Source organism: Cygnus atratus, chromosome 25 (genome assembly GCF_013377495.2).
Source record: "Cygnus atratus isolate AKBS03 ecotype Queensland, Australia chromosome 25, CAtr_DNAZoo_HiC_assembly, whole genome shotgun sequence".
In the NCBI taxonomy this organism is placed as follows: domain Eukaryota; kingdom Metazoa; phylum Chordata; class Aves; order Anseriformes; family Anatidae; genus Cygnus; species Cygnus atratus.
Window position 1 is genome coordinate 1,630,770 of NC_066386.1, and position 55,391 is coordinate 1,686,160.

Consider the following 55,391-nt stretch of genomic DNA (forward strand, 5'->3'; position numbering starts at 1 on the left):
CAGTCAGTTTGGAACAGGCACACCAATTTGCTTCACAGGGCAAAAGAGCAGCTTCTCGACATGCCATTAGCACCCATAATCCTTGCAGTGACAGATAAAGGTCGGACAATTTCTGTTGTGAAGGACATAGGGGCTCCTCAGCTGTTTGAAGAGACCACTAGAGCTCTGAAATCACTTCTTGCCCTGGAAGACCTTTTGCTCACAATCAGAGTTTATCTGAAGGAGCAATGTTATGAATACTTTCCAAGTGCTGTTTACTGTCTGGTGAAATTGGATGCAGAACCACAAGCAGATGCTCTGAACTGGCAAAAGAACCAAAACACGCCGTGGTTTTCACAGAAGCCTCGATGCTGGTGCTGGATATGTGTCTGCAGGCACACAGGAGGGAGAGGACAACCTCAGAGACATTTACTGGTAATTAAGTGTTCTGCAACAAATGAGTCAACTTTCGTCTTGGTCAGAAGAGTGCTGCTCTCATCGGCTTCATCGGGAACTCCCATCAGTGCATTCCTCAGGCTCTGCCCATCAGCATTCAGCATCTCTGATCTGTGAACTTCGTCACTTCGCTCAGAGATTAATGGTTTCCATAGCCCAGATTCTGTTCTGTTTTTTCTCTTACATGACACCCTGGGATGGACCCGTATACCTTGAACGTGTAGATAAATACAGAAAATCCTCTTAAATGTGAGCTGTGTTAATTCTACAGTCTAAGTTGTTAGACCAGTAGTCCTTCCTACCACTGAAAAAAATAAAAGGTTTCAAGAGTAATTCCCAAGAGAAATGAAGCTTTTCCAGTATAACAGTCCTTTCCTGTTCTCTTTCTCTCTCCCTGCTGTAATATGCTGTCATTATCAACGGTGTTAGCTAATTGTATGTAAATTCCTCACTGCCAAAGCCCTTTTCGTTCCCTGTAGATCTTTTCAGGGCAGTGCACAACCTGTGTTGCTTTTTCTAAAGAATCGAGGCCGAAGTGAAGGAGGTGCCGGGAGCAGGCAGCCGTATCGAGGCACCTGCCAGCGTCTGCCCAGGTTTCTGGAGCACCTGCCAGCTTGCGATGATGGCAGCGAAGCATGCTGTGCTTCTGGCACGCCTGTGTCATGTTCCATGCCTTTTTCCCAGGACAGCCCTTGCTCCATCCCTAGGTGGAGGTTGGCACCTCGTGACTCAGTGGTAACAATAAAAAAATGTTCTGTCAGCTTCGGGAGGGCTCCAGCAGAGCCCCAGTGCTGCTGCAGTGACCGGCAGCTCCGTAGTGCGTCCCCTCCTGCCAGGCTGACGATTGTGCATAGCTTTGGTTTTACAGATTTGACTGGAGACTGCCATCTATTCACAAAGTCCTTACACTCTTACCAATTACTCCAGAAACAGGGAAAACCATGTGTATGGCAGCTCTGGTGTTCCCTGGAGTTCTGTGGCTGTGGAAGGCTGTATTTCCAAGGCTTCTTTGTACTGCTGGAAGACCAGAGGAAAACAGAATTACCTTTCAGAGCTTATTTTATATGCACTAAGTGGAGTTCAAGTCTCCATAACCCTGCTCAAAAAAGGTGTCTTCATAAGAGGCTTTGACTGTGTTAAGTACAGCTGAGGCGTGAGTGAATTCTGGCAGCCTTTGGAGATGAAACTCGTGCTTGCATTCAATTTGCATCACTTTCTCTTTAGTTAAAACCTTAAATGAGCTTTTTGCTTTGGAGAAGGGCTTTTCTTCATACAAATTCCTGATGCTGGCCTTAAAATAAATCAGTTTGGAAACGCAGTTTCTCAGCATGAACAGGGAGTATCTCTCTTTGTGGATACTTACTGTAGACTGCAATTACGGTACTGTGGTGGCTGAGCCAGGCCACGTAATTACTGAGAGAAAACCTAACCTAAATAACATTTTTCTAAGCTGTTTATGATGAGAAAGCCTTTCATTTATTACCCTAACAGAACAATACCGTCAGCCTTAAGTGAAATGGCAGGTACTAGAGACCAGATTTGATCGGGGAGAAGGGAACAAGGGGCCCTTGGAATGAAAGCTGTCTGATCTTGTGACATTGATGCACACGGTTATGGGTTAAAAAGGGACTTCACTGTCATCTTCAGAAAGCAAAACATGTATAAAACATCAATTCTAATTTAGTATTGCCCTCTCATCTCCAATTGTATTGCATATTCTTTATCTTCTTAGAGAAGCAGAAACATGCAGCATAGAAAATACTTTCAGTGCACAAAACATGTCTGATTCCTTGGAAGGCCTTGTAGGAGCCAATCGATAATACAGACAGAAATTGGGTTCTTGCCATCATATTGGTATTTAAATTGAAATTTCTACCATAAAACAGAAATGTTTTTGGTGCATGACACTGAGTGAAACAGGCACATTGCCTTGTTGGCTGGATTTCCTAACAGGAGTTAGCAATACGTAATTCTCCGCATAGTCAAAGGTGGAGAAATGGTGATGTCAGGAAACCTGTGTGTGCTGAAGCAACCTGTCCTGAGTCACACTTCCCACAGGAACTATACCAATAATGAGCTGAGCAAAGCCAAAGGTGAATGGATTCAGATGAGTCAGAGCTGTGGCATTGAGCAGAGTTCAGTACATTAATGGTTAATTAATCTTCACGGATTACCCGTCATTTTCTTTCTCCTTTCCTTTAGCTCAGTGACACCTTCCGGGCATGACATCCATTTTCTTAAAGCAAAACAGTTTGTTCTCAAAGTATGTTACAAACTCTGAAAGGACAACCTGTATTTTATTGGACAGCTTGGTAAATATTAATCAAAGTGTATTAAATTAAATTTCTGAGACACGTTTTTATTTGCATCAAAGAAGTAATGTTTATTGGAGGCAGTTTTATCAGCAGAATTTAAGCCTTTAAGCAAGAACCAGTTGACAAAGACAAGTTGAGTAAGACAAGCATTGCAGAATGGAAGAAGGGGTGACGAGGCAGGGGACCAGGCACTCCTTCCGAATCCTTCTGGTTGCATCGGCTGAGCTGCAGAAGCGCTTGGGTTCCGTCTCTCATTGTCCATGGGTCACTTCAGTGCATCTTAGATGGAGGATGCCAGCATCACTGCCATCGCTCTAGCACACTCTTGCCTGTCCTGTGGAAGACCAGAGCAAATGATTGTCTTAAGAGGAAATCTGATTTTCCCTGCTGATCTGACTTTTTTCACCTAACATGCAGCGTTAGCAAGCGAAGAATGGGAGGAGCTCACAAGGCTCCAAGCCCAGCAAGACGCTAGGCAATTTCTCAGAACTGTAATTTTTTAATTCCAATGTCCCAAAGAGCAGATTCTGTCATATAAAGTTTATAATCTGTGTTTTACATTTAGGTAGAGGGAAGGGCAAGACTTGCTTGCTGTCTTTTAACCATAGGCTTGTCTGAGACAGAAAGGTGATGTTCTCTTGTTTCTGGGCTCCTCAACCTGGGAACTTTGCCCATCCCAGAATAAAACAACTTTTTTCTGACAAAATGTATTGTCATCAGGACAGGTGTAACAAACTATTCTTACCTGTAACGTCGCCAGTCTGGGAGTGAGAGTACGAAGTAGAAGAAAAGGAATGGGAGGATTTACCACCTTGGAAAGCTCCTTGGGAGGCACTGTGAGAAGAGAATAATTCACCAAAATTTAACAGCTAAGCACTGGATATTTAGTCAAAAAAGATACTAATGTAGCTGCATGCACAAGAAGCCTCTATTAGAAATTATGTGCTCAAGGATTTCTTTAATACCCATGCTCTAATATTTAATACGTACACAATGTCTTGCTGTCCCTCCTGCAGCAGTGCGCGGTACTGAGCGATCTCCTGTTCCAGGCGGGTCTTGATGCCCAGCAGCATCTTGTACTCCTGGTTCTGACTCTCCATCTCGCAGCGGATGCTGGCCAGCTCCTCCTCTACGGAGTTAATCTGCCCTTGGATTTGTTGCAGCAGGCAGCCGTAGCGAGATTCGGTTTCTGCCAAGGAGTTCTCCAGCGAGTTTTTCTAGAAGAGGAGAGGCGGGAGGGTAGCACCGGAGCTCTACGTCCCCTGCCGGACGAGGGAGCTTCCCGTCGCGAGGAGGAGAGAGCCCGAGCAGCCCTGCCCCAGTACCGTGCTGAGCTGCGCCTGCAGTTCGATCTCCAGGTTCTGCATTTCGCGTCTCAGTTCCGTGAGCTGGTGGCTGCTTGTCTGGATGTCCTGGCTGCTAGAAGTGACCTGCCGGTTGACTTCTTCGATCTGCAGGAGCAAAGCACGAAGCACAATGGGAGTGAGAAAATCCCCTTGTGGAGCAGGGTGGCCGGCTGAGGGTCAGGTAGGCAGCGAGCCTCTCCCTTTGCTTGGCCCCTCATGGAGGACAGCCTGGTCTTTGCTCCACAGCCCCTGGCTTTCCACCCATCCTTGTCCCTCAGACCTGGCCTGCTGCCCTCCCCACTGCAGCCTTTTCCTTTGTGTCCCCCCCCTTGCTGTGCGAGGAAGATGATGGCAGCCTTCACTTTGGCATTGCTCCTTACCTTGACTTCATACCACTGCTCAACCTCTCTGCGGTTCTTCTCAATGATCTGCTCGTATTCGTTTCTCAGGTCGTTTAGTATCTTTGTCAAGTCTTCACCAGGAGCAGCATTGACCTCCACGCTCACGTCGCCACCAGTCTGAGACTGCAGCTGTCTCAGTTCCTGCAGGGAGTTGGAGAGAAACAAGCAGCACCGGTCATTTTTTCTTCTGCTGGGGACAGCAGGTGAAGCAGTATTAAGGTAGGAAAGAATGATAGTCACATCACATAGGGCTGATTTTTGATATTTAACTTCAGGAACCCCAAAAAATCAAAGGAATATTTCTTGAATGTGCTATTGAATTCTGGATCTTACCTCCTCATGGTTTCTCTTGAGAGCAATCAGCTCATCCTTCAGGGACTCAAGCTCAGATTCCAATGAAGACCTGACCAGAGTCAGATCATCCAGGAGATTTCTCAAGCCATTGATATCAGCCTCCACAGTTTGACGGATGACCAGTTCATTCTCATACCTTTACCACAGACAACAGAGACAGAAATGACAGTCAACAGCACACATATTTACATGTCAGTATCCCAAAAAACATGGAGGCTCGAAATACAACTGTGCAATGTGTTGTCTACTGAATTCGTGAACAGGACAGAAAAGATGCACAGGGTTCCTGGAGAGATACTCACTTCATTCGGAAGTCGTCAGCAGTCATCTTGCTGTTATCAATGTCCAGAAGCAGCTTGTTGTTGTCTACAGTGGCAGAAATGATCTGCAAAAGAGGAAGTTGGAGAGGAGTCTGAGTTCAGGACATCCAGGAGAAGAAGAAAGGAGACCCAAAGCTTTGAGAGGGCTTTGTTGTGGATTTCAGACTCATTTCCCACAAAGATGCAAGGATCATATGAGAGGGTTAGCTACAAATTTACTTGTCAAGGTAACTCAGGCTGCAACAGAGTGACCTCCAAAATCCCTATTCTTTTCTTCTGTTTCTCAGATAATTCTCCACATCTCCTAGGGAATGTGTTCATCCCTTCTCCTGCAAAGTGCTCCTTCTCAGTCTGTTTACTATAATTTCTTGGTACTGATGTAAGATAGCTGTAAGGGAAGGCCTTGGTCCTTCCAGGTGGTTTATGTAGGAGTGTGAAAGACCAGAGAGAATTCAGATCTTGCAGTCCTTGCAAGATCTTTGTGCTTTGGCTTCGCACTGCATCCAGCTGAATGGGTTGGGAGTGCTGTGGAAACCCCCCTGGAGCCACCAGCACAGTGCGGGTTTTGAACTACATGCACCAGCAGGTTTGGGCTGTGGAGCACAGCTCGGTGCCTCGGGCTGTGCCCCCCATGCAGAAGGGCATGCCCCCCCACAGCCATGCCCTTGTGGGTCGGTGAGGGCTTCTATTGCCTGGGAGCTGGGCGATGGGGCAGCTCTGCAGGCTTTTGTCTGGTGGGCAGCATCAGGCTGCCCCCGAGCTCCCTGCCAGCCCCCAGGAGCCCAGGGCAGGAGCAAGTCCTCACGCCAGGGCGTTAGTGCGGGCCGGAGCCACGTGCGTTGGTCTGTCCTACCTGGTTCTGGAGCTGCTCGATGGTCTGGTAGTAGGAGCTGTAGTCCTTTGAGGCGGTGGGAGCTTGCTTCCTGTACCACTCGCGGATGTGGTGCTCGAGCTGAGCATTTTCTTCCTCCAGCCTCCGCACCTTGTCCAGGTAGGAAGCCAGGCGGTCGTTGAGGTTCTGCATGGTGACCTTCTCGTTGCCGCTCAGCAGGGCATCTCCCCCCATCCCAAAGCTTCCTGCAAACCCGCCACCGAAGCCTCCTCCCATCCCGGCACCGAAGCCTCCTCCCAGGCCCCCAGCGAAGCCCCCAGCGAGGCTGCCAGCGCTCATGCCCCCCCCGTAGCTGATGCTGCACGCTCCCCCCGCAGAGCTCCCCCCGCCTATCACGGAGGAGGCGTATCGCCTGCAGGAGACGGAGGAGCTCCGGCCAGCGCCGCCACCGCAGATGCCTCCCGCTCCTCCGCTCCTGTAGGAGGTACTCGATGTTCTCTTGATGCTGCAGCTCATGGTGGAATCTATCAGATGTTCAGCCCCGAATGCAAAGCCCCTGCACAGCTGGATAGAGAAAATCAGAGTGCAGCCTTCTGCCCTCGCTGGTGCCTATTTATACGGTGCTGGGTGGGTGTCACCTCTCCGGCAGCCCAGCTTCCCATGAAGTTTGCCAGCCGGAGTGCTCACACCAAAAGTGATGTGCTAATGAAATTTAGTCTTGGGTAAGTAATACACATTACCGTTCTGCTCAAGTATGTCTGTGTTGATTCACACAAGGCATGTACGATAATTTCATGTGGGTGGCTCTTTGTTAGATATTTTGTAGGATAATACAGTATCTCATAGCTTTTATTAATCTGGCAATATATCTCTAGTAATAGGAGTTAATGAAGGCTCCGCCTTGGTTGCCTGTCTCCTTCAGTCTTCAGTGTGGTGAAATTCGGTATTTCAGCCTTTGACTTCCTTCTTCCATCATAGGCAATGATTCCTAGCTCCAGCAGCCTCCAAGGGGCTCTTCATTCATTACTTTATTTGGAATTTACATTCTCTGTTTGAAAACCTGCTTTCATTTCCTGAAAGAAATTGCTCATTTTATAAACTGTGTTGCCATCCTTCATAAAAGGGAGCTTTACACTGGACTTTCTACTGTCTTGGCACTGCTTATGTCAAAGAAGTTCTTTCTGGTATTTATCTTTCCTTTATTTTTTCTGACAGTGCAGGATGGTGACAACAGTCATTTTTCGTGTTGTAGAAAATTGGGTTCTAGCCACAGAATTAGTATTTTGCAAGGGAAAACATGTTAAATCTTTTCTCATCAAACAGCTACCAATTTTATTTTAGCTGTTTTAAATGGACTTGTAGGGAACTGAGAGGAGAAATCTCTGATATTTCAGATTTTTGTAGTCATATTAAAAATAACCATTTCTCAAAATACACTGTAGAATGATGTAATACAGTTAAAAAATCATTTACATTAAAAGACACGGTGCCAGAAACTACCTCTGAAAAAATACAATAATTATCTGGACTTGTTACAGTGAATTGTGTTTGCCAGTGGTGAAAGAATATTTTGCAACACGAAACAAAGCGTAAGAAACACTTCCGTATGTTTTCCAGTGTCTATGCAATATCAGATGTTCAGTGAGTTGCTTTTTCCATCTTCACCGATCAAGCTTTTATAAAACAGAGAAAAGCCTTGCAGGGAAGCATGTTCTGGTTTCCAGTTGTCCACTAAATATTGGCACCGCAACCCCTACACAAGGCTTTGGCTAGCACAAAGGAAGCCCAAGGAGCTGGTGGGAACTGCTGTGAGTTACAACATCAGAATCGGCTTATCCACACTGAGGGAGGATGAATTCAGCCTAGACATATTTTTGGGAGAGATTCAATAGCACAGAAGGAGAAATAAACCCACTAAAATTAGCAAAAGGAGAATGAGAAGGGATTAGGTTGCCTTGCACGTGAAGGTAAGCATAAGAGGAGTGTTTGAATTGGAGGACAGTGTCCCTGTATGCGCCATGCGGCTGTAAAGGAGCTGGGGCTGGAGCACTGAGCAGGGGCACCTTTTAATTGTGCTGTGCTCTTGGCACCTGGCGACTGCTCTTCCCCCTCTCAGATGCGCAGGGAAGCGGCACTCCTCTTTGCCAGCCTGGAGCAGCTCAGGCACAGAAGGAAACCAGGCACAGGCACGGCTCCTGCTGCCGCGCCTCCGAGCGCCGACAGGCAGCTACTTGAAAACAGACGGCATCAGCCGGGGCGAAGCTGTATTCTTGCAGAGTCTTTGGTTTTGTGGGCTGGGTTTTTTAGGTTTATTGTTTTGCAATAGCTATTTTGTATATCCATGCGCCTCTTTTTCTTCTATGGTCAAAAGAATTCTATTGGCTTGCCAATAAAATGCTGTCAAGGTGGAAGGGGAGGGATGTGAACTGTTACCACTGGAATATCCTCTGCTACCTATAGAGGTGCTCAGTGCTTAGAAGCTTAGTATGTGGTGAGGTGTAAACTCCAGGTGCTGAATCCCAGCACTTGAATTCATCTGCCTAAAGGCATGTTCTTGCCTGTGACTTGGAAAGAAGCTAGAGATGTTAGCTCTGACTTCTGAAGGAAAGGGACTTCAAGGTGGGTAAAATAGTCCTTAAGAGAGAAATAAAATTTTGAACTTAAAGTGAGGCTAAATTATGAAAAGATATCTACAAATTTATGATGTAACAAATTTCAATCAACTGGCTTTAATTAGAAACACCTTCCTGTCAGTTCTGATTTTGCGAACTGCTGTGTTTAGACAGAATGCTGTCATATCCTTGGACATCATGTGCTTCTTTCCAAGGCTGAAACACTCTGGGATGCTATCTATTGTCCATGCAGAATTTTTTTTCTATGCCTTTTCCACCATTCTCTGAATCTTTTTCAGCTCTTCGTGTTATTTTTGAGAAAGTGTCACCAAAACTTCCCACAGCAGTCACAATACAGCTCATGGTATCCACATGCCCTAGACTGACACAGTGAAATAAATTATTTCTTCATTTTGATCTTCTCTATGTTGAGCAGAGAATCATCCCCGTGGCCATAACCTTCAGTGGGATGTGGTGCCAAGTCTCACAGCTTTCCATGGCAAACCCCGGCTGTATGCCGTTCATCCAGCATTCCTACTCTCTAGGTCCACAGGGTTTTCCTCATATGTGTAAGATACAGTGAGATTCGTTATGCTTCTCATACTCTCTTTCAGTTTTCTCAGTCACAGCAGTGACTTTTGCCTGAAAATGCTTCGTTCCCTCTAAGCAGCCTGCTGACTGGGTGCTGTCTCCACCCTGTGTATTTCAGCGCCTTCGGACTTCATCATATGGTGCGTAGTGCGCAGTGCCTCTTAGGTAGTTATGAGACGGGAGAATAAATTGGTTGTAAAGGTTACACTTTAAGTGTGGTTTAAATACACTTCGAAGCGTAGATTGACATCTGTGGAGGTAGTTGTACCATACAGGGTGCAAGAGGTAACGATGCAATGCCCTCTAGGGGAGCGTGCCATAACCGCAGGAGATTACTTTGAAATAATCTCCATGCCATTCCCTGTGAGCATCGCCTCTCTGTCTAGGTGATGCATGCAGGTAGCACTGGCAATATTTGTGTAGCACAGAATCTGTTTAAGAGGTCTGATAAGTCGTGCAAGCACAACACAAGCAACTACAGAGTTCAGTTTGGTGAAGATGAGGTATTTCTGTTCCCCTGAATGGTTTCCAAGTGTTGAGAAAGTTTGCGTGGCAGCATGACATGTATTTCTGGAATGTATTTCAATTTTACATCTATTCTCTGCGTCCACACCCTTGTGCGTTGGCCTATTAGGCCTTTAATCAATGGCGCTAGCTTCTCTTGCACAAAAACCACATTTTCTTTGAGCTCCACTAGAGGCCAGTCACCGAGTGCACAGCCCTCCGTCAGCGGTTAGGCCTGCAAGGCCACGTACAGGTGAGATTTGTGCAGCCTTGGGGAAATTTTGGCCCCTTGCTTGCCCCAGATACTTGCCAGCCTTTGGAGCTCTTACCTCTGTGTGCCTTTTTTTCAAATCTTGTACTCACCATTGACATCCCCTCTTGGCCTGGGTAATGCAGAGCCTTCTGCGGTCAGCTGTGTGAGCTGAACCTGCCTCAGAGGGGATCCACGGGCAGACGTGCACGTGGGGCAGCACGGGTGTTTTGTGTTCCTTTCTTTGTGGGGCAGCACAGGGGTTTTGTGTTCCTTTCCTTCTTTTCCACTGCTCGCATTACTTGAGGACTGCACGGCCTGAAGTTGACTTCTCTTCTGCGTTGTCCAGGTGGTAGCTATACAATGGACTGAGCCTTTCAAATGAGTCTGAGGAACCTGGGTGCTACCTGCTCATTAAAATTACTAAAGCTGTGGTTTAAGATCTGCCTAATCTAGCAGCCATCTCTCTTCTAAATTATCATGCAGAAATTCCTGAGATTCCTGAAACGTGTGCGCCTGAGACTGCTTTGGAAAGCTTAATACTGGTTTTCATTTCCTTTGATCTCTGAAGTTGTTCGGCTCCAGGAGGAAAGGTCGTTTTGTCAGCCAAGTCCCTGGAAAGGGTTTTATCCCAGGGGGTGGGCTACAGTGAAAAAGCTAGCTTTGTTTTTATGAACAAAATTGTCCCAGTCACTGGAGAAAGTTATACTGTAAGTTCTTTGAAGTACTGAATATAAGGAAGCATAGCGCACGTTTAGCTGGACAGAAGCAAATGCAGCTTCCAGAGAGAGCTAATGACGAGAGGGTGCTTTCTGGTGCTTGGTTTGTTGGGCTGCTCTGAGCTGTTTTGCAATCTGGAGTCAGGAAAGTTTTCAGGGAACGGCTGGATGAAGTTGAAAGAGTTTATGTTAATTTTCTTGACAGTACAGATCTTCTTATATCTAAAAATAAACATTCCAGTTACTTTCATGCCTATTTCATTTGACGCAGGTAGGACCCAAATGTTGTGGTTAATATATAGCATTTTATGGAGTGGAACTTGGTAAAGATCCTTTAAATTATGTTCCCCTTCTTCCTCTTTTTCCCATCTGTTCAAAAACAGATCACTAGTTTGTGCATTTCTAGTTTAAACTGATGAGTGTCAGATAAGTTTTTGTGAACTACAAATTGAAATATTGCTTTCATTCCACAGTCACAGTTCTGTGATCGTTCATGTCTCTTTGTGTTTCAGCTCCACAGGAGTATCAGGCACATTATTAAAAAACAAAGGTGTAGCAGGATGATGTAGAAGATTATGATCTGCCCTAAGTGCTCAGAAATTGAGCTTTAACTCTAAATTTCATTATCAGCTGTTGTAATGTATCATCAGACTTTCTGCCTGGAGGCAATTGTTGGTTTGGCTTTGTACTTTCTTTTTAAGTGTTTATACTTGCAGAATGGGAAAAAAAAATCGTAGACACAAGATTCTGGTTGCATCAGACAGAAATGAAATTTTATTAGCGACATTTTCCTGATACAGAACAACGCAAGTAACAAACTGGTTGAATCTGTAAAGCAAGAAGTTCAAGTGCAAATGATTGAACCCACAAAGCATTCTAGGTAGAAGAAGCACATAGCATGCGTGGCAGGTGGTCCATCTGAGTAGTTCAGACGGGTCTTTTTGGATAGATGGCATCAGCAGCACTGAGGAACCATGAGGAGCATCTCTCTTTCCTCAGGAGCGCGGGGAATGCAGAGGATTTGGGCCAATTTCTGTTTGAAACATCTTGCGCTGTAGGATCCTCAGGGTGTGTCCTTAGTCAAAAGATTTTCTTGCATAACCTGTGTAGAGATAAAGAAAGCATTAATTTCTTCAGTACTGGCACCCAATCTCTGAGGCACAGAGATATGTACCAGGCAGAAAAGAAGCTTGGTTATGTGATAGATGACCATGAGCTGTTCCAGAAGCATAAAGGGGAACTTTGCCACAGTATGAAAGCAACATTTTTAGGAGCTTCTGTAACGAATTAGAGAGATGAGGAAAACCAGCTGGAGTTTTAACTACGTGCTATGGTGATACCATCCATGAGATTGAATAGAAATCGAATGTGTGTATCTTAAGTAGGGTTGGTCCTTCACATACATATAAAAGAATTTTTAATAAAATAAAACCAGCACTTTCCAGAAGTGCTTGTTTATCCTCAGCACTGTTTGCCCTCAGGAGAAGATGCTGATATGGTGTATAAATTGGTAAGGATGGGACTGCGAGAGTACCGCGTCCGTGTAACAGTTCTCACCTTGGCTTTCACCACTGCCCCTGCAGGCCTGAGACTGGGAAGATGAAGAGTAGGAGTGGGAGCTGCTGACACCACCTGAGATCCTTCCTCCTCCGCTTCCTCCTCCAATAACACCGCCGCAGCTTCCTCCGCTTCCTCCTCCTATTCCTCCACTGATTCCTCCACTTCCCATTCCTCCGCTTCCTATTCCTCCTCCCATTCCTCCTCCCATTCCACTGCTACAAGAAGAGCTAACACCTCCATAGCCACCGCTTATGCTACCACCTCTTCCTCCTCCAGAATAGCTACCACCTCCTATTCTGCCACCTCCCATTCCTCCTCCCATTCCTCCTCCCATTCCACCTCCCATTCCTCCTGCTGGGACTCTGTGAAGAGAGAGAAAGAAAAAAAAGTTAATCAACTGCATTTTTGATCTCAGAAGGAAACCTACCTACAGGCACTGCACCCAGGCCTGTCTGTACTTTGCCTTTTTGGAACCTCACACGGATCAGAAAGACAACTGATGAGGTGCCAAAAATCAACCTCCCTTTCAATTTCAGCTTGAACACAGGAGTTTCGGCTTTTTCCACATACTACTCATAAACTTCTTGCAAGATTTAGCGCTGCTGCTTTATCAGTTGCACTAGCGCATGGATCACTGTCCTCCAAACTGGAAAGACAGCACATGAAGCTTCAGCTGTTCTTTCAGGCACCATGTTTGAACAGAAGCGAGCTCACTGTGTAAGGGAAACCAGAGGAGCCTGAGCTTCCATGGAATCACACCATTAGACTTTTATGGAAGTCATCATTTTTCTGGTTTCATTTTTTTCAAAGTGACTTCCCCTTGTTGAATTCCTGGCTTTTTCTGGAATCGGTAAAAGTAAGGCCATGTGCATGGGTTTCCTTTTCCTTATCCAGCCCAAAATTGGTAGTTCAGAATTTCTGCACTGATATTTCATCACATAATTTCAATTCTGAATAGACTTGCCAAGAAATTTATAATACCTCAAACCTGGGAGGTGATTGGTCAAGATAGCTGAATTAGCCCCATTTCAGTACAAAACCTGCTTTGCAAGTCTAAACTGTTCATTTACTGTCTTTGTGACTAATTAGGCAGCCCTGGGTTTCACATAAGGCTGTTCTTTTGTCAGTGTACATACACAAGGTCTTGCTGTCCTTCCTCGAGCAGTGCGCGGTACTGAGCGATCTCCTGTTCCAGGCGGGTCTTGATGCCCAGCAGCATCTTGTACTCTTCGTTCTGGCTCTCCATCTCGCAGCGGATGCTGGCCAGCTCCTCCTCCAAGGGGCCGATCATGCTCTGGATCTGCTGCAGCTGCATGTTGTAGCGACGTTCCGTGTCTTCCAGGTTGGATTGCAAAGAGTCTATCTGCAAACGGAAGAAAAAATGCAGTGGTTACAAGAATGTGGCAAGTCTAACTTGTTTTGGTGGAAAAATAGAAGATCTACACAAAACAGAGAAAAGCATGTCTTTGATGATGAAGTAATCCAGCAGCCCATTCTCTACAGATGGAGTAAATTCTAGGCATAACCAATCTCTGTTTATTCTGGTGGCACATACAGCCTGTGTCACGGAAGCAAACACCTTTACTTACCATGCTGATTTGCGACTGCAGCTCGATTTCCAGGCTCTGATATTCACGTCTAAGCTCAGAGATCTGTTGGTTGCTTGATTGTATCTCCTGGCCGCTTGAGTGAACTTGTTGGTTAACTTCTTCCATCTAAAAAATACACATATAAAATTGAGGTATTTCTAATTATAAGAAAACATTGTGGGGGTATCATAACAGCATTTAGAAAGCAATGAATATGTGTAAAAGAAGATGTAAGGTAAACTGTCTGTGTATATTTCCCACGTGCCAGTCCACTAACCCACACCAACCCTCTGTGTAATTCACCTTGCTGCCAGAACACACACATTTTCACATGTAATACTCCAGAACTGACTTGTTACAGTAATTTGCTTAAAATCATTTAAAATGAATGTCCCTTAGTTAATGCATGAGGACATCCAGTCCTTCTAATTCTGTGTGAAAGATGTAGTAACTAAAAAACCTCGTACTTTACCTTGGTTTCATACCAGCTTTCCACCTCTTTCCGGTTGTTCTCAATAAGCCGTTCATATTCACAACGCATTTCATTCAATTTTTCCATCAGATTAATACCAGGAGTGGCATTGACCTCCACGTTGACATCACCACCAGATTGTGTTTGCAGTCCTTTCATTTCCTGCAAAACACAAAAAAGCCCCACTGGATTAAAAAAAAAAAAAAAAAGTTGAAAGAAAGGAGAAATGTTATAGTTTCAAATAAAGAAAGGGACACAAGTCCTCACAGATCCATATCACTCCTTCATCTGCCCTTGTTGCGAAAGAAAGCAGTTTTGCCATTCCCAAGCTAAACTTCACAATGAGCAGTAGCCAGGCACCACATACTCCTTGATCCTGAATTTTTCTCTTCAGGATGATAAGGAATTCTGTGCAACATGCTCTTTGTGAAAATCCTGCTGTGTATTGTCCTTCTCAATGGGAAATAGCATTGCAGACAATATGAATATTTCCTTTGACTCCTCCATGTATCCTATCCAATTATCCTTCCATGATTTCAGCAAGAAAATTGTGCCTGGTACTGAAAGCCATTCATTTTCCCGACCCCATTTTGCCACACGTTGACCTAGGTGTCTGCTTACATCAGTTTCAGGCAGCTGTGGCTGCTGCATACCCCTGCAAATCAAAGCCAGATTGGGTCAAGTTGGATGATCAAAGCCAGCTGGATCTGGTTACTGCTAGCAGAAGAAATACACAGGAAATTCTCTGAGGGTTGGGTTTTCATTAGTTATTAATTTAAAGTGCAGAGAATTTACCTCTTCGTGGTTCTTCTTCAGATAGATCAGTTCTTCTTTAAGGGATTCAAACTGTGTCTCCAAGTCAGACCTGGCTAGAGTCAGTTGATCCAGAAGTGGACGTAATCCATTAATGTCGCTTGCCACACTCTGGTGGAGAGTGTATTCAGTTTCATACCTAAATCACAGACAAGAAAGATTGTAAAGCTGCTGCCAGAGCTCTCTGTTGTCTTGCTTATGAACAGTTCCCACCAGTACATCTTTGGTTGCTAGTCCCATCGTTTAGTTCTTAAAGGACCTAATTCTCTTTCCATCTACAATAGGTTTGTTTGATTTCAGTAGAATTACCCTGTGGGATTTATATGATGAGGATTATGCTTATAAATCTACAAGCAAAGGCGGAGAAACACAGAATGTAGTCCTTTAAACAGCACTCCTCAGCAACTTCTCTAAAGCAAAATAGCAATGAAAAGCCCTTAAAGTCATTCTCACAATGCTCTTCCCAACAATTATCTATTCTGTTGTTGGAGGCAAGACATTGTAGTATCTACAACAGGAGAGTGGCAACGCAAATTCATGGTGGTAAAGGCAGGGAAGATGGCGTGAGACAGGAAGAGAAAGACTCACTTCAGTCTGAAGTCATCCACAGTCATCCTGGTGTTGTCAATGTCAAGAAGGATCTTGTTGAGGTCCACATTTGCACCAACAATCTGGAAGGGAGAGGGCAGATGTTAATCAGGCAGCCGTCTTTGCAGTCTGACACACAGATAGGAAAAAAATACCTGTGCTTTAACACATTTCAGAATATCTTTGTAACCCTGACTAATGCCGCAGGTGCTATACAGAGAAGGTTATTGTCCCCAACCAAGAGAGAGTGCCTTTATATAACATCAGCACTGGTTGGTGCCTTTGCTGTCAATTTTGGTTTACAAATATCCATCAAAAGTGCAATACCTTGCTGGAAAGAATAATAAAGTAAGCTCACCGTACTCCCAAAACAGTGGGAAAACATTACGCTTGCATCTGGCAGCAACAATATTCATGTAGGAGAGTAAAAAATGGCTGAGAGCTAGGGTTAGACTAAATGCAGTGGCCCACATGTTAGCTCATCCTGTATATTCACAAGAAGATTCAGTTTATCTGGCCACCGGTAACACAACGTAAGCAAGCACTGATTCTATCTCCCATTCGAGAAAGTGAAGAGCAAATGAACAAGGGCACTGCATTGAAGGAAGGGGACAGGCCCCCTAATGGGAGCACTAATAATGGCCTCCTGTTGCACCAAAGGATGCTACATGTGCCAAATAAAAGTGTGCCAGAGCACCCGTGTCAACCAGAGCAAAGCAAAACTGGTAATCAGGCTTGGTCATCACACCAGGATGCTCCTGGTTAAAGCAAACCAAGGAATACATTGCCCCAAATAGGAAAATGGTGCCGTAGCAGGCAAGTGCCAGACCTTTCTAATGAGAAGCTGCCCAAAGTTAGTCAAATTGCGTCATACCTGGTTTTGCAGTTCTTCAATTGTTCTGTAATATTGGCTGTAGTCCCTGGTACCAGTGGGACCTTGCTTTTGATACCACTCCCTGATCAGACGTTCAAGGTGAGCATTTTCTTCCTCCAAGCCTCGAACTTTATCCATGTAAGAAGCCAGGCGGTCATTAAGGTTCTGCATGGTCAGCTTCTCGTTCGTGGAGAGCAGCCCGGAATCTTCACCGAAGCCCATTCCACCGAAACTACCTCCACCATAGCTGCCACCACCAAAGCTGCCACCACCAAAGCCACCGCTGCCACCACCAAAGCCACCGCTGCCCCCAAAGCCACTAAATCCACCTCCGCTATATCCACAACCACCGAAACTGCCTCCGCTCATGCTACCTCCATAACCACCTCCCATTCCCCCAAAACCACCTCCACATGATCCAAATCCTCCTCCCATACTTCCACCCATTCCTCCTCCGTAGCTGCCGCTGCTCATTCTCCCACCATAGCTACTGCGGCCAATCCTTCCGCAACTGCCGCTGCTAAATCCCCCTCCATAGCTGCTCCTGGAGCCTCCTCCACCAAAGCTTCTCCCAGAAAAGCCTCCGCTTCCTCCAGAAGAGGTGTATCTTCTAGTGGAGACTGAGGAGTATCCACCAGACTTGCGTATCCCGCAGCTGCTGCCCCCTCCACCACCTCCGCTGCTGCATCCTCCACCACCACCACCACCACCACCACCACTAATCTTAATGATGCTAGATGAAGATTTAGTGCCACAGCTCATCGTGACAGCAGGTAGGAGGTAAGCCACAAGCCCAAATCTAGGTGCACAGCCTGATAAGATTCAGGACTGTAGATTTTCATCCCCAGCTCTCTCTATTTATACTTTTGACAGTGGGTGTCACCATCAGGGTGTTTCCTTCTCCCAGGGCATTTACCAGCCTTGTTGTTTGTGCCAAGAATAATTTGCTGAACAATATTTTTGTGCTCATATCTCAGGCAATCTGGCCTATTGCTGGGTTTATGGTATTTATTTAAGACCAAACATTTCACTTTCTTTGGGTGGCATTCTTTTCCTGTAGCTTTTCTGGAACAGGTAGCCTGATGCAACCTGGATCTGCTTTTCAATGCGAAAATCACCTTACCCGGGTCCTGCTGAAGCTAATGTTGGAACTGATGGTGCTACACAAAGAGAATTGTTCTCGGTTCTTCCCTAAGAGAAAGAAGATGAAACCCAAATCTCTCATGTTAAGACTGTGCATTTATTTATTTCCTTATTCATCTGCATTCCTTGCTCAGATCTGTGTAGCTGCTGTTGTCAAAGACTTCTGCTCTTTCATAGTCTATGCATTTAAGATCTTTTATGCTGCTTATATTCTTTTTTTTCCCCTCTATACGTGATAATGCAAGAGTTTTATTAACAGGACTGTGTGACTTGTCTCTTTAGATTGTCCAACTTGTGTATCCCTGCCCTCACTGTGAGAGCATATTTAGTGATGAGAAATCTCTTTCAAGCAGTGCATTGGCATTCGTATTGAAAAATCAAAATTCTTTCTTTGTGAAGAAGGCGACAGGCCAGTGCACAAGATAGCTAAGTCCTCAAATTCAAAGAAAAAAATTTATTTTTTTTGCCCACCAAAAAGCTGTTGATCTAAAATAATAGGAAGATTAAGGATACTTGAATTATGCTATAAAGGCAATTGTAGCACAATTAGAAGCTTTATTAAGCCAGGCAATGACCTATAAACCACTGTGTGGAAAGACCTGTAAGGTTTAATATAAACAGCTCATTCTCCCTATTGTTTCTGTGTCATATATTACAGAGCATAGAGTAATCGTGCGTGCTGCTTATGGCATGGAGATCCTCGAGGCTCTAAAATAGTACTGAGAGAAAAGTCAAAAGGTTTTTTATACAAATCAGTTGAAATCATGCTGTTGAGACCACAAAAGAAATGAAACCATTCTTTAGTCATGCACTGATCCCCAGAAGTTTACCCAAGATGGACCTCTAAGAGGTCCTCTAAGAGGTTTTCATCCTCAGCTGTTAGATTTGGTGCCAAAGCAGAGTATCTGAAGACAAAATTGCACGTTTCTGAAAAAGCTGTAAGAAGATCCTGAGTTTTGGCAAGTAGTGCTTGGTTCCAGATGTCTGTCACCACCTCCAAAACTACATTTGCGTTGTAACGTTTCATCTTTGTCCAGGTTGAAAGCTAAATGAGTTGGTTCGAACACAAATCTCCTTTCCTCAGCATCCGCTTTGCTCTATTCTTACAATGCTTCCTCTGGGAGAAATTTACACCCTACTTTATAATAGAGCAGAGATTTCATTCGTGCAAACAGCCAGACCTTACTGCGACTGTACACAACAGCAAAGCCAGCAGTACCTTGGTCTTGTTGGAGATGGACCCCAAACGTTTGCACACAAAATGGGTAAATTTTTGCACTTTGGCTGGAAGAATGTGTACATTTTTCCAGCGACTGTTTCGCCGGATGTTACTGAAACTTCTATATTGCCTTTCTTCCTCTCTGGTTACTGATCTTCTCCTGGCTGTAAGGCATTTATGCAGTTTAGTTCTCCCCTACAGCTGGGGTGTGGGGAGCAAAGAAGGGAAAGTCTGAGGAACTGTTGTCTGCTGTGTGCTGCCCTTTTCTCAGCAGCTTCAGAACAACCTCTTGTAGCTGGCAGCTCAGTCCTTGCTTTCCAAAGGTGGCCTCGATTTACAAATTCATTATGTGTTGCTGCTTTTTACACTCTGCTGTCAGTATCCATGTGCATATTTCTTCTACAAGCTCCATTTCTGCCCTTGCTGGTCTTTTTTTAACCATGAAATAAGCATTATTTAACATTTTCTGACTGAATCCATCGTCCTGTCCTTTGTGCTGTGGTTTTGCCAACATTGCTGTATTGCTGCTTATGCAATCTCTTTCAAAAGCTTTCTGATCTTATCTTGCTGTTTTATACACTCAATGGCTCAAAGATGATGAAAGTTTTCAAGTAGCTGGCGGTGTGATAATATCTCCTGTTTCACAGCTGGAGGATGGTGGTGTCACCTCAGCAGCGTAAACACAGTTTCTGGGCTTCTGCTTGTTCTCTTACTGGTATCGAAAGATGTAGTTTACTAAGGCAAAGTGATTTTTGTTTTTAATTTTGTTTTGCCCCTTTGTCTGGGTAGTGTGATTTTGGGCAGTGGGGGACCTTTTTCACAAATTCCACTACAGTAAGTAAAACTGATTGTCACATTCAATTTTCCATCACTGATTCTAGAGATAGTCCTTGCAGATGCTTCTCACAGACAAGCTAGAGCAATCTATAGGTTTGTAAGGAGTAAAAAAGTCTCTAAAATTATTGCAACAAGAGGAAGAATATTTGCCAAAAGAGTCTCTTAATCCGTTTATGTACTTTCTGAGAACGTACATTGTTTTCTCTTTAATTTATACACTTTTTCTATACGTACTCATTCACTGCAGGGACTTGTCTGTACTGGAAGGTTATCCTGATAAGGTGTCTTAAGGTATGCTTGGAAAATACTTAAACAACAACAAAAACCAAAACAAAAACAATGAAAGAAAAGAGAGAGTGAGGGTGGAGAACTTTAGACAGCCTCAAAATTTCATTTTAGCTCTGTATTATCACTACTACTTATCTATGACGGAGGAACACGAATAGAAGAACTGCCTTTAGACCTTTGGTAGCTTTTAAGTCACATGCTGGTAGGATGTTCCTTTTTTGTGTTGCAGTTATTTCATTGTTGTTACCAGTTTGATCTTAGTGCCCTTTACAGAAATCCTACTGGCTGTTAGGATCTGCTGTATTCTTTCGAGCTGAAAAATTTCCCCTGGGATGGCTTGTTTCTATCACAGTCACTGAGTTCTCAAAAATGCAGCCTGTCTCTTCAGACCCTAATATTAAGTACCTGAAAAATACAGATGAACTGTGACTGTTTCATCTTCTTGTAAGGTTGCATACGTTGTATTCTCTCCTGGTGTCTTTTAACTTATTGATTATTAAATATTTAACTGAGTAAATATCTACAGATCAGAGCAGACCTGTTTTGTGGACAGAACAATTATTTTCTTTCAGAGCTCATGAGCTTTTAAACATTTTTGTTCTCTGATGCGTTCCATTACTGAGTTTTATGGATGATGTAAGGTTTAGAGTTTACTTAAGTACCTAATGGACCTGGCAATTTTAGGACCTCTTCTCACCTCTTTCCTATATATGATGCACAGCTTAATCCTTCAGGGTTTTGTGTTGCTGCAGCACCCGGAGTGCTATATAACATTCTTATTTCCAAGTCAGACCAGAACAAGGACATTTATTGCCACAGCTCCCAGCATTACTCAGCCTGCAGAGTACCTGGCTGTTTTGACACTGCGTACTGCTCCTCGTTGAGCTCAGCTCAGGCCACGTTTCAAGTACAGCTGACATTCTTTGACGCTCTCTCTCAGTTATTGTTTTCCTTTTGATCAGGCCTCCGTGATGCATATCAAAGAAGTGACTGCCCAGCATCAGAATGAAGACAAAGTCTGCTACTAAACACCATAAGTCAATGACTGCCCAGGCAATGTGTGTTCCCTCATCATGAAAGCGAACAAAAACCAACTGGACGTAAATGTTGAGATGGGTGGGCTCCAGAAAGACTTGCTCGTTTCTTCCTCCCCCCAGCAGTGCAGTGAAATGGCACATCTTGCTGTAGTAATTCTGGGCAGAATGTAGCTTTGTGCACTTGCACATGGGCTGACAGTCAATGCTGAACAAAAGAGAGATCAGCAAAATACATGCATAGGCAATTTTGACAATTTCAATTTGCTTCTGTGCGTTCAAATGGACAAATGAATTGCTCTGGGAGCTCTGAAGCCAAACAGACAGGAGTGTGTGCCCACATTTATTTTTGCCTAAAGATGTTCTGAAGGTCTTGTTTCAACACGTACTGCAATTTTTCTTTCAGAGCACTAATAGGGAACACCAGATAAGTATCTAAATTGCAACATTTTTTGCTCATAAAATTAAAGCTTATTATGCTGATTAATGCCTAACAAAATGCATGCAAATAAAAATTGCAAGGCTATCCTCCCTAATCCTGATATTGCTGGAGTCCTGCTTTAAGCATGCCCTCAACTTCAACACCCGATGCTACGACACTTGTAGTTTTTACCCCTGGTTTGCAGTAGTTTTGGTTTCCTAGCTCTGTTCTGCCACATAAGTTTTTTTCATTGTTATTATTATTGTGAGCCTGTTCTCTCAGTAAGCATATGTGCTTCTGTGATTCCGTGATATGTCAGTGCACCCATAACCTAAATGCAGATTCTGTATAAGTAAAATGGAGAAAGGAAAGAATTCTTAACCACACACTTTCTTCCACTTTCTTGTAATGCCAGGAGCATTGTAACAACACCGTTTTAAGACAGGTATAAATTTTAGTTAAGGAAGAAAATGGTATGGTCAAGGCTGAGTAGTAAAAGTAGTAACAGTGATATTATACTGTCTATCCTAATTACTCAGAATGTTTTCCTTATTTCTGTGTGTGATGATAATATACCAATGTAAGCACTCAAGCTAGCAGCAGAATTGCACAGCATGTTCCAAGACATCCCATCCATATGTTGCATGTTCATGCTGCAGTGTGGCTTTCCCAGGTACGGTGCTGAGCCCCACGCATCCAACTCTTCAGGCTGCATTCTGCGCTGGTCCCACAAGGGCTGTATCACTGGGGTTTCTTCTGCAGGGCTGGGTGCATGGTAATTACATAAGTGGTAGTAAGAACGTGAAAAGGAAGCTGTGGTTTTGGAAAGAGGTGTAGGATCAAGGAGAGGGAGCTATCTGTAGTCTTCAGAGCTGCTCCTACAGCGCAGAGCAGCACATTGCTCCACGCAAACGTCAGTAACCTCTCCGGTGCTGCTGTATGGCCACAGGTCAGGTGGGGGCTGTAAATCGCCCTATAAAAGCCAGGAAGCACGAGCTCAGCAGAGATGCCTTGGCTCTTGGAGGAGGTATGAGAAGCAGGGCTGCTCTCTTGAGACTATTATTTAATTTGGGCTGTTAGTTTATTATCCTGTCTAGTCGGGTGTAAGAAAGAAGTTGTCACAGCCTCCAACAGGTGGAAAAGGAGCAGAGCAAACAGGGAAGGTAGGTTTAGGGTTAGCTAGCAATATAGAGGCACACGGGATTTGATGCTGCAGAGGTTTTACAATGAAGTGGGTGATTTTGCAGTCGGATGGAGTTGGGGGAATCCTTGCAAACAGGATCGGCGTTGCCTCTTTGCATGTTAGATCAGAGATATCAATAAATGTTTATATATAAAGTAGTCCTTGATGAAGGTTGGCCAGTTGCTCAGACACCCATAGCGGCAGTGGTCAGAAGAATTTTATTTTTATCAAGACTAGTCACATTGGCTGAGAGCCTGGTGTCAGGCAATGCAGTGAATCACTGGCACGTATCTGCCTACAACTCGGGTGTTCAGGATTCCCATTCCCACGGTCTCCCACTCGATCGGCGTTTCTCAACCTCCTCCAGCAGGTGATGCCTCCCTCGGAGTGAAACAGCACAGCTCATGACTCCAGCATCTTCTGCAAAACCAAGAGAGAAAAACTGATGCCAGTGATAATCCTATCTGGTTTCTTTTGTTTGTGTTCAAGGAGATGAATCAAGAAATGCAAAGGATAAAGAATAAATGATTTAAAGAATTAAAGAATGGACAGGGCTGATGTGAGGAGCCCTCTGAATTATTTTCAAGTGAAATTCCCCCCAGAGTTCATTTCAGCAGTTCAGCCCATGGAAGTTCTGGCACAGACCCCACACTTATTTATCCTCGACAGAACTGAAAAGCCCTGTGTGGGGTGCAGCATGGGAGCGGGCAGAGGGAACCCTCTGGCCCATTAGCACCCATCCAGGGCATAAAAGAGGGACCCGTGGCTGTAATTAAAGCAAGGAGAAGAGGCTCGATCTCTAAGAGCACCTTTAACCTGTGAGCCATCCCTCTGCTGTGAGATCTGTAACCAGCCCCTAAAACTGGCTTGGGAATCTTTTCCCTTGGTTTTCTTTTTATTTCTCTCATCCTGCCAAGACGCACTGGGTTTTGTAAAAGTACATCCTCAATGTGAATAGTTTGCCAGGCTTCACCTAAAATCTCTGTTCATTGTTATACAATAAAGATGCCCTGAAGTGGAAATGCAGAGAAGAGGCCAAGTACTGCACAGCTCCCATGGCTGTGCTCGTTAAAACCAGGCTGTGAATCCTTCTTTTGTAAGACTGTATGCCTGCAATTTGGTTCCTACCCCAGCTTTATGAATTTATTTTACAGTGCAGATAGCTACTGCCACAAAATAGAGTTAGGCTATTGCTGAACTTTGGACTCTTCTTATCTGATGTGAACCCATGCAGGCAGCACTCAAAATGTGTTCATTTGTAGTCTTCGGTGTTTTGCCCGGTTACTCTTAAACGGTGAATATGCCGCTGCAAACTTTTGGGTCTTTTGCATAATCTAATTGAGTTGTTACTGTGCACTCGTGTAGGGCTGACGTTTGTAACCGGTTCATATGGAGATGTGTGCTAAAAGAAATTGTGTCAGACACAGCTTTCTGGTTGCATCAGAGAGAAGTAAAGGTTTATTAGAGGATGTTTCTTTCCGTAAGAATACCAATCACGGTAGAGATTAACTCAGGTAACAGTGATTAGGCACAGAAATTCAGATGGAAGAAGCAGGTGGACCATCCAGAGAGTTCGGATGAGCCCACGGAGTGAACAGTGCTGAGTTATAGAGCTAGGGCTCGCCCTTGCTCTTCACAGAGGCGTGATCAGATGTCCAGGTACGTTCTGCTTGGTCAGAAGGTTCTGCAGTGGAAGATGCCAGCTTTGCCCATCAGTGCTTCCTAAAACTCCCTGTGGAAAGGCGAAGGGAAGCAAGATTTTTTTTTTAAGAAGTGTTATCTCATTCGGCATTTTTAATCTTTTTGTTACTTTGTAATTATAGGCTGGGCAGTTCTCAATGGACTAGATTTTTCGCAGTGTCAGGCTTCATATCTGTCCATGCATGCACATCTGCAGCTTTGTCATGTTGAACACATGAGCCTGCTTCTGCTCTCCCCTCTGTAAGTGTAAATCAGGAGTCACTCTTTAAATTTAGAGCGGCTGTAGCAGTCTAAATCTAATACAGATGGACTTAGAATCTGTATTTGTTTGTCCGGGTATTTACACCAATTCTTTAAAAATTAAAGTAGGATGGCACGTCATATATTTTAATCTTGCCTACCAAACATTAGCACACACAGGACTGTTGCAAGTCAAGCAGAATGTTTGATCAAAGCTTTCTAAAAATTATGACTTTGGGCTCATTTTCAGTATTTTCAGGCATTTGTTTGGGATGCTGTCAGGACCTGAATCCTTACCTGATCTTATAGTTTTTATGGCCTCGGACACTTCCTCCATTGTTGCTCCTCTCTCCAGTGTTTTGTTCCCTTCCAGGCAGAGCTTCAGGTTTTCAGCACCTCCTGGAACCACAGCCATGAAATCAGACATGGAAAAGACCTTTTGTCACTCCCCATCTTCTGCTGCTTTAGGACTTCGGCAGCTAATGCTCCTTTTATTTTAAATGTCATGAGTGTTGCAGCTATTTTACTCTGCTTTAATCATGTTGCTCTCTTAATACCCATTACATTTCTAACATTTGGCTTCATTCTGATACTACTGACTTCTCTGGTTCCCTGTATGCTTTCAGTTGGGCTTTAGTTTTCCTTTTCCTCCTTTGTTTCCTCCTACACATCCTCTGATGAAGCTCTTCATAACATCCTTTACACTTGAGTCACTTGTGAAAATGCCACCATGTTCACTGTGTTACTGTTTAAGAACAAATGTCGGAGTATACTTAAAACATGATGGTGAAAGAAACAGCAAAAATGTCTCCAGGTTTCCAAATGTGGAAGGATGTTGTCAAACCCTTCACTGCTGTTTCGAGGGAGAAGTTAATGGAAGGATGTACACTTTTATTCCAGTTCTTACCTTGGCTTTCACAAGATTTGCCAGAGTGGGAGTGGGAAGACGACGAGTGGGAGAGGCAGGATTTTCCCCCTCCTCCTCCTCCTCCACCTCCACCTCCTCCACCTGAAATTCTTCCACAGCCTCCCCCTCCAGCTCCTCCTCCACTCCCTCCTCCGCCGCCTCCAGAAGCTTTTCCGCAGGATCCTCCAGTTCTTCCTCCACTGCTTCCTCCGCCTGAGGACCAACTGCTTCCTCCTCCACTGCTTCCTCTCCCAGAAGACCAGCTAATTCCTCCGTGGCCCCCTCCTCCTGAGGATCCGCCACCAGCTCCTCCCTGTGACGAGCTGTAAGAAAGGAACAACACACACACACAATTTATAGCAGCAGGACTGAGGTCCAACATCCTCGTGACTTTATCGAGGCCACTTTTGGACTTTTCTCTATGGCTGAGAAAGCACTGCCATGTGAAACGTGTTCTAGACAACTGCTTTTAAACATCCCTAAGCAAGAACAAACTAACTGATCTGCACAGAAGAAGAAAAAGAAAGAGAATGAATGGCTTTAGCTGTCTTTCAAGCGTCAAAAATTTGTACTTTGAGTATTTAGAAAGTACAGTTATTCTCTTGCTTGTCTTTCATTTTCATATATAACTTAATAGTTCCTGATTGTACTTAGGGGTACAGAAGGCAAATAATAGTTTTAAATACTTTTCTGCATGTTTTTGTCCAGTTCACTATAAGTATAGAATAATACAGCTTTGTGCACTGCCAGCTAAGCTGTAGATTCAGTGTAAATTCTTGTGGTTGTAGTAAATATCCTGATGATGAATCAGTTGCACTGGTTCCTAATATAAATATTATTACTATCATCTCCACCTGTTGGCAGAGATGGCATGTTAATTAATCTGAATGTGCGTACCCGATGCCATGCTGTCCCTCCTGCAGCAGTGCGCGGTACTGAGCGATCTCCTGTTCCAGGCGGGTCTTGATGCCCAGCAGCATCTTGTACTCTTCGTTCTGGCTCTCCATCTCGCAGCGGATGCTGGCCAGCTCCTCCTCCAAGGGGCCGATCATGCTCTGGATCTGCTGCAGCTGCATGTTGTAGCGACGTTCCGTGTCTTCCAGGTTGGATTGCAAAGACCGTACCTGAGAATGAAAGAAAAAGTATGGTGTTTATGGAACTGTAGCAAGATGAGCCCTTCCTTATGCCCCAAATGAGAAAAATCTTTGATGGTGTCAAATGCGCCAAGCATCTTATTCTTTCCGCATGGAGTGCTAGCTATAGCTCCAGAGAGCTGTATCTCCTGTGATTCCAGCAACTCGCATTTCAGAAGGTCAGAAGCAATTATTGCATACCATGCTGAGCTGAGACTGCAGCTCGATTTCCAGGCTCTGATAGTCACGTCTCAGTGCAGAGATCTGCTGGTTGCTTGATTCCAGTTCCTGACCACTTGAGTGGACTTGTTGACTCACTTCCTCCATCTGAAAAATGAATATACATTCTTGGAGTTTTTTAGGTTTACTTACAATATGTCACCCATCAGAGGGATTCTACCATTTTTATCCTAAAAGCAATTGAATAAATGGGATTTGGGATTTTTCATCTACATGAAGTTCTTACCAAAAGTTGGTGTTATTTTGCTTTTCTAATGTGAACATTCAAACCGTAATCTTTCTGGGATGCAGAAAACATACCTAACCCCCTTTTGTAAGAGAGAAACATGGGCTCAATGATCTTTGTGGGTCCCTTCCAACTCGGGATATTCTATGATTCCATGAGAAATAATAAGTTTTCATTCTATTGTACTGATTTCTACTTATATAAACTAAGGAAAATCTATGTGAATATTCTAGATGCTTTTGACAATGTTTATAATGAAATAAATCAAGATAGCCTATTTCCTTACTGCAGTGACTGTTCAGGTGAGCATGCCTGAGGAAAATTGCTTTTTGAAACATTCAGTTTCATGCAGTGCTCTGTCATTTACCTTGCTCTCATACCACCTTTCAACCTCTTCACGGTTTTTCTGAATAATATGTTCATATTCTTGTCTCATATCGTTCAGTTTCTTCAGCAGATCCTCTCCTGGAGCAGCATTGACCTCCACATTCACATCACCACCAGATTGGGTTTGCAGTGATTTAATTTCCTGCAGAGAAAACCCAGGCCCAAGGCAAACAAACAAAAAAAACAAAAGGTGAAATTACATTGTGAAAGAGTTTTGGAGTCATTTAACTTCCTCTGAAGTCATAAACTATCCTAGAGCCAATCAACAATGTTTTGTTTTGTTTTTTTCTTGTTGCAATTATTCGGCCTTGACTTCCCAGACACTGCTTGTGGAGAGGGCCTGTGCTAAGAGATACCCTGGAAGAGCCCGGGCCTGGCACTGAGGCTGTCTCAGGCTGCCTCTTGCTGAGCTGCTGAACATTAGGAAAGCAGGGAAGGCTCTTTGGTGCAGCAAATGTCACCTGGGAAGCCTTTATTTCTAGTATTGGAAGTGTTCTTGTTTTCCCCTCCAGTTTGAGGAAGGATCTGGCTCTCACCTCCTCATGGTTCTTCTTGAGGCTAATCATCTCCTCCTTCAGGGACTCAAATTGCATCTCCAGGTCAGACCTGCTCAGAGTCAGATTATCCAACAAGGGTCGCAGGGTGTTGATGTCAGCCTCCACGTTCTGCCGGAGCCCATACTCTGTCTCATACCTGCACCAAGGAGAAGGCAGAAACGTCAGCCCTAGTCTTGGGCTCTCAGTCCTTCTCCTGCCAACTTTATTTACAAAAAGATCACATATTCTGGTGTGACAGTGCCTGCTTTTGTGCCTGTACTTTGTAGCACGCAGCATCTCTCAACCAGCAGAATTATGAAAGCTATTACTTAAGGTTTAATGTTAATATTAAACTTTAATGTGAAAATGTATTCCATAGTCTGTTTCATCCTTTCTCTTTCTGTAGATTTTGTGTAGGCTTCTTGTGTCTGTTTCATTTGACTTTCAGTGAGAGATAATCACAATTTTTCTTCCCTTAAAAATAAAGCTTTTTTAAAGCTTTTCCCTAAACACGTTTTAAAAAAATCATTCTTTGCTTCCACAGCCATAGGGAGTATTCCCATTCAAGACTGTTACAGGAGTAATGAAGAGTTTTGATGTCTTACAGAATATTTCACATGTGCTGTCATGGAGCCAGAAGGAACCCTAGGCTCTGTGGATTGATATTTCTGTGTTGAATGAATTTCTGAGAGAAGGTTGGGGCAAGCAGGAGGGAGGAAGTCAAAGCCTGGAAAAGAGAAATACGTATTTACTTTATCCTGAAGTCTTCTGCAGTCATCCTTGTGTTATCCAGGTCCAAAAGTATCCTGTTGGTTTCCACAGCTGCAGTCACAAGCTAGAAGAGAAGAAGATACGCTGAGGACAATTTTCCCTGTGAATCTCTCAGGCTTGCACAAGAGACACACATAGGAACGTGATGTCCCAGGTGTCTGAGCATTTCCTACATAGAAGGGCCTAGAAAAGTCATCTACGGTGCAAAACAAAGAGGTACCATTATGAAAATAGTATCAGAACTGCAAAAAAAAGCATGTTTGGGGAATGCAGGAGGGGTGTGAGGAGTCCGACCAAGCGGCTTGGAGCCATCGCTGCAGCTGTGGCTCACCCGTCATGCCCACGGGCCAGGGGCTGTACTCAATTGTCAACAACTGCACACCCTGTAGGGTAGTTGTTGACGTTTTTCCTATGCTCTGAAACCCACTACAGGCATCTGAGAGCCTGCACTCACTGCCAACGAACTGGGGTGTGCTATAGGGGTGTGCATTGTTTCTCCACTTTGGGCTGGAGACAGTTGGATGCATGCACAGAAGGCAGAGTTTCAAGCACACGAGGTACTTGCAGGGAGGCACTTAGTGAATATAAAATATCCACGTTGGCTACCTCAGAGATTTTTCTCAGTCACAAAAGTCCCTCTGGTGCTTCTTAAGCTTCTGTGACGAAGAACATCCTACCTGATTTTGAAGGTCTTCGATTTCTCCATAATAGTGACTGTAGTCCTTTCTACCAGTAGGGCCTTGCTTCTGGTACCACTCCCTGATTAAATGCTCAAGCTGAGCATTTTCCTTTTCCAAATTTCTGACCGTATCCAGATAGGAAGCCAGGCGGTCATTCAGGTTCTGCATGGTCAGCTTTTCGTCGTTGGACAGAATTCCCATGCTCCCTCCACCAAAGCCACCGCCGCCAAAGCTGCCACCGCTGCCAAATCTGCCTCCACTGAAACCAGCACCGCCTCCACCAAAGCTTCCTCCATAACCACCACCAAACCCGCTCCTGGCTGATCCAAAGCCTCCTCCCATGCTACCACAGCGCATTCCTCCTCCGTAACCACCACCGCTCATACCTCCGTAGCTGCCACCACTCATTCCCCCTCCAAAATATCCGCCCCCCCCTCCTCCTCTGCAGCTGCCGCCGCTCATTCTCCCTCCGTAACTGCAGTGCCTGATCCTTCCATAGCTCCCACTGCTCGCTGCCCCCCCGTAGCTGCTTCTGGAGCTTCCTCCACCACAACTGCCACCAGAAAACCTGCCGCCACCGCTTGTCCTAGCAGTGTATCTTCGTGTGGAGGCAGAGGAATACTTGCTGCCCCCTCCACCACCACTGCCGCTCGCACTGCCACCGCTGCTCCCTCGGTGGCAGCTTTTAGAGGTCTGCTTGGAGCCACAGCTCATAGTGGCAGCAGGGAAGGTTTCAGCTGGTTTTACAGTTGTTCTGGAATCATAGCTCCAAGTCCTACCCTGCCTGGTCTGAATTTATACCTGAGACAGTGGGTGTCACCATCGAAGGGAGTACCTTGCCATGTGCATTCGCAAGCCGTGGCTTTTATGCCAAGAGTAATTTGCCAAAGGGAGATGTTTGACAGTGTCAGGAAGCTTAGCCCATACTCAGAGTGTTCCTGACCGTTTGTTTGTTAACACAAAACATGTAATTTCTATTGGGTGGCTCTGAATTAGGCAGATATTTTCAGTGATCTAGTCCACTGACTTACAGTAATCGGAGTTAAACTCATCCCACTCACCTCATCCCATTTGCATCTCCTTCAGCACAACAATAAACTGTCACAATATGAGACAGTGATGAATGTTGCTGTCTCAATTCTAACATGGTCATTCCTCATGCTCTTTCCTCTTTCAGATACGTGTCAAGGAATCCCAGCTAATTCTCTGTATGTAGGCAATATCTTAATACGTTCTTGTTTATGGGTATCTTATGCCGCGTGCTCCTTATTTTTAGTCTTTTGTTGCTTTACGCCTTTTGAAAACATATCACAGGATGTATTTTGTAGGTACACTTGAACCATTGAGACTTCTTAATTTCTCCTAAAAACATAGTGAATTTTGGCAAATATGATACATCAGCAATTTGTTCCAAACATACAGCTGCAGTTATGTTTTAGAAATAGCTAATTACAAAAAAGTTTATGTCAACAACTTGAAAATATCTCTGTGTAAAGCTGTAAGGAAGAAAAATGTGATGGGTTGTTGCAGGAAATACGTGCTCGGACCAGCTGAGGTTACAGCACGGTTGAGGGACCCGGGGAAGCATCCTGGCTCTGGGCTGGTTTCTCTCGGCACATCGGTGAAGGTGGGCGACGAGCAGTGAGGATGTGTCCTCGCTGCTGGAGGGATTGCAGAGTTTCAGCCAAGATGTTTACTTGTCTCAGCGCACATCCAAACATCCTCCCCCGTGGAGGAGGTTAATGCACAGGAACACCTGCGCTGCATTAGCTGAGTATATGCGGGCTGGGTTTTTATTGGGAAAAGACGGTCACGTACAGTAACTCAGCCTTACTCTGTTGCTATATATATCATATGGAGAGAAGATTTTGTAAATTTACATTTTGCCCTGGGGTTTCTGAAGAGTAGTGACAGTGTGGAAGATACTACTAAAAATTAACATGGATGTAACAAAAAATAAATAAATCGTGAGTTACAGTTCCGATTGCCTAGTGACAGGATGCTCAACCGATGGAGTAAAAAGCAAATAGAAACATGGAATAGAAACATAGAATGAATGAAAGATACAGATGAAAGATAGAGCTCCCCAAAGCCTCTGTTATTTATGGTGATTTAAAGGTATTTAAGGAATTCTATATTTCTTGAAATCCCTTTAATAGAAGATAAACATTATGCTGAAGAAATTAAAGGAAACACATTGTGTGAAGTGTGGTTAAGATCATATATCTATATTCCAGGCTTCATTGAAGTTCTGGTTTTGGGGATCGAGTCTGTAAGATTCACATCAAAATAACTTTTCCCTTAAGTTTTGTTTCCATTCATGGACACAGCATGACCAAAAGTAGGAACATTTACCATCTTTCATCTTTTTCTTTTAAGATTGTCGGTGACTTTTTCAAACACACAACAGCAGAGCATCCACCCTCTGCTAAGCTCTCACTGCAACCGGAGCCTCAACCACCTGAAATTTCCTGCTGGCTGCCCCTTGTGTTTGTCCCCATGCCCAGCCCCACAGGTCTTCAGCAGACTTCTGTTAGCTGCCACCGTGTAGGCTGAACTGGTTGGGTGATGTCCAACTTCCCCTATTGATTGACTGTTTTATTTTTTCCTCATTAAGCCTTTGTGATGTTGATTGTTGCTAATTTGGAGGTTTGGTTGTTATGGCTCATAGCAAGTGTTTGTGGAAACATCTTTTTATAAACACCCCTCCCAGCACACCCTCACCCACACGGTAGGGCACACCTAAAGTTTCAGCTCCTGCTCCGTGTCAGTTCTGAAATGTCCCAGGAAGCGAGGCCTTCTGCGGCCTGGGGAAACTTAAATCATTCACTGCAAAACTTGGTGGAGTCTCAGTCATGATAATTTTAGCTTATTCTGATGAGAAGTCCTTTTCTCTTGAAGCTCATGCGTCTGTCTCCTGTACTAACAGCTACTTTGGCACATGGAGCTGTGGGGTTACATTCTGCCTGTTGGCTTCCAGTTGATGATGCCCGTGTTATAAGAACATTGCTGGGTTGTTCTGTGTAATTCTGCAGAAGGGCCTTCCCTTTCCCTTTCCCTTTCCCTTTCCCTTTCCCTTTCCCTTTCCCTTTCCCTTTCCCTTTCCCTTTCCCTTTCCCTTCCCTTTCCTTATGCTTATTGCATCTTTTGTATTAGCTATTCCTTTTGTGTGGACTAAGCTCTGTGTCTTCCGTTCACAAGCAGAGCATGTTTGCTTTGTTTAAGCATCAGTGAATATCCTTGGGCACAACGTACTTCACAGCTTGATGCTTGGCTACTGAAAGGAAGACGTGGTGCCACTTTTCCCCCAGAATCCTTGCAGGTAACATGCCTCCAGAGTGATGACTGGCTCCTTAAAACTCAGGAAGCCTGATGGGTTCCCTGTGCCTGCACTCATTGGGATCAGAGAGAGATGTTATGGAGCAAATGGTTCCTGAAAGGAATGTTTTATTTCAAATCGGCTGTAGGATGGAAGTCCTCTCCACCAGCTCTTTTATGAAATGGTAGTTTTCTCTGCAGTTATGTCTCATAGGACTGTCCAGGCATCTGCAAGCATACTGAGCTAACGAGAGGATCTTAGATAATGTTTTCTGCAAAATCCAGAAATAAGTGCTACCAGAGAGAACAAGGAGGACTGGAAAAATGGTAACATCAGTGAGATTTCAACAAACTCTGCAGGAAGTGCAAAGAACCCCAGTAGCACCTGTGAAACGGGACACAGAAACGTTATGAAATTTCGGGCTGGAGCTGCTCATTGCAGCATCGAGCTGCTGCTGCAGAAGCGCATCACGGCACGGCCACCCGGAGCCAGCGCGCCCTTTGCTGACCACCCTGCGGTGCGGTGAGAACACAAGAAGTCATGAGGGCTTCCTCTGGCGTTGCCCCGTGATGCCCTGCTTGTAGCCCACTTCACTTCCCCACCTCGGTGGTTCTTCTGGGCTCACCGGTGCTGGAAGCAGGCACTGGCATAACTTCTGCCCCCACTGAGAGCAGTTCTCAGCCAGCAGCAGCTGAGGAAAGCTGAGCGGCTAAGCCAGATTCTTTGTTTGTGGCCAGCAAATGTCTCCGACACAGGTGTTGGCCCTGCCTGATCGATCACATTCAGGTGGAGTCTCAACTAGGTTGGTTATTGAGTACAAACTAACTCTTCTGGAGTCTTTTGCACTTGAGAGACCTCTGAAATGCTGCCTCAGAGAAGCTGTGATGCCTGTGCCTCCCACATGGGTATAGGGAAAGAGGCGTGGACTGAACTGCAAGCTGAGATTTAAAACTTGGGACTTGTTTTGAAACAGAATATTTTTTTTGGCACTGAGCATCCAGAATGGAGAAAACATACAGTCACAACGTACCCTCAGAGCTGAGAGTTTCGTGGCATTCAGGACAAGCTGCTCTTGTGCATTGACTGACATGCTTCAGGGCACAGCCGGAATGGAAGAGGGTGGAGGAGGAGGAGGAGGATGCTTTGAGGGCAGATGACACCACAGCTGTTTGCAATGAGGTTTCTTCCCTTTTCCTGTGATGGAAACGTTACGAGCTGCTGCCCAGAAGAGGCTGGTGGACTACTTAAGCCTGAAAGGCTCTCCCAGTGTGGGCATGAATTCCTCCAGTGCACCCAGAGTGCAGGATGGCCGTGTGCTGTGCAGCAGGGCAGATGTGTCCTGGCTGCAAGCAGAGGCCGGCAGAGAAGGAAGGGAGTCTCCTTCCTCTGGGGTGCAGGGGCAGGAGTAAGGGCTGGAAAAGCCCCTTTGGCCACCTGGAGGGTGGGCTTAGCACATGCAAGCTCCTGCCTGCTCCTATGGCACCATCATTTCTGTATTCACAGCCTGCTTTGGGGTTTAGGAGAGGTTTAGGAGAAGGTGCTGAGGCTGCTGAGCACATCTGTGGGGTACGACTGCACCGGTACCCGGCCTTTGCTGTGCTTCAGGGTGATGAATCCTTTTCTGTCCTTCCTACCTCTGGTCAGATCTGTCAGGAGAAGTCCTTTTGCTTATGTTCCTACGGAGAAAAACCATGGAAGATCTATCTGGGGAACGTGACTCATTCACTTAATTATACATTATAAACTAACTCCCATTATATAATCATCAAGCAATTTTATTAACACCAGGTAATTCCAGGGGACGGTATTTCTCCATAGTAAAGAAGAAACCCAGTCCCTGCAGTATGACTTGGTGGGAGGGAGCACATTGTTCTCGTTCCAAGGACGGACACTGCTCTTCCACTGCGGATCAGCTGCCTGCTGCTTCGCATGAAACTGCTCTCCTCTCCATTACAATGTAAATGGTGAGATTTTGTTCTTACCTCAGTAAACTCCAGATGTTTGAAAACTGGAAAATCTGAGAAAAACTGATTCAGGTTAGTTGAATCATATTAGGGCTGGATCATGTTCATTATTTTAACAGTGCATCAGCTGAGAGTTCCATACAAAAGGTAATTGCTACCTAACGAGTCCCAGGTTTTTTCCTCTGTAATGAGGGCACAGAGTGCTTTGAAATCTGTTTTTCCCACAAGCACAGCTGGTGGTGCCTGGCAGCAATTCCCTCCCAAATTTTAGGGGTTTGAAAATGTCAGTACCAACTATTTCTAGCAAAAATTTCATTTTCTCTAAGTTCATTTTTGTATTAGAAATTGTTGGGTAAAAAAACCTGTCCCATCCTTGTCCTACCAGTGAGATCGATGGCTGAGAAAGATATTGTGTTGTTCCCACAGGAGCTTGTACAGCTGCCACGAACCCAGCAGGAGCATCTTCAAATATTTTTAGCATTACTTAGCGGCACGGTACACAGAATGCGTCGTTCATTCTGCTTCTGCTTGTGTTTATTTATGGCCACATCTAATAAAATAAAGCAGCGCCTTTCCAGAGCTCCGAAAAATTCCATCTAGCCCATCTGCGTACGGCCATTCCCTGCATGCCAAATCACTTCTTCAGAAGCGAAGGTTTTTAAAATACCTGTTTTGAAGTGGGGGAGCGAGGCCCCACCTCTACTGCGCTGTTCTGCAACGTAGGGTGTAGCCCTGGGCACCTGCCCGCGCCCCGAGATGCGCGGCCGGGGGGCTCGTTGTGCCTACAAGGCACCCGCCCGGTGCTGCTGGCAGCCCGAGCACGGGGTGTTCCCCACCCACCAGCCACCCCACAGCCCCCCTGGTTTGGGGTCTGCGCTGTCCTAGCCAGCAAACAGCTCTCCAGCAGGAAAACAACCAGTTCTTGCGTGCCGCCTTCTGGATCTGTTACTCATTCGGTATTGCAGGAACCAGTGCTGATGAAACCGTAAAGGGCACCTTCAAAAGCTCCACCACCCACTGGAACGATGGTGATTATGATAGGAGCAGTAATTAGGTGAGTCAGAGCTGTGAGAGGGACTTGGACTGTACGAACCCTTCGTCGGGGACTTTGTTAGTTTGGGTCTGAGCAGCCCTTTGCGCAGCCGGCTCAGGGCTGCCTCTTTGGCAAGACCTTGGCAAGGGCTCGGAGCTGCAGCTCTGCCACCCTGCGGAGAGCCTGGCTGCCACCACACGCTGCAAAACAGCCCAGCACCGTCCGAAAAACATCCGTGGGTGTCAGCAAATGGGTGCAGCGAGTTTCGGGGTGGCTTCAGCCCTGGGCACGGCCACGCAGGGGAATGATGTGGGGTCTTCAAAGGCAGGAACAAAACCGCGTTGTGTCCTGCAAGTCACTTTGGCAGTATCAGGCCACATCAGCCTTGCTTGCCGTGAATGTGACCACTAAATAGAGCAGACGGGTAGCCTCTGTCTGTGTGTTTAGCTACCGGCACCCCTGCAGCACGCCTCTGCTCGGGCACCCGCTGGCAGCCATGGCAAGAGCTGAGAGCCCCCCAGAGCTGGATGTTGGTGGCCTCCGGCCTCACCCATGGCCCTGGCAGTGAGAAGTGATGTGTGGGGACTTGTGGGGACACCTGGGGATGTTGTGGGGACACCCGGGGATGTTTTGGGGATGCATGAGGATGCATGGGGACACCTGGGGACATCTGGGGACGCGTTGTTCCTGCGTGCTGGGGGCCTGGCCGGCCAGCACCCACCTTCCCGAGCGCTCCACGTGGCAATTTGTCTATCGCAGGGCGTTAATTCCTGGTATCACACCCTGATTTTATCACCTACCAGCACCGCCCGGCCGGCCACTGCGGCTGCCGGCCGCCACCAGCCCCAGCCCTCCGGAGCCGGCCGGGCCTCCTGCAGCGAACGGCTGACACCTGGCGGAGCCGAGCCGAGCCGAGCCGAGCCGTGCCTTGCCCGTGCCCGTGTGCGCGTGCCCGTGCCCGTGTGCGCGTGCCCGCCGCTCCTGCCCGCGCCTCCCCGGCCGCGCCGCCAGGGGTCGCCGAGCTGCGGCTTTGGGGAAACGCACTTGGGTTTGGGCTCCGAGTATTTTGTATTTCTTAATTTCTCGGCCACCCCAAAGTCTTTTACACGTCTGTAGGTCTGAGACGTGTTTGTGCTGTGCTGGTGTGGGCTGTAAAATGGGCTTTGGGGTCGTCTGCTTTTCCCACAGGGGTTTTTCACTCGTTTCAGGCTTTTGGTCTTAAAGGGGATAGGTTCAGACTGGGCGTGAGGAGGAATTCTTCACTGTGGGGGTGTGAGGCACTGGGACAGGCTGCACGGAGAGGCTGTGCTGCCCCATCCCTGGAGGGGCTCAAGGCCAGGCTGGATGGGCCTTGGCCAACCTGATCCAGTGGGTGGCGTCCCTGCCATGGCAGGGTTGGAGTTAGATGAGATTTAAGGCGCCTTCCAACCCAAACCATTCCCTGATTCTGTGATCTGCCTGCAGGAGCTGCCCGGGAGGAGCTGCCCGAGCCCTGAGAGGTGTTTGAAGTCGCTCTCTAGCTCCCGCTGCCAAAACCGCTTTGCTCCCTGTGGTGCAGATCCCAACCATTTCTGGGGCCCCTTGTGCGTGGCTTCCCAGCTTCTGCTGCTGGGGCCATTGCAGAGGCTGACAGGCCTGGCCGGGGATGTGGTTTGCACCTGGACCGGCCCCTGCTTTGCTAAAGGAACTCAGTTTGCAGACACGGGTTTGTTGATTGCATCAGGCAGAAGCAAAGTTTTATTAGAGAAGGTTTTTCACCAGCAGGTACATGAGTGATCCTGACTAACTCAAGTAACTTCTAGGGATTGCAGCATTACAGAACAGAAGTAGCAGAACAGACAAAGGGGAGGCCCCTGACAGGCCCCCTGAGATACATGGCAAAGCATCGCACAATTACTTCTACTTTCTCTCCATAGAGGCGTGCAGTGAACAGCGAGTGTTCCTGTTTTGTCTGTGGGGTTCTCTGTACGTCACCTTCTAGTCCATGCATCCTCAATCACAAATTCTCCTGCAGGTCACTGGAGAAAAAAAATGAGAAACATTATTTTGATTTGGACAGAGACAAGATCTCTCAAATAACAACAAAAATTAGGCTGTGTAGTGCCCTTATTTCAAGAGCAGACTTTGTTAAGCAGGTGGCAGACAACCCAGGGAAACCCAGAAATTCCCTAAATAATTGTGTTTTGTTGGGAATTTGCAGTGATAAAGTTTCAGACTTGAGTTACAGTGGCAGACCCATTGGCCAAGCCCTGTTTGGCTGTCTTCTGCGTTACTTCCAGATCTTTTCCCTATGTCTCTCCAGCTTTCTCCTCCTAGTCCTGCTGCTCCCTCCTGTTTCTCATCTGCTTTCTGCTGCTCCATTTCCACCAGAGCTCTGCTTAACATATTTCTTAGTGACACTGACGATTTTGCACTGTAGTTAGATCCACCATAACATCCCATACCTGCAGCGCAGTAACTCTCTGGGAGTGTATTAATAATGTCTTAGCAGATTGTGTTGCCCCCTGGCCTTACTACTAAGGAACAAACTGGAAAAAAATGTTTTCTTTTTGTGGAAACCGGACTCTTACCCTGTATGTCTCCGGTCTTGCAGGGTGGGACTTGCGGCTGGCAGTGGGAAGATGAAGTTGTAGTATAGGTGTGGCTTGTCCTAATGACTCCTCCTCCTACGCCAGTTCCTACTCCAATTCCTCCTCCGTGACTAGTGGGAGAAATTTGGTGAAAGAAATAGGCAGTTTTAGAAAGTTACTTGGCACTACCAAGGGCATAAAGTGTCAGACTATGCCTTTACAGGGGTTAGAAATGTCTGAGTATTTTACACAATGCTCTGTTTTTTCATTTTGCTTTCCATTTGTGCCCCCTTTTGCCATGGAAATGGCAAAGCATTGCAATTAATTTTGTTCTAGCAGCTCTCACCCATCTTATTACAGAAAAGAGATGGTGACAAATGCTAACATAATGCTAATAGCTACAGGGCTGGAAGATTTGGTTTCTCTGCTTTGCAGATCCCAAGGAGTAACTTAGTTCAGACTTCTTCATAGTAAGGCTGATCATGAGACAGCTTTGTCATCTCAGCGAAAACATTAAGATGGGCCAAATGTGGTGTCAGATTCCAAATCCATAATTCAGATCCTTGATATTTTCCTTTATTCTGTAAAAGATTCAGGGATTTACGTACATAAGGTCCTGCTGTCCTCCTTCCAACAAGCAGCGGTAGGTCTGAATCTCCTGCTCCAAACGGCACTTGACATCCAGTAAGGTCTTGTATTCCTGGTTCTGGCACTCTATTTCCGCCCTAATTTCAGCCAATTGCTGCTCCACGCACGTGATCTGGTTCTGTAGCTCCCCGAGGAGTGTGTTGTACTGGCACTCAGTCTCAGCCAGAGAGGATTCCAGATTATTCCTCTGGTAAGCAGGACAACCAAACAAAGAAACAAGATTCATTTAAATGTCACTACGGAGTTTATTATTTCCAGTGCAGAAATGGAAGAGTTATTCACCAGTACCCTGTCACAGCTGTAAGAGAGCACACCACCCACCTGGCTGAGCTGAGCCTGCAGATCGATTTCCAGGGCTTGCAATTGGCGTCTCAGTTCGGTGACCTGGTTGTTGCACGTCTCGACCTCCTGACCGCTTGTAATAACCTCCCGATTCACCTCCTCAATCTGCAAAGCACCAAGCGAGTGTAAAGACCTTCAGAGTGCATCTGTGTAATTTGGATTTCTTTTACTGAAACAGAATACAGTGAGCAGCTAGCAAAACCAAAAGTGAGCACGGTGAGTTCTCTGTGAACTGGGCGTTAACCACCGTCTCCAACTGCTTGCTCTTTTACAAATCGCATTAACCTCATGGCTATTAAGTCTCTTTAATCCAAATGTGGGGTATTTCAGTTCCAACACCACACCACAAGGCCTCGCGGCAAATGCTGCCGTTCCAGATGGGGCATAGCAAACTGGTCAGACAGGCCCGGGTCTCCTGTGGAACACAGGATGTAAATGAGTGCTGAGCCTGGGCTTCATTGCAAAGGGCAACTGCTTATTTTCTCTGTGTCTGTTTTCTGAAATGCTCCTGTGCTCTGAAATGTGCTCGTCGGTTCGTTTCACAGCAGGCGTGTGTCGCTTACCTTGCACTCGTACCAATCCTCAACTTCCTTGCGGTTGCGCGCTATCAGTGTTTCATACTGGCATCTCAAATCCTCCAAGATTTGCCTGAGATCTGGTCCAGGGCAGGCATTGACCTCCACACTCACATCTCCAGTCGATTGTTTCCTCAGACAATTCATTTCCTGGAAATATAACCCAGATTAGACACATTTTGGCTTTTAAAACAGCATAGAAGAGCAGAGCTCGGTGGCTGAGAACAGCGCTCCCTGCCTGGCATGCCTCCCAGCTGTGGCTGTGAACCACTGAAAGACGGTGCAACTGTTTTCCCCAACAAATCTGTTGGGTAATCTCTTTTCTCACCCACTGCAGTCAGCAGCAACTTTCACCCCCTCTGGCTCTCCCAGTGCCAGTCCCAGAGAGGAGCAGCTGCCTCGGCCTGAGCTCCTGCACCACCCAGCAGGCAGGCAGGTCTGAACCCCAGACCTGTTTGATGGGAAAGCTGTGGTATGGATCGGCTCATCTTTACTTCTACATTCAGATCTTGTAGGCAAAACCTTGTATGCCAGGGCTGTGGTGCTCCTAGAGGAGCAGGAGCCTACCTCCTCGTGGTTCTTCTTCAGGCAGCAGAGCTCCTCCCGCAGCGACTCCAGCTGTGCCTCCAGGTCAGACCTGCAGAGAGTGAGCTGATCCAGGACTTGGCGTAAGCCGTTAATGTCAGCCTCCACGCTCTGGCGAAGGGCCAGCTCCGTCTCGTACCTGGTTTGTGAAAAAAAAAAAAAAAAAAAAGGCAGAAAATCAGAACTGGAACATCTCACGCGCACTCAGCTTCTGCAAAAATCTCCTCTTCCCATCTGCCTGCTCCGTACCTCGCTTTGCTGGCTAAGCTGGATGCACTGTGTGTTAGATTTCTGCCCTGCACTTGATGTCTGTTATGTGCCAGCTATTCTTCCCCATCTGTCTTTCTCCCCCTTCTGATAACTCTGTGTTTGGTATCACTCACCCAGCTGCATTTCTGCTTTGGTGATCCCGATCTGTACTGGTCTGTGATGGAAATGCACCAAGTATACCACTACGGGCCACTCCCTGCAGTGTCAGTCCCAGGCCCTAACCACCAAACACCATTGCCCAATGTTTTACCCAAGAATACTAATTATGGGATGTCTGATGACCAAGAGCAAAATGCCTTTCATCACTCCATCCTGCCCTAATGTGTTGCAGGAGACTTGTCTGCAGTCTCTGCATGGGGTGAGCTGGGACTCCGCGAGTGAGATGCGAAGGAGCAGGGAGGAGGCAACGGGGTGCATCGGCATGGAGGGGCACTCACTTCACACGGAAGTCATCAGCAGCCATCCTGCTGTTATCAATGTCCAGAATGATCTTGTTGTTATCAATGGTTGCGCAGACAATCTGGAAGAGAGCAGAGCATGAGAGATGGCTCCCTTCTCTCTGCTGCAGTACTCTACAGGTGTATCTAGGGGACAGTTAAGTATTAGCTCTTTACCGTTTCCTTTTTCCATCACCTTTCTACTTAAATTGCTTTGTTCCTTGAGCAGAGCAGCTGCAGGAGGTTGCTGTGCCTCCTTGACTAGCAGGCAGTAAAGAAGAGAGGCTGGGAGTTAGAGAGCTGTGAGAGGGGAATTCCCAGTTTCAAGGTGTGAAAGGAAAGTTCCAAAGGTGCTTCACAAAGAGGTGAGCATAAAGAACCTTCCTTGAGACATCAAAGCTCAGCTGACATTTAGGCTGGCTTGTTCTTGACTTCAAGCTTAAGGATTTTCAGGGGCGTTGGAAGGTACCTTTAAACCTAAAGATCATCTACAGCTTTCATTGGGGACATATTAGTATCAGGCTCTTTGTGCCACCACTGCAATCAACAGACAATTTTAAATACCCAACTATTTTTCACATAGCATTTATAATGCTTTATTTGATACAGCATTTGCTATGTGTGCTTTCCTCTTGCTTTACAGTTCTCATTGCTTTGCTTTTCTACTGGGCTGACACCACTGCATTTCATCAGAGCACAGTTGGTAATATTAAACTGTACAGCCAAAACACAGCGTAACAAGGCATCCTTTCTCCTTTTCAAGAGTATTATCCTACCTATATCACCTTGCAGTATGCGTCCTTGATACTCACTCATACTCAACAATGTCACAGAGGAAATTGCTACAATTTATGATTTGCAAAGACATTTTACAGCAGTAAAAATATCTTAAACAATTGCAGTAAGTTCTAAATGCAAAATAAGAAATGAACCTTAACAATGACAGGAACAACTGGAAAATGGGATTACCTGATTCTGAAGATCTTCAATTTCTTTGTAATAGCAGCTGTAGTCCCGGGGCTCACAGGAGAGGCCCTGTGTAGCATACCACTCTCTGATTCTGCATTCCAGTTCAGCATTTTCCTTCTCCAAGCACTTCACCTTGTCCAGATAGGAAGCCAGGCGATCGTTGAGGTTTTGCATGGTCACCTTCTCATCGCAGGATGAAAGCAAACAGTCGCCACCAAGACCACCAACAACCACACCGCCTCCAAGGCCAAACCCGAGGCCATTGCCATAGCAGTTGCCACCTCCATAGCTCCCACCAGCCAAGCTACCAACACTCAGTCCCCCTCCATAATTCACTCCACCGCAGTAGCTCCTTCCAGAAAAACCTCTGCCACTGCCTATCCCATAGGAAGAAATCCGTGCTCCACCACCACCACCAATGATACAGCTGCCACCACTGCTCCTGCCTTTGCTAGACACAGTAATCGTCTCCTTAATGTTGCAACTCATGGCGACAGCAGTTGGAAATGCAAGCAGAAGCCCAAAGCAAGTTGCACAGCTTGATATTGAATCAGACTGCGAGTTGTCCGCTGCCACGAAACTCTATTTATACCTTCCACAGTGGGTGTCACCACTGGCTCCTCTTCCCATAAGGCTGGCTACTCTAGCCATTGGTGCCAAGAATAATTTCTCAAAGGGAAGTTTCCTTTCAAGATTCCCCATAGACAAGGAAGATACTTTACATGTCTCTTGCTTATTTCAAAAATACATTAGCAATAATGTTTTATGAATCATCAGCTTTTTGTTTATGATGCAAACTTTACAACATTAAGCCAGGAAAAACACTGTCCTAAATTATATACCAGGAAGAAATCATTAAAGGTTATTGCATCAAAGAGCTCTTTATCTCTCATTAATTTATTTTCATCTTATTTTGAGTTGAATAAGCAGTTTTCTTACAGGGTGCTGATGTTTGAATATGTAAGATGAAAAAGAAAAAATACATACGAAGTTTGACTCTCGAATGATGTATGAGGAATGATGTAAGAACTTTGTGGAAAGATCAGAGACAGAAAGATTAACCTTTAAGTCTCTCCACTGGCGAAATAACAATTCCCAAAAACTCAGCTAAGAGACGTGACGCTGTGGAATGGGCTCTTAATGGCCACGGACGAAAGATTCTTCATTTGTGATCTGGGCTCTCCAGCAGTTCACAAAGAGTTTGCTTCTTTATATGGAAAGCATAAAATAACATCCTAGGACTTTAAACATTGTCCTGCCACTCAGTGAAAGATGTATTTTTATTTTTTTTTAAACACTGAATGGGGCTGGAAACATCCCATGGGCAATGTCTCTGTCAATATGTGCTACATGCTTCCGAGACGTTTGAGACCACTGTTCTAGGAAATATAAAGACAGAATTGCTGATGAAGCTGGCGGAGCAATTGTTACCCACTACAGTTCTGGACTGGTTTGGAAAAGATGGATTAAATAAAACCAGAGGTTCTCCTCTAACCCTAATGTCTCCAAATCTTAGCTAGGCAGAGAAAGAAAAAAGCAAAAATCCTTCCACTCGTCTAACACCAAAATATCCAGGCTAAGCTCATTTTCCTGAGATATTTGGCTAAGACACAAGTGCAATGGCCTTCTCTGTAGGGAGAACCTGTTTTTAGCCACTGTTGAGCAAGAGGCAGGCGTTCCACGGCTCCCTGAAACTAACCGTTCCCTGTAAGAAATTCTCCAAGCCTGCTTCCCCAGAGAACAAGTGAGATGAAACTCCTGCTCACATCCCCACTCCACGTCAGGACGGCAGATTGGGGTAGCTGTTATGGCAAGTAAATAATCCCATTTACTGAAGGACTGAAGTGTCCCAGTATTCATGGATTTTACCATCATTTATTGCTCTTACTCTAGTTATTCCTTTGTAAGGATGCCTCCTCTTATCTCTGTATCCTGTCACTGTGCCAGCAGTGAAAGCTGGCAGTATTCCTGTGATATCTCCAAGTAGGCTGGAGACAGAGTTGTGGAGGCACTTGCTCCAAGTGCTTTACTCAGAGACAAGGAGCACGCCTCTGGCAGAGTCTGCGGATGCTGAACCCAGGTCTCCTGGATCCGTCTGCAGTGCCTGAATGTCAGCCTGCCCTTCCTTCCACCTTGTGCTCTGCGCAGTGCCTAAATGCAAAGGAGCCAAGCTAAGAATAGGTAAAAACTTTAATAAAAAGTTACTGTGCATAGAAAGGAATATCTGAATTTCATTACTAGGACTAGAGAGCATAATTGGAGTCAGGGTGTGGTGGTAGGAATGAACCGAAACTGATGTAATGTTGCATTGCTTGAAGCTTTGCCTGTCCAGCGTATGATTCTTCAGGGGTTTCCCAATAGCTGTCTGCAGCAAGCATCTTTCCTGAGTGAGCACACATTCCTTCCTCTCCTTCACAGTTATCATTTTAGCACATCAGAATAATGCAGGCAGAAACATGGGACTTACTCCTTTGTGGGAGCGGAGGACGTCTACATGCTTATTGTGGTAATTGCTGCAGAGAGGATGGCTCCTGCCCCTGGGAGCACGCTGGTCCCCGGGGGGACTTTCCCCTCGGACCCTCCTCTTTGTGCCTCTGCCCGGGATCCTTGCGTGGAGCGCTCTTGCCCTCTGTTTTGCTATTTTTCCTTTTTTTCTTCAGGAAACGGGTGCGCTAGTTAAGCTGAGATAAAATTAAATCACTGCTCTGAAGATCGCTAAAAAAAAAAAACCAACCCTAAGCTTTCCCTCCTTATTTTCATTCAGTTGTGTGCGCTCATAAGCTTCCTGGGTCTAGTCTGCGTGGCACAAAGAAGTATGGAAATCTCATGGAAATGTAATTTCCAGCCCAAGGCTTGCAGCTCCATAATTTGCAGCTCCCTAATGTATGGGTTGTTTCCAGGGTGGTTGCTGCTGGGGAACTGTTTATCCCAAGCCACCTTCTCATGAGCTGCTTCCCAGACGCATCCCGACTCGTAGGTCCGGTGTCTTAGGATCTGAGTCTGTAGGTCCCTGGAGGCTTTCCAGAGGCATAAGCATAACCTCAGGATCATTAGAGTCCTGCGGCCCGTGTCATTAGGTCTCTTCCACCTCTCAGGAATTTAGGACAGCTCCTTTGTGAAAGTGCGTGCGTTGTTCCTGCCGGACCTTGTGCACCGGGTGGGAAGGCCTTTGATGTGAATATAGGGAATCCGATGGAGCAGCTAGATGTCAGTAGCAGGTCACAAGAGAAGGAGGCTCCCCAGCTGGTGGGAATCAGCTGGGGCTCCCAGAAGAAAGTAGCAAGCTTTTCTCCTTTTGGGGGTAGCCCGGAGTTTCCAGAAGACTGAAAACTGGAAGCGTGTCTGTACAATGTCCTCGTATTATTAGAGGAAGACTGGCAGACTGTGAAAGGTCAAGACCAGAAAGGACACTTATCAAGACCAAGAAAGGGGTTATCTGTCTGTCTTTGCACTGAACGAGGCAGGAGAATACAAAGGGAAAGGAATGTGGAAGGAAGTCCTTCCAACTTCTTCTCAGCCGGAGCTCTGAGAGCAACTGGGATATACACAGAGGAGTCCAACCACTGGAAAATTTCCATTATAACCACGATAAGTATCTCTCTCAATCTGCTGGGAAGCACATGCATACACGTCTACCAAGGGATTCCTGCATCAAGTCCAAGACTTTCCCTAGGACTGGAACTTGTCTTTAAAGAAGACTTGATTTAGAGTCGTGGTTTAAAAACATCTACTGATGGCAGCTGTTCTGTCATTTTGCAGTTGTTCCAGTGCTGAATTTTCTTATTTCTTTTTATTTGTTATTATGCTCTAGCCGCTGGATAGTAATGGTTTTAGTGTCTCATAGATAAAATCAAATAAATACCACTTACTCATCTCTCCATGCACTTCTACAGCAGGAGAAGGGCATCCTTCACCTCCCTGACACACTGATGGTGGAATTTCTTCAGCCACTAGCTGCCTGTGGGCCTTTGAGAGGCTACTGGCCTGGAAGGTTCCAGGTAGTGTTAAATCTATTTCTGTAGCAACAGAGAAATCAGTTTCTGTATAAGAGGGGAGGCTAGAAAAGAGTGCCACACTAGACGGTACATGTGGTCCTGAAGTGTTTCTGTCTTTATACCTTTTCTCTTTCCCCCCGTGAGGATGACTGCTTCGTAATCTCCAGCTTGTGACAGCAAAGGAATTACCAGGTGGGGGTTGCCTTGCCAAGTCACCCCATAAGTGAGTGTCACTCTTTCCATAACAGCCACATCGCAGTGCACCAGAAGTGACAGCAGCTGTGGCCAGTGCTTTAGCTGTAAACCTGCAGGGTGGAGTGAGCGTATAAAACCAGTCACTGCGGGGTTTTCTGGTCCAACAAACAGGGTAATCCCCAAAACCTCTTCCAGCTCGTAATGGCTTTTAACTGAAAATTCCTCAAATGCAGACTGACCCCGTAAGCTTGCCTCAGACGATGCCCGTGGCTGCACCCACCAAAAGAGCTGCAGGGCTGAGTTACCAAACTGCTGCCCTCGCTTTTCTGCCCAGGTCAGCGTCAGGACACACGCACACTGCCCGCCCGCACTGACTCAGCACCAGCTACCTCTGCTCTTTGGGGGCAGAGGAGGGGGTGATCTTTGCATGTGAGGTTTAAGAAATAATGGCTGTGTGCATCGAAAGACTCTAGCTGGCTTTTTTCTCTATCGTATTCTCTGCTGAGCTGCACTTTTTCAGCCCCCATCCTGCCCCCTCCGGTTCTGCAAAGAAGTTGTGATAAGCGTAAAAGGTGCTCCTTCGGCAGTTTCTGATGCTCAGGTTGAAACTGCTTGAAACAGAAGGACTCCTGGTCAGTGACTCAGTCCCCAAGTGAGAATAGGTAGGAAATTAACTTTTTGCCACCACTCCTTTTCTCAGTGGGAAGGTCCCTATAATATAAAAGGGCTGGGTCTGGGCAGAAGCCATCTCAGCAGAAATTAAATCAGTTGTGGGACCAAGATCTCCGGGCTGGATGGTGAAGTATGAGCGGGCACAGCCCAGACGCGCCACCCGGGGCTGAGGCACTCTCTACCTGTCCCACCACTGACTTTCTGCCAGTTCTCTTTATTCTCCGATATACTTTTCTGTAATTGTGCTTTAGCAAAGCACTCTGCGGGAGGAACGCAGGCATCTGCCTGCAGGGGCTGCCCGGAAGGAGCTGCCCGAGCCCTGCGAGGTCCGCGAGGTCGCTCTCTGGCTCCCGCTGCCAAAGCCGCTTTGCTCCCCGTGGAGCAGATCCCAACCATTTCTGGGGCCCCTTGTGCGTGGCTTCCCAGCTTCTGCTGCTGGGGCCATTGCAGAGGCTGACAGGCCTGGCCGGGGATGTGGTTTGCACCTGGACCGGCCCCTGCTTTGCTAAAGGAACTCAGTTTGCAGACACGGGTTTGTTGATTGCATCAGGCAGAAGCAAAGTTTTATTAGAGAAGGTTTTTCACCAGCAGGTACATGAGTGATCACAGTACTGGTTAACCCCAGTAGTAGTCATGGTGGCTGGGCACACGCAGCAATACAGACTGGAAAAAGCAAATAGCAAAATAAAGCAGAATGTGGCCCAACGCTCTGCTCATCCCTCTGACACATTGCTTAGCATCGCTGAGTAATACAGAAGAGCACGTTCCTTGCTCTTTGCAGAGGCATACAGTAAATATTCTTCCTCTTTATCCGTGGCTCTGCTGCAGGGATCTCTTGTTGTACACTCTCATTTCTCTGCTTAATCACAAATCCTTCTGCAAGGCACTGGAGAGATCAAAGAAAACATTACTTTGTTTAAAGCAAAACCAGATTCTTTCCCGCGTTGTCATTCCGTACACATACGCAGCACGATCATCTCACAAGCCAACTCAGCTGGAATTTCAGATAAATACTGGCCCTTCCCAGAAAGGCCCGGTTGCTGCCTGCTTGTCGGGGACCGATGTGCTCTGAGGCTGCCCTTTTACACAGGGATGCCAAAGGTGGGAGCTGCAGACCCTGCACCCGCAGCCACCGGGATGAGGGAGCGGCACCAGGGTCCCCACCAGCTCAGTGCCCCTGCTCACACTCATTCTGCTGGACCAGCTGCCACCACGGTCGTGTATTTTGCTTTCAGTTTGGCTGGAAGTTTCCCCCTGAAACAGTACTAGTAATTTTCTACCCAAATCCCCATCGTTCCTGCTTCTTTTTCAGTTTTCAGGGCGCTCCTTTCTCCTGCTCTCCCTTTGCCCTAGATTTCATGCTGGTCCTTCCTCTGTGTTCTCTGCCTGTCTGTGGCTTGCCTTCGGAGGCTCTCTCCTCCTGTCTCTCCTTCTTCTTCCTCCTCACTTTTTGCAGTTCTTGTGCTTCCTAGCAGACTGACAACTACTGCCTGATTCCTGAAAGCACTCGCTGTAGCCACTCCTCTGCCTTTCCCAGTAGCCTCACAATAAAACAATAAATACCCCCTATAAACTGCATTGGAAAGGCCTCTGTTGCTGCCTGTCCGTGTTGCACTAGGAAGGAGAGGACTGTGGAAATCTTGCCGTGTTGCAGTGCTTACCTTGTATCTCCGCAGCTGCACAAGATGGCATCTGGGAAGACGAAGTGTAAGTGTGGCTTGTTCTAATGATACCTCCTCCTCCTATTCCACCTGTTCTTGCAACTCCTCCTCCTAGCCCTGACGATTGACTGATTCCTCCTTGCTGACTGTGGGGACAAGAAAGTGACATTTAGTGAAGGATTTGTCAGATAAATCAGAAGTACGGTTTGTTCGTTGACCCTTCTGCTCTCAATCTGTTTTCCTCTTGGGCATAAAATGGGCAGAAAGCTGCAGGGAGCTCTCTTCTCCTGGCAATGCCTGGCACAGGGTAGGGAAGCAGATTATCCCCACTGTCTTCCAGTCAGCCCAAATAAGTGAGGAAGGGAAAGGAGCTGGAAGAAAGCCTCCACCTGTAGCTCACTTTGAGGTTGTTTTAAAATACCCAGGACACAGGTATTGTGTCTCTTGGTGTGTCTCGAGGATACTCACATGAGGTCCTGCTGGCCGCCCTCCAGCAGGCAGCGGTATGTATGGATCTCCTGCTCCAGGCGGCACTTGACGTCCAGCAGGATCTTGTACTCTTGGTTCTGGCACTCCATTTCCGCGCGCAGGTCGGCCAGCTGCTGCTCCACGCACGTGATCTGGCTCTGGAGCTCAGCAAGGTGGTTGTTGTAGCGACACTCTGTCTCAGCCAGAGATGCTTCCAGGTTGTCCCTCTGAAGAAAGACGTGTGGCATGTTAGAAGTACAGCATGGGAAGCACTGCGTTTAACTACAGATCCTTCCACCAAAGCAGAACCGTGCAACAGCTGAGCTGTGCAGCAGCGCACCACCCACCTGGCTGAGCTGAGCCTGCAGATCGATTTCCAGGGCTTGCAATTGGCGTCTCAGTTCGGTGACCTGGTTGTTGCACGTCTCGACCTCCTGACCGCTTGTAATAACCTCCCGATTCACCTCCTCAATCTGCAAAGCACCAAGCGAGTGTAAAGACATTAAGGGAATGTTCCAGTGTAAGTCAGGCTGAGGATTAAGGAAAGAGCAGAGGAGCTAGTGAAAAACACGGAATGGGAGGAGTTTGGGTGAAGTCTCTCATCCTAATGAGGTAAACCCTGCATGTAATTCCTCTTCTAATAGTGCCACTGTCCAGTCCTTCCCACTCCTCATCTGCTTCGTGAAGAGCTCCTGCCTCGAGTCTTAATGACGTGGCAGAGTGGCAGTGTCCCCAGTGGCACTTGATCAGCTGAAATCAGTGCCAAATACTGTTGTTTTTGCTTAAGTTAAATAAGTGTGGAAGCATTGCCTGGAAAAGTCAAAGCTGAATAAATTTGCTCACCTTACACTCATACCAGTCCTCAACTTCTTTGCGATTGCGTTCGATCAGTGTTTCATATTGGCACCTCATCTCCTCCAGGATCTTTCTGAGGTCTGGGCCAGGGCAGGCATTGACCTCCACGCTCACATCTCCAGTCGATTGTTTCCTCAGACAGTTCATTTCCTGCAGAAAATCAGATCATTTTTTTAAAAAACAAGGAAAACAACTGCGAGAACCTAGTTCCCCTGTAGGGAAAAGCAGAGCCCCTCTCTGGTGGGCATTCTCAGCTCCTGGGTGGCACGCGCTGTCTGCATCCATCACTTGCAGCAGAGGAGGAGAAACCCATCCACAGCCAGCAGTGGATGCAATTAGCAATTAACGCTTTTTGCTGGAGAGGAGCAGGAGCCTACCTCCTCGTGGTTCTTCTTCAGGCAGCAGAGCTCCTCCCGCAGCGACTCCAGCTGTGCCTCCAGGTCAGACCTGCAGAGAGTGAGCTGATCCAGGACTTGGCGTAAGCCGTTAATGTCAGCCTCCACGCTCTGGCGAAGGGCCAGCTCCGTCTCGTACCTGAGAGAGAGAGAGGAAGCAAGACAGAGTAGTCAGAGCCTGACCCCACCATCCGCTCTTTTTCTGTTGTGCCCGTCCATCTTTCTTGCAGTGGTTTCCTAGCTAGCCTCCCAGGACACTAGGGAAAGCAATCTGGGCTTGCTCTGTCAAAGCCTGCCCTCAATCCACTTTCTCTGGAGCTTTCTCACCGGGGCGGAGGTGTCACTCACCGCGTTTCCGTGCTCCAACAAGAAAAAACAAAAACTTCCCTTCTGCAAGGCACCGTGTGCCAGAATGGCAGCTCAGGTGAACCCGCGCCCATCCCTGTCTGCGAATCCCTGCAGCTGCTTTCCAAAAACCTCTGATCTCCGCACAAAACCCTGCTGTTGCCCCAACCTGGAAGTGCCACCAGTGAAGGCAGCTCCAGAGGCACTGGATGAGAGTTTTCCACGTAGCCTCCAGTCTGTCCTGAGCACAGGGTCACAGGGGACCTGGCCAAGAGCTCCTCGCCACGAGGCTTTAGGTGGGGGCGCGGGGCCAGAGGCAGGGGTGCTGGGTGCTGGGGGGTACTCACTTCACTCGGAAGTCATCGGCTGTCATCCTGCTGTTATCGATGTTCAGAATGATCTTGTTGTTGTCTATGGTTGCGCAGACAATCTGGAAAAGAGCAGGATTTTTTACTCAGTCCTGAAATCTCTTGCCTGTATCCTCAGGCTCAGGTGTGCCCAGAGCAGACCCCGAGCTCTCCTTTCTCTGATGCTGGCTAGCAGGCATGGGGCAGCTGAGCATGGCAGTCACAGGGACGAGTGAAGTACCGTGGAGGCATTAAAATGCTAAAACACACAGTTCAGATGCAGACAGCTAGGGAATTATAATTAGTGCTGTCCAGAGCCTGCCACAATCCACCCAACCTTTTAAGTCTAAATCTCACTTTCATGGATAAGAGATACAAAAGCTTTGTTCCGAGACTTAATTATAAGTCTGTCTCATTCTGTCTGTTTCCTGGATTCTTTTCACTTTATTCTTCTTTGTGCATTGATATCCTAGAATTTTTGCCAAATAAACTTTGCAGGAAAATATTTTTAATTTTAAATTGCACACTCAAAATGCATTCAGGCAATGCTCTCCTTGTTCTTGTTATTAATTACACGTCCAATACATCCCAGTTCTGTGTGAAAGAGTAAACTTTAAAAAAAAGAGAAATAATTTTAAACTGGAAATCTGCAAGACTGGTGACAGCATAATGTAAATTCACGTTACTCATTATTTATTTCTTGTTTAGTTGTTTTCTTGGCATACATCTATTTAAACATCTTGGCACAGATCTAGTTCAGAAAGACTACTGAGCCAAGCAAGTTGTATTCTGTGAACCTAACACTTTCCCTTTCAAATATATCTGATGAATAAAAGCAATGGAAACAGTCCAAGCACTCAAGACTTTTACATTTCAGCTCTAGGGCTTTCTGCGGGCAGTTGTCTTAATGTCTGTTTACAAAAAGCATTGTACAACAAGGAAATGTTACTCTCGATAACTGCAGTAAGTTGTGAATCAACAGCGTGAGAGAAGCTTCCGAGGGAGAAAGCAGCTGAGAAATGATGTTACCTGGTTTTGAAGATCTTCTATCTCTTTATAATAGCAGCTGTAGTCCCGTGGCTCACAAAAAGGGCCCTGCTTGGCATACCACTCCCTGATTCTGCACTCCAGGTCAGCATTTTCTTGTTCCAGGCACCTCACCTTGTCCAGGTAAGAAGCCAGGCGGTCGTTAAGGTTCTGCATGGTGACCTTTTCGTCACCAGAAAGAAGAATGCCATCACCAGCAAAGCCACCTCCAACTACCCCTCCACCAAGACCGATACCAATGCCACCTCCCATGCCACCGCCAAAGCGGGCACTGCCACCGCTGAATCCAATGCCCGGACATCCGCCAAGGACAGCGGCTCCTAAGCCACCTCCATAGTTTCCACCAACCAAGCTGCCAGTGCTCAGTCCTCCTCCGTAATTCACACCACCACAGTAGCTTCTACCAGAAAACCCTCGGCTACCACCTATCCCACAAGTCGTGTATCTTCCAGAAGAGACTGAGGAGATCCGTGCTCCTCCACCACCACCACCGCCACCAATAACACAGCTGCCACCGCTGGTCCTGCCCCTGAGCGAGCCAGTTGTCTGCTTAATACTACAACTCATTTTGAGGACAGCTGCAGATCCAACCCAAAGCCCAAAGCAAGATGCACAGCGTGATATTGAATCAGACTGCAGGTTGTTTGTTGCCGCAGATCTCTATTTATACCTTCCAAAGGGGGTGCCACCTATAGGGTGTTTCTTCTTCCCACGGGGCTGGCTAGTCTTGCTGTTTATGCCAGGAATAAATAGCCCATAGGCAGTTTCCCTCTAGAAATCCCAGTTCACAAGGAAGATACTTTACATGTCAGCAGCTTATTCCAAAAAGTAAAATAATGTTTTATGAGTCATCAGCTTTTTGTATGATGCAAACTTTACAAGAAGTCAAGAAAAAAAGTTGCCCTAGATTATGTACAAAGAAGAAACATTGGTATTTATAACATCAAAGTCCCTTTTATCTTTTATTAATTTGTATTTATTTTATTCTTAGTCCAATAAACATTTTTGTATCACATGCTATGGTGCAGTGTGTGGAATAAAAATGGGAAGTTAATATAAATTCACACTTCTGAAAAGCATGAATTATAGTGACTGTAGTAGTGAAAAGGCGAGGGATATCATGATGTAGATGTCTGGCACCTGGCACAATTAAAGACGGTAGGTCTAATACATGCTTTGCTGTGAGATTTCTTAAGTCACTCAGGTATTGTCCCTATGGGTTTAGTTCCTCATTCGTAGCTCACATTTCTCTGGTCGTGCAAGCACAAAAAGGCAACTTGCTGTCATGGACTGCGAAGAGCAAGCCGGCTAAATGTGGGACGTTCCTGTTTGTCCCAGACTCAATGTAAGCTGGCACAAATGAAGTACCTCTCTGAAGTTATTTTTCAGTTAAAGTAATTGTTCTCCATGCTGCCTCAATTTGTGGTGATCACAGATAAAGGAAGAGATGAAGGAAAGGGAGTATCCATGGGCGATTTAGCCAGTTCCCTGGCTGGACTGTGATGAGATCCAGCAGGTCATTGCCATAACTAATAACCAAGATTTTATCGAGCACAAAATAAAAAGGAGAAAAGTTTTCCACATGTATTAACTGAGTTTGTCGGAGCAGTACCAGGTAATGGCACAGCCTGGCCATTGCTCATGGCAGAGCAATCTCCCAAACCAGGCAAGCGATAGCCAGAGGAGCGTTCAGAGAACTGGCTCAGCCAGTGCAAGTGTCTTTCTGCGGCAGACTGCCATAATGAGAGGATATTCTGCTCTCCAGGGGACACGGGCTTCTGTTCCCTACAGCGTGGAATTCCCCGGCCACTCTTATTCACAAGCAGCCTTTGACTCGAGGATGTCCATCTACCCAGTTACAGGAGCGGTTGTGATCGGTCCCCTTTGGAGGTGAGTGTGACACCTGCCAGAGCAGCCGTCACCAGCGGGGAGAAGGGCAGAGAAAGTCCTGCTCGGGTGCTCAGCCGCTGCTTGGGTGCTCAGCCGCCGCTCCTTTGCTGGTGGCAGGGCGTGCTGTGCCTGCGGGTCGGAGAGGGTCCCCGAGCACACAGGGATGCGACCACCTTTTCACGAGCACGTTAGGACTCTCTACTCTCCAGTGAGCTGATTTACTTCTTTATTTAGATCAAAAATGATAAAAAGACGCCTACCCAAGGCTGGCAGCATCCTGGAATATTCATTATTCATATGGTACAGTGAAATAACTTGCTCAAGGACAGAGCTGGAGTCTCCCAGAGCTCACATTTCTAAGACTGCAGTGCCTGAAATACAAGTCCAGCTTCCCCTGGAAACACATCCCCCATGCTCCCCACACAGCCTAGACTTACCATAGTGAAAATATGAGCAAAAAAAGGAGGATAGGGAGTAAATCTGGCTTTCATCAGTCATTTTGAGGAATATAATTGAAGACAGGGTGTGGCTGTGAGAGCCTACAAAAATTAGTATAATGTCTGGATTGCTTGGAGCTTAGCTTCTGCTGTGTAGGTTTTCAGAAGTTGCCTAACAGCAGTCTGCAAAGAGCAGTGCTCTGCACTAAGGTCGCCTTTCTCTCCCTTTCAGAGTCTTAGGTTTAGGGGGACGCATTGTGGATATAGGACACCAATCTGCAGGTGGGCACAGAGCACTGCCTCACTTCTTCACTTACAGGTCTTGGCCACGAAGCAAACTGGTTCGCGTCATTGCTCAGCCTTTTATGTATGTCCTGGCTCAAAGGTCTACAGGCTACAGCATCACATTTGCCGGTGAAGGTTAGAACCAATCCTACAGCTCTTCCAAAGGACTCGTACTGGGAACACAGATGCATCCTCTGGAGCTTTACTGGGCTCCTGCCAGTTTCACTGGGAGATGGACATGGGGCTGATGCAGCAAATGCATCCAAAAGCCAGTCCCTGGCTAACCAAGCTGTATTTTTGAAGCAGTTTGATCTTTTGCTCCATTTGCTGGATGGCTGCCGTGGCGTTTGCTGGCAGGTGGGCAGTTTGCAGGGCCATGGGGGAGCTTCACTCCACGCCATGCAGGGCTGCACTCTTCCTTACGACCGTGGCAAGGCTCCAAGCTGAGACCTCGCCATGGATCAGGTGGAAACGCGCCATTGTGTTTGCTGGCTACATGGCACTCTGTGCTCTCCAGCTGTGAGCCACCATCTTGTCCTGAAACATCCCCCAGTACCGGCTCTTTT

General features: G+C 46.3%; 5 protein-coding genes across 5 annotated transcripts; all 5 read right to left on the reverse strand.

The window, feature by feature from the left end:
• Window positions 1-3,064: 3,064 nt before the first annotated feature.
• On the reverse strand, window positions 3,065-6,519 carry LOC118260888 (keratin, type I cytoskeletal 16-like). Its single transcript, XM_035571441.1, has 8 exons — window positions 6,025-6,519; window positions 5,154-5,236; window positions 4,831-4,987; window positions 4,477-4,638; window positions 4,076-4,201; window positions 3,741-3,967; window positions 3,496-3,584; window positions 3,065-3,084 (listed from the first exon to the last, which is right to left on the reverse strand). The coding sequence occupies exons 1-8, from the start codon at window positions 6,517-6,519 to the stop codon at window positions 3,065-3,067; spliced, it is 1,359 nt and encodes a 452-aa protein (XP_035427334.1).
• Window positions 6,520-11,632: 5,113 nt separating this feature from the next.
• Window positions 11,633-17,337, reverse strand: LOC118260887 (keratin, type I cytoskeletal 13-like). The gene is made up of 8 exons (XM_035571440.2): window positions 16,576-17,337; window positions 15,702-15,784; window positions 15,096-15,252; window positions 14,301-14,462; window positions 13,829-13,954; window positions 13,376-13,602; window positions 12,237-12,601; window positions 11,633-11,781 (listed from the first exon to the last, which is right to left on the reverse strand). Exons 1-8 carry the CDS (start codon window positions 17,335-17,337, stop codon window positions 11,756-11,758), a joined length of 1,908 nt encoding a protein of 635 aa, XP_035427333.1. The 3' UTR covers window positions 11,633-11,755.
• Window positions 17,338-23,010: 5,673 nt separating this feature from the next.
• On the reverse strand, window positions 23,011-30,235 carry LOC118260895 (keratin, type I cytoskeletal 15-like). The gene is made up of 9 exons (XM_050715429.1): window positions 29,519-30,235; window positions 28,823-28,905; window positions 28,071-28,227; window positions 27,515-27,676; window positions 26,883-27,008; window positions 26,446-26,672; window positions 25,774-25,871; window positions 24,939-25,040; window positions 23,011-23,120 (listed from the first exon to the last, which is right to left on the reverse strand). The coding sequence occupies exons 1-9, from the start codon at window positions 30,233-30,235 to the stop codon at window positions 23,011-23,013; spliced, it is 1,782 nt and encodes a 593-aa protein (XP_050571386.1).
• Window positions 30,236-37,556: 7,321 nt separating this feature from the next.
• LOC118260885 (keratin, type I cytoskeletal 19-like) lies at window positions 37,557-42,722 on the reverse strand. Its single transcript, XM_035571437.2, has 8 exons — window positions 42,234-42,722; window positions 41,265-41,347; window positions 40,540-40,696; window positions 39,961-40,122; window positions 39,377-39,502; window positions 39,016-39,242; window positions 38,408-38,538; window positions 37,557-37,855 (listed from the first exon to the last, which is right to left on the reverse strand). The coding sequence occupies exons 1-8, from the start codon at window positions 42,720-42,722 to the stop codon at window positions 37,830-37,832; spliced, it is 1,401 nt and encodes a 466-aa protein (XP_035427330.1). The 3' UTR covers window positions 37,557-37,829.
• Window positions 42,723-47,634: 4,912 nt separating this feature from the next.
• Window positions 47,635-52,780, reverse strand: LOC118260884 (keratin, type I cytoskeletal 13-like). Its single transcript, XM_035571436.2, has 8 exons — window positions 52,196-52,780; window positions 51,167-51,249; window positions 50,457-50,613; window positions 50,068-50,229; window positions 49,572-49,697; window positions 49,225-49,451; window positions 48,757-48,902; window positions 47,635-47,981 (listed from the first exon to the last, which is right to left on the reverse strand). The coding sequence occupies exons 1-8, from the start codon at window positions 52,778-52,780 to the stop codon at window positions 47,956-47,958; spliced, it is 1,512 nt and encodes a 503-aa protein (XP_035427329.1). The 3' UTR covers window positions 47,635-47,955.
• Between the last annotated feature and the right edge of the window lie 2,611 nt (window positions 52,781-55,391).

Coding starts and splice junctions, on each gene's coding strand:
- LOC118260887 (XM_035571440.2), bottom strand. CDS start 17,337: ATGAGCTGTGGCACTAAATCTTCATCTAGCATCATTAAGATTAGTGGT. Junction 15,785..16,575: donor TTGAAGAACTGCAAAACCAG/GTATGACGCAAT, acceptor TCTCCCTTCCAG/ATTGTTGGTGCAAATGTGGA. Junction 15,253..15,701: donor GTGGATGACTTCAGACTGAA/GTGAGTCTTTCT, acceptor TCTGTGATTTAG/GTATGAAACTGAATACACTC.
- LOC118260888 (XM_035571441.1), bottom strand. CDS start 6,519: ATGAGCTGCAGCATCAAGAGAACATCGAGTACCTCCTACAGGAGCGGA. Junction 4,639..4,830: donor TCAAGAGAAACCATGAGGAG/GTAAGATCCAGA, acceptor AACTCCCTGCAG/GAACTGAGACAGCTGCAGTC. Junction 3,968..4,075: donor TGCAGGCGCAGCTCAGCACG/GTACTGGGGCAG, acceptor CTCCTCTTCTAG/AAAAACTCGCTGGAGAACTC.
- LOC118260895 (XM_050715429.1), bottom strand. CDS start 30,235: ATGAGCTGTGGCTCCAAGCAGACCTCTAAAAGCTGCCACCGAGGGAGC. Junction 27,677..28,070: donor TCAAGAAGAACCATGAGGAG/GTGAGAGCCAGA, acceptor TTTTCTCTGCAG/GAAATTAAATCACTGCAAAC. Junction 25,872..26,445: donor GAGGGACAGCATGGCATCGG/GTACGCACATTC, acceptor CCTTTCTTACAG/CTCGTCACAGGGAGGAGCTG.
- LOC118260885 (XM_035571437.2), bottom strand. CDS start 42,722: ATGAGTTGCAACATTAAGGAGACGATTACTGTGTCTAGCAAAGGCAGG. Junction 41,348..42,233: donor TTGAAGATCTTCAGAATCAG/GTAATCCCATTT, acceptor GCTCTCTTCCAG/ATTGTCTGCGCAACCATTGA. Junction 38,539..39,015: donor GGAGGACAGCAGGACCTTAT/GTACGTAAATCC, acceptor TTCTCCCACTAG/TCACGGAGGAGGAATTGGAG.
- LOC118260884 (XM_035571436.2), bottom strand. CDS start 52,780: ATGAGTTGTAGTATTAAGCAGACAACTGGCTCGCTCAGGGGCAGGACC. Junction 51,250..52,195: donor TAGAAGATCTTCAAAACCAG/GTAACATCATTT, acceptor GCTCTTTTCCAG/ATTGTCTGCGCAACCATAGA. Junction 47,982..48,756: donor TGCAGCTGCGGAGATACAAG/GTAAGCACTGCA, acceptor TGATCTCTCCAG/TGCCTTGCAGAAGGATTTGT.